This window comes from Elephas maximus, chromosome 9 (assembly GCF_024166365.1).
Source record: "Elephas maximus indicus isolate mEleMax1 chromosome 9, mEleMax1 primary haplotype, whole genome shotgun sequence".
In the NCBI taxonomy this organism is placed as follows: domain Eukaryota; kingdom Metazoa; phylum Chordata; class Mammalia; order Proboscidea; family Elephantidae; genus Elephas; species Elephas maximus.
The window spans coordinates 3,106,756-3,169,182 of NC_064827.1; the positions used below are offsets into that span (position 1 = coordinate 3,106,756).

General features: G+C 60.1%; 2 protein-coding genes and 3 long non-coding RNA genes across 14 annotated transcripts in view; 2 read left to right on the forward strand and 3 right to left on the reverse strand.

Annotated features, from left to right (window-relative positions):
- LOC126082817 (uncharacterized) overlaps positions 1 to 2,345 on the reverse strand; it is a 2,651-nt gene extending 306 nt beyond the window's left edge. Inside the window, exons 1-3 of the long non-coding RNA XR_007518660.1 lie at positions 1,492 to 2,345; positions 852 to 1,392; positions 1 to 123 (exon numbers count right to left, since the gene is read on the reverse strand). The exon at positions 1 to 123 is cut by the window's left edge and continues 306 nt beyond it. This is a non-coding gene — a long non-coding RNA (uncharacterized LOC126082817). The remainder of the gene's footprint in view (positions 124 to 851; positions 1,393 to 1,491) is intronic.
- Positions 2,346 to 26,028: 23,683 nt separating this feature from the next.
- LOC126082759 (uncharacterized) lies at positions 26,029 to 30,511 on the reverse strand. The gene is made up of 3 exons (XR_007518636.1): positions 30,429 to 30,511; positions 30,212 to 30,288; positions 26,029 to 28,093 (listed from the first exon to the last, which is right to left on the reverse strand). It is a non-coding gene; the product is annotated as an uncharacterized LOC126082759 (long non-coding RNA).
- Positions 28,845 to 30,489, forward strand: LOC126082758 (uncharacterized). The gene is made up of 3 exons (XR_007518635.1): positions 28,845 to 28,928; positions 29,052 to 29,432; positions 30,412 to 30,489. It is a non-coding gene; the product is annotated as an uncharacterized LOC126082758 (long non-coding RNA).
- A 2,169-nt stretch (positions 30,512 to 32,680) lies between the features above and the next one.
- Positions 32,681 to 43,192, forward strand: EGFL7 (EGF like domain multiple 7). 10 transcript variants are annotated; one of them, XM_049895656.1, is made up of 9 exons: positions 32,688 to 32,900; positions 34,421 to 34,511; positions 37,232 to 37,536; positions 37,902 to 38,039; positions 38,255 to 38,371; positions 39,633 to 39,748; positions 40,056 to 40,148; positions 40,364 to 40,528; positions 41,205 to 41,269. In XM_049895656.1, the coding sequence occupies exons 1-8, from the start codon at positions 32,768 to 32,770 to the stop codon at positions 40,490 to 40,492; spliced, it is 1,122 nt and encodes a 373-aa protein (XP_049751613.1). In that variant the 5' UTR covers positions 32,688 to 32,767; the 3' UTR covers positions 40,493 to 40,528; positions 41,205 to 41,269. The 10 variants fall into 10 exon arrangements, with proteins under 10 accessions (XP_049751615.1, XP_049751614.1, XP_049751613.1 ...); XM_049895655.1 differs by lacking the exon at positions 41,205 to 41,269 and adding an exon at positions 41,805 to 41,893 and having other exon boundaries at positions 32,721 to 32,900; positions 40,053 to 40,148; XM_049895659.1 differs by lacking the exons at positions 32,688 to 32,900; positions 37,232 to 37,536 and adding exons at positions 41,805 to 41,967; positions 42,174 to 43,192 and having other exon boundaries at positions 34,423 to 34,511; positions 40,053 to 40,148.
- A 74-nt stretch (positions 43,193 to 43,266) lies between these two features.
- On the reverse strand, positions 43,267 to 60,440 carry AGPAT2 (1-acylglycerol-3-phosphate O-acyltransferase 2). The gene is made up of 6 exons (XM_049895666.1): positions 60,174 to 60,440; positions 48,323 to 48,456; positions 47,874 to 48,049; positions 47,497 to 47,592; positions 45,068 to 45,140; positions 43,267 to 44,046 (listed from the first exon to the last, which is right to left on the reverse strand). The coding sequence occupies exons 1-6, from the start codon at positions 60,353 to 60,355 to the stop codon at positions 43,871 to 43,873; spliced, it is 837 nt and encodes a 278-aa protein (XP_049751623.1). The 5' UTR covers positions 60,356 to 60,440; the 3' UTR covers positions 43,267 to 43,870.
- Between the last annotated feature and the right edge of the window lie 1,987 nt (positions 60,441 to 62,427).

Below are 62,427 nucleotides of genomic sequence, written 5' to 3' on the forward strand. Positions count from 1 at the left end.
AGGTTGGATCAGGACCCACCCCCTCCTGTGTGACCTCATGTTAGCTGGCAACACCTTCAGACACCCTATTTCCAAGCAAGGCCATGTCCACATGTTCCAGGGTTAGGACTTCACCGTATCTTTCTGGAGGAGAAATTCTATTCACAACTGTGGGCTTCCCGAAGGGCCAGGAAGGGGCGAGGCAAGGCTCTGGCAGGCGGGTGAGCCCAGGGAGGAATGAGGCAGGAGCAGTGAGGGGGCACATGGAGGCTCGCCCAGCCTGTGTGCCCAGAGCACCGGCAGCGATGCACAGGGCACAGGGACATGAGGGCTGTGGAGCCCCGCCCGGCAGGACCCTCTGCCCTCTGCCTGGCACAGTGTGGGGAGAAGGGAGGCTGCAGCAAAGATACCCCCTGCCCCCCAGAAGAACAGCCTGGAGGGAGGGGAGGGAAGGGAGGTGAAGACCCTCCCCCAGGAACCCTGGCCCCAGCAGGCCTGTTATCTTGGTTCTTGACAGAGCTCGGGATACAGAGCCCAGAGCCCTGGCTATCAGGGGCCGCTCCGGGTGTGGCCTCCCCCGGCTAGGCCGTGTACATTGGGGAGGGGTGCTCAGTTGTTCCCAGACCGCCCAGCGCCCGCTATCTGGGCTGCCCGCCTGCCCTGAGATAACTGCCCGAGCAGATAGGCACTGGGAACAAGGCCACGGGGCTGGTGAGGGGCCGCGGCGCCCAGGAGGGAGGAGGCCCAAACCTTCGGGAGGGTTTGCGCATCCCACTGGAGATGGGAACTCAGGCAGGTCACAGGCACAGGCTGGTCACAGGGGTACTGGGTGGGTCCAGACTAGAACCAGGAGCCCTCACCCAGCCTTATACCTGAGCAGCCTCCCGGCTTCCTTGGGGGCCGTGCCAGGTCTGGCTGGACGCTCCTGCTTGGGAGGTGCTGTTGGACGTTGCAGGCTTGTCTGCTCCTGTGGCCCCCAGCCTCCACGTGGGCCCCTAGTCGCCCAAGATGCACAGCTCACTGGACCCAAAGGCTCCAGCTGGTTCCAGGCCCAGGGGTGAAGGAGACACCAATGACCCCACCCTGCCCCAGGGCCTGCCTTATGCAGGTGCAGGCCCCCTCTTCCCACACGAGGGTCCTCCAGGGCCCCCCTCTGTGGCCGCCTCCTGGAAGGCTCCTGTGACGCTGTGTGTGCAGAGGCTGAAGCCTGAGCCAGTGGTTTGGGCCCTGACGTGCTGGTCTCACGCTCAGGCTCAGGCCCCGACGTGCTGGTCTCATGCTCAGGCCCGTCATCCATGGCGAGATGTGTGGAGACACGCTGAGCAGGCAGTGGGCTGTACCCCCATAGGCAAGGTGTGTTGTGCCCAGACCCTCGCAAAGAGAGGTACCCCAAAGGGCCTCGGAACCCACCAGCTGGTAGGGAGTGAAAGGTGAAAGCTGGACCCCAGCAGCCTGGAACCCACTGGGATTCCTGGGCAAGTCCCTGCCCTTTCTGTGCCTCAGTTTACCCACCTGTGAATGCGACCTTGTCCTGGCACCCAGCCTGGCCCACCCCTGGGGGATTCGTGCTCCAATGTCCCCCGCCATGGATGAGAGGGCTGTTCTGCAGCTGACCACGTCTCCGGGGGCATCGGGCTGTCCAGGCTGGGCCCCTCTGGCCTCAGGGCCCTCATCCTCTCTCTTGACAGAAGGGGCACGAGGGGCCCTGCCCAGCACACCCAGCGACCCTGAAGCCAGAGGAGGCAAGGTTCTGCCCGGGCCTGTCCAGGGATTCAGGGATTCTCTCTGGAACAGCAGAAGCAGGGCTGGGGTGGGCCCAGGCCTGGGTGGGGGAGTGCACAGGCTTTGGGGCCACGTCCAGCCTGAGGCCCAGCCTCTCCACCCTTCCTGCTCCTCCTGAGCAGGACAGGCAGAGGGCAGGTGCACAGGTGGCCTGATACCCAACTTCCTGCTTCCAGCACTGGCCACCGCAGGTGGGGCGGGACAGGCCTTCCTGCCTCTGCAGCAGAGGCAAAGGAGCTGCCTGGGGCAACAGCTGTGGCCTCCTCCCTGCAGCGGAGCTGCCAGGAGGGAGGGGTACTCAGAGATGGTGGTGAGGTGGGGGGACTGGGCAAGGTAGCCAGCAGGCACCTGGAGAAGGTGGCCTCCTTTCTACCCACAGGGCCGTTGGGCACTGTCCATGCTGAACCTAGCAGGGCTGCCCTGCGTGGTTGGGCAGGATGGGCACTGCTCACAGGACTGAACTGTCAGGGCAGCCAGAAGCCTGCCTGCCAGAGGCATCCTTCTCAGCTGCAAGTCAGACTCCAGTGTGCTGGCTTGAACCAGCTGCAGCTCCCTGCTGCCTTGGGGGGAGGCAGAGGAGGGAGGCAGCCCCAACTCCCATGCACAGCTTCATCCTCCATCCACAGCTCCCAGCCCCACACCCAACGGCTTCCCTGCTTCCCCACTGCCCTCCCTGCAGTGTGGCTCTTGCCCCAGCTGCCTGATCTCAGTCCCTGGCTCTGGAAGCAGGGGTAGGAAGGGAGGTGGCTCTGTGCTTTCCCAGTGTGCTGCTGCCCCCAGTGTGCCTGGCTCACACTGGGCTGTCGCTGCTGTCCTGGGCCATCTCCTCCACTGGTCGGGCTCTGAGGGCTGGGCCTGAATAAAACCACCCTGGACTGCACAGTGTCCAGCTGGGGGCCGGCCCAGAGGTGTGTGGGAGGGAGGGTGAGCCACGGGGCCAGGATCCTGGGGCAGGGACCGTGGCCTGGATTTGTGAGGTGGGGGGTACAGTCCTGGAGAGGGTGGGAGCAGGTGGCCGGGGATGCCTCAGTCATGGCCTGGCCCAGAACAGGTATGTGGCTTTCTCTCTGGTGCCCAGGCCAGCTGGAATGTAGGGGGTGCAGCCGGGGGGCACAGTGGGTGCAGAGGGTCTCTGGAGCCAACACCTGGCCTTCTGCTCTGTTTGCCTCTGCACAGGGACCTTGGCCCCCGCACACACGGGGCCCAGCCTGCCCCTTCTCAACCTTTCTGCAGCCACAGGTGCCCACTCTGGTCCGCTGAATGTCTGCTCTCACTGCTCCCATGCCCTCAGGGTCCTGCACGAAGCTGCCTCCTCCAGGAAGGCTTCCGGGGCTCCTGGGCAACCTCCTGTCTCCCAAGGCTGAGTGGACTGGGTGGGCTGGGGCTGGGCTCCCTGTGGGAGGGCCTGGCTGGGCTCTGGGGTGAACACTTCCAATTTGGAACCCACCCCTGTCCCCAGCCTCCTCCCTGGGAGCCTCAGTTTCCTCATTTGTGAGGAGATAGCCTGCAGAAAGCCACGGGCACAGGAGGTACTCAGCAGGTCCCCAACATGGTGACCCCAAGCTCCCAGCCTGCCCCATCCCTTCCCATCAGTGGCTCAGGTGCCGAGAACCGGTACTTGCCTGGGCAGGGCTTGCCTGCTGCCAAGGGCCCCAGAGACACTCTCTTGCCCACCCCGACTCCTGCCCCCTCGCTGGCCAGGGTCCTTACACCCTCCTGGCTCCTGGCTAGGCTCCAGCCCCCCCACTTCTTCCCTTTCTTGCCAGCAAACCAGAGGTCTGGGGAGGATCCAGGACCACTCTGAAGGCCCAGACACCAGGCCTTAGAGCGCTCAGGGCCCCCAAGGGACTGCTGTGTCCAGAGGCCCTGGGTCAGGCCCCAGGCCTGGGTTTTCCTCCCATGCTGGGGAGTGGGATCACTCCAGGGGTCTCCATGCCTGCACTCCAGGGCCAAGCTGACCCTGACTGGGAGGGGATGCGCTGACCACCAGCCCTCTGCACATTCCTGCTGGCCATTCGCCAAACTGCCCAGCTCTGCCTCCTGGCAACTATTGGGCACCAGCTGTGTGCAGCTTTTTGCTCCTTAAGGACAGAGTTGATGGGGGAGCAGGGTAAGGGTAGGAGCTGCAGCCCAGGGTCAGCCCTTGATGAGGGGCCAGGGGCTAGAGCCCATGGGGTCCAGGGGCAAGGCTGGGGGCTGGGGCTGGGGCTAAGTCCAAGGGAGGGGGCTGGGGGTCAGGGACTGAGGCTGGGGGCATGGCTAGGCTGGGGTTAGGCTCGTCTTGGGCTCCAGAAGGCCGGGCGTTGTTCCTGCTCACACCCCCACCACCTGCCACTCCTCCTCCTCGGCCCAGCATTTTCTCACACTCGGAGCTGGCACAGGGACCAGGCCACGCTGGAACTTGTCGTCTGGGTCCCAGTGAGGTGGGTGAGGTTTTCCTCCGGGCCCGGGGCATGAGCTGCTGCAAGTTGAGACATGGCCTGGGCAGGCTATGGGGCCTGGAGTGGGAGAGAGATTGCAACACCACAGAGCAGCTGCAGAAGGCCAGGCCTCGGCGGCACGGGTCCCAGCCCGCCCAATGGCGGTCCTGGCACCTCCCTGGGGGCAGGGGGCACAGAGGGAGACAGGTTCCCACCCTCCCCAGAGCTGGGCCCTGAAGACCTGGGCCTCTCCTCAGCTTTGCCAGGTCCCTGACCCTCACTGGTCCTGTTTCCCCATCTTGAGATGGGGGCTAGAATGGCTGGTGAGGACACCTATGTGGAACAGCGCAGGACACCTGGCTCCTTGTCAGGGTGTAGTCCACACAGGCCAGGACTGGGATATTACCATCTGCAGCTCTGACCTCAGTCTTCCTCTCTGCAGAGTGGCTTGATGGCGCAGCCACCTGGGGAGTTGATAGAAGGCTTCAACGAGAAAATCACGTCTGGGACCTTCATCCTCACTGCCACGTGGCTGCGCCTTTGGGACGTAAAGCAGGGCATCTTAGGGGCCTCTGAGTCTGGGGGGCTGAGGGAGGCCAGAGGCCTCTGTGTCTTGGACCCCACCCTGCTCAAAGCCTGCCCCAGCACCAGCCAAGCCCTTCAGAGCCATCCTGACGCCTCAGGTGACAGGCCCTGACCCCTGAACAAGTCTGTTTGCAGCCAGGCTGGCTGTAGGTATCACCCCAACCAACAAGTCTTGGAGGAGCCTATGGTTTGAAAGGCAGGCAGCCTTCTCTCTGGGATCCACCCCCGCCCCTGTTCCTGGGGGTCCAGGCGGACCATGGCCCCAACAGCAGCCAAAGCTCCCTGGTCCCTGCATATGGGAGGGCCAGATGAGGGGCCTTGGGAAGGCTTGTCCAGCCCCACCCCCCTCTGTTGCCCTATGGGGAAACTGAGGCCAAAGAGGAGCAGGGCCATGGCTGGGTTTATGGGCCAGCCGGGCCCCTTGGGGAAGTCACTTGGTCTCCTGGCCCGGGCATTGAGGCCTCCAAAGTCCTCCAGCTTCCCTGCCCCTATCACCAGGAAGGTAAACACCAAGGCTCCAGGCTCTGGGAGTATGCACGCAGGTCTGCTAAAGTCATGTGTTACTGTCAGAGGCTGGGAGGGTGAGAGGGAGGTCCCTTGGGAGGCAGCCCCTCGACACCCCACCACTCTCTGGCAACCCCCCAGGCAGGCGTGGGAATGTGACTGGCAGGAACGGGACCGCTCCCCCAGGAATCTGCTGCTGGGTGCTGGCCAAGAACACTTAGATCCAGAAAGGAAGCAAAGTCCAGCTGCAGCAACTTGACCCAGGACTGCTGGAAAACGGACAAGTCCGCCCAGACCGAGCCCTGACCTCAGCACAGACCAAGTCCCTACCCCAGCTGGAGACTGAGCCCTGATCTCAGCCACAGACTGAGTCCCCACCCCAGTCAAAGACTGATCCCTCGTCCCAACCACAGGCTGAGCCGTGGTCCCAACCACAGGCTGAGCCCTGGACCCAACCACAGAGTGAGCCCTGGTCCCAACCACAGGCCGAGCCCTGATCCCTACCACAGGCTGAGCCCTGATCCCAACCACAGGCTGAGCCCTGGTCCCAACCACAAGCTGAGCCCTGGACCCAACCACAGAGTGAGCCCTGGTCCCCCACAGAGTGAGCCCTGGTCCCAACCACAGGCTGAGCCCTGGACCCAACCACAGAGTGAGCCCCGGTCCCAACCACAGAGTGAGCCCCAGTCCCAGCCACAGACCGACCCCAGGACCCAACCACAGAGTGAGCCCTGGTCCCAACCACAGACTGAGCCTTGGACCCAACCACTGACTGAGCCCTTGTCCCAACCAGTGCCTGAGCCCTGGTCCCAGCGACAGACTGAGCCCTGGACCCAACCACAGATCAAACCCTGGTCTCAACCACAGACCGAGCCCTGGACCCAGCCACAGAGCGAGCCCTGGTCCCAGCCACAGATCGAGCCGTGGTCCCAACCACAGAGTGAGCCCTGGTCCCAACCACAGACTGAGCCCTGGACCCAACCACAGACTGAGCCCTGGTCCCAGCCACAGTCTGAGCCCTGGACTCAACCACAGACCGAGCCCTGGTCCCAGCCACAGACCGAGCCCTAGTCCCAACCATTGACTGAGCCCTGGACCCAACCACAGACTGAGCCCTGGACCCAACCACTGACTGAGCCCTGGTCCCAACCAGTGCCTGAACCCTGGTCCCAGTGACAGACTGAGCCCTGGACCCCACCACAAACTAAGCCCTGGACCCAACCACAGATCGAACCCTGGTCTCAACCACAGACTGAGCCCTGGTCCCAGCCACACACCGATCCCTGGACCCAACCACAGAGTGGGCCCTGGTTCCAACCACTGACTGAGCTCTGGTCCCAACCAGTGCCTAAGCCCTGGTCCCAGCGACAGACTGAGCCCTGGACCCAACCACAAACTAAGCCCTGGACCCAACCTCAGACCGAACCCTGGTCCCAACCACAGACCGAACCCTGGTCTCAGCCACAGACCAAGCACTGGTCCCCGCCACAGACCGAGCCCTGGTCCCAGCCACAGACCGAGCCCTGGTCCCAGCCACAGACCGAGCCCTGGTCCTAGCCACAGAGTGAGCCCTGGTCCCAACCACAGACTGAGCCCCGGGCCCAGCCACAGAGTGAGCCCCGGACCCAACCACAGACTGAGCCCTGGTCCTAACCACTGAGTGATCCCTGGTCCCAACCACTGACTGAACCCTGGTCCTAACCACAGAGTGATCCCTGGTCCCAACCACTGACTGAGCCTTGGTCCTAGACACTGACTCAGCCCTGGTCCCAACCACTAAGCCCTGGTCCTAACCACTGACTAAGCCCTGGTCCCAACCACAGAGTGATCCCAGGTCCCAACCACTGACTGAGCCCTGGTCCTAATCACAGAGTGATCCCTGGTCCCAACCACAGAGTGATCCCTGGTCCCAACCACTGGCTGAGCCCTGGTCCTAACCACAGAATGATCCCTGGTCCCAACCACTGACTGAGCCTTGGTCCCAGACACTGACTGAGCCCTGACCCCAACCACAGATTCAATGTCCACCTCAGCCACAGACCGAATCCGGTTACACATTCATCTCTAACCCCAGTCACAAACTGAGTCCCATCCCCAGGCCAAGTTGAGCCCTAATCTTGGCCAGAGACCGAGCCCCGAACACAGCCACGGACTGAGTCCCCATCCTAGTCACAGACTGATCCTTGGTCCCAGCTACAGGTTGATCCCTGACCCCAGCCACAGACTTAGCCCTGATCTCGGCCACAGGCACAGACTGAGTCCTTACCCCAACCATGGCCTGACCCCTGACCCCAGCCAGAGACTGGCTCCTAGTCCCAGGCACAGACTGACCCTGGCTCCAAACTGAGCCTCTGCCCCACCTCTGCAAATTGCAGGGAGGCTTTGTCTGTCTCTGGGCCTTTGCATCTTGAGTCCCAGACTGGGATCCCCGGGGCTACATTACCCGAGGTTGAGCACCAAGGTCCAGCAGCTGCCAGCCCCTCTGCTGGGCCCTGAACATACCTCCCCTGGATATGTGTTTTCTCTGGGGCACAGACCAGCTAGAGCGGGTTCGGGGAGGAGGCTAGGCTGCAGGCTGGGGGAGGCTGAGCCAGCCGGTGGGATGGTGCAGAGAGGCAACCCACCTTCCTGAGTGCCCACTATGTACCTCAGGTGACCTCCTCACCTCATCTCCCAGCAGCCCTGAGGTGCAGAGCACCGGCCCTCTTTACAGAAACACTGGCTGCAGCAGGTCATAGCCAGCCAATGTACCTGATGGAAGGGGGCCGGCCCTCACCTGTCAGCCTGGCCTGGGGCCCAAGCTGATGCAGAGGGACCCCGACCCTGTCAGCTAGAGGCCACTTGACCAAGGTATCAAGGCCTTTTGGGCACAAGGGAGGAGCCAGCCTGCAGCCCCAAGGCCCGTGCAGCTTGAGTGTCCCTGAGCCCTTAGACCTGACACTGGGAACCCGCATTGGTGGGGGGAGAAGCTGTGTTTGCTTGGAGCTGGTGTCCTTTCTAATCTTGGCCTTATCAGCAGCCTGTTTGCCCAGTGAGAGTCCAAACACCAGGGCCGGAGGTCACAGGAGGGGAGTGGGGAGGGCGACCGTATATACCTGCTTCTCCCAGCAGGGCTATAAATAGCACCAGTTTCTCCAGCCTCGAGCCCTGGCCCGGGCACCAGATGCCAGCTGGCAATCCTGTTGTGTTGACATTCCCCAGCAGCGTGCTTAGCTCTTGATAGCAACCACGAAGGCATGGCTGAGGGGCCTTTCTTACAGGAAAGCCCCGAGAAACAGCCGTTCCCCTCCCCACGCTGCCCCCTCGGCTGCCCCCACACCATCCCAGCCTACACCTGAACTTGGGAAAACCCCAAGACCCTGAAGCCCTGCCTATGAGCACCTGGAGCGTCGAGGGGCTGAGCCTTTGTCCTGGGGCTCTTTCTTCCTCAACTGGCCCCCCTAGACTGGGCACTGCCATGCCCACCACCCCCTGCCTGACTGGGGCTGGGGGATCAGAGCCCCCAGAGGAGGCAGGGTGAGCCCCAAGTCAGAGCCCATCCAGCTGGAACGAGGCAGTGCAGCCTGCTGGTTAACACATTCTGGAAGTTTCCATGAGCTTGGGCAGCCATGTACCTCGTGGAGCCTCAGTGTCCTCAACACAGAGTTGGGGTGAAGATGACCATAATGCTCGGCTCAGTGCCAGGCTCGGTGTGGGCACCCCACCTTGCCCCACACTCGGGCCGTCGCCCAGATTCCAGAAGAGAAGGCTGAGGCCCAGGAGATGAAGGCAGTGCCTCCCAGGCCCTCGGGCCTGCCTGGGCCACTCTGCACCCTGCAGCAATCAAGGAGCCAGGGTGGGGCCACTGTGGACGTCACCTCCCCAAGGCACCCCCACCCAGCAGGGACCAGAGCCCTCGTCCAACCCCCCCTGCAGACTGGCCCCGCCGTTCCCACCTACCTCAACGAAGTCCTTTTCCTTTCAGGGTTTACTGGGGTGAGTCATCCCCATTACTCACTTTACGGGACCTCTGGTAGCTTCGAGCCCTCCCAGCACAATGGCTTGGTAAGCCCTCCCCGTACCCACCCCTGAGATGGGCACTTGCAGACCCTTCCCAAAGGCAATGGAGCCACAGGGCCACCCAGGCTTCAGAGCCAGAGAGGCCTGGAGCACTGGGCAGGGAGATCCGGACAGACAGGGAGACGCAGGGGCCGGGTCCTCCAGGGCCCCTCTGCAGCTGGGCACCGTGCAGTCTCAGCCTCACCCAGGCTCAGGTCTTGGCAGAAGGCCATGTCAGGAATGACCACAGAATGGCCATGGCAATGGGCAGCTCTGAGGCTGGGGCACAGAATGGTGCTGGGGACCCTGGCACATCTGCCCTCCTCAGCCCCTTCCTCCTTAAAAAAGTACTGTTTTAAAAGTGGCATAGTAAGACCGCGGTGTGACATGATGCTGAATCAATTACAATTACATATTAATGCCTTTTCTCACACCTAAAAGTTCAGTGTTTTCTCCTGACTTCAAAAGAAATTGAAACATTTCTGTGAGCCCCAAAAAGTATGGTGGTCCTGGTCACTGTGTCCAGAGCGGCGGCCCAGCTTGGGGCTATGGAGCTGAGAGCCACGCCGGCCAGGAAAGGGGAGAGGAGGTGGGCTGCAAGAGCTAGGAGCTGGGGGGCTGCATGTGGGGGGGTGGGGCTGAGGCCTGGGGTGGGCCTGCAGGGAGCCCCGCCTACCTTGGTGGGTGGGGTTGTTACGGGGTTTGTTCTGAGGGCAATGGGGGCCCAGGAGGGGTTAGGCAGGAGTCGGGAACGATCTGATCGGCATTTCAGAGTGGTCAGCGGGCTGCTGGACTGAGTGGGATACTGTGGCTGGAGCCTGGAGGCTGAGGGGGAGCCGGGTGGGGCAGGGGCCCAGACAGGAGGAGCCCCGTGGGCAGGAAAAGTGAGGCCTGGTCTGGCTGGCTGCAGAACACATGGGGAGGCTGACCCACCCGCCGCTTTAGTTTCCAGGAAGGTTCCTGAAGGTCAGAGGGAGGAATTGTGCACCGGGGTGCCATCTGGATTAGAGGCTTAGCCCACACTCAGAGGGAGAAGCGGGGCAGGGCAGCGTCCCGACTCCCTCTCCCCCACTGCAGCACCCCAGCCTCGGTGCTCCTCCCAGCCCCGCCCTCTCCCCGGACCTCTCCTGGGGCCGTGGCCCAGGGACCTGCACCCAGCCCCCAGCGAGCCCTGGGCTCTGGCCCTCCACCTGGCGAGGGCTCTCCTCCCTCCCTGCTCCCTGGAGAAGGTGCCATCAATCAGGCTGACACCTGCTGCTCTGGCGTTCCCACGGCCTCCAGCCTGGGAGCCGGCTGGGCTTGCCCTCCTTCGCAGGCTGGGGGAGCGCTGGTGCCCAGCAGCCCTTCAAGGACACGAGGCAGAGACCACCCAGGCCTGCTGGTTGCAGCCCGGCCCCATGGGCCTCCCTGGGTCCTGGACACCTGCCAGGGGAGCCAGGCTTGCACAGCTCACCACGAAAATTTCCATCCTGATTTTCAGATGAGAAAACTGGGTGCAGAGACTCCCTGACAAAGCCCCCAGGTCCCCTCTCTTGGCTTTGCATCTGCGGGGGAGGGGGTATCAAGAATTGAGATCCTCAACTGCCTCACCTCCACCCTGTGTGTGTGGGTGTGCGTGTGTGCCTTGTGTATGTGTGTGAGAGGTGTGGGTATGTGTGCATGTGTGTGCGCATGTGTCGTGTGTGGGCGTGTGTGGTATGTGACTGTATCGCATGTGGGGGGAGGAGTGCCTGTGTTGTGTGTTAGGTGTATACATATGTACTTGTGTATATGTGTGTGGGGTGTGTGGGGGTGTGTGTGGGTGTGTGTGTGTGTGTGTCCAGGTCTGTCTGTCCATCTGGCCTCTCTCTGGGTCAGGGCTGGTGTGGGTGTGTGAGTATGTGTGTGTCCAGGTCTGTCTGTCCATCTGGCCTCTCTCTGGGTCAGGGCTGGTGTGGGTGTGTGAGTATGTGTGTGTCCAGGTCTGTCTGTCCATCTGGCCTCTCTCTGGGTCAGGGCTGGTGTGGGTGTGTGTGTGTGTGTCCAAGTCTGTCTGTCCATCTGGCCTCTCTCTGGGTCAGGGCTGGTATGGGTGTGTGAGTGTGTGTGTGTCCAGGTCTGTCTGTCCATCTGGCCTCTCTCTGGGTCAGGGCTGGTGTGGGTGTGTGCGTGTGTGTGTCCAGGTCTGTCTGTCCATCTGGCCTCTCTCTGGGTCAGGGCTGGTGTGGGTGTGTGAGTGTGTGTGTCCAGGTCTGTCTATCTGGCCTCTCTCTGGGTCAGGGCTGGTGTGGCTGTGTGTGTGTGTGTGTCCAGGTCTGTCTATCCATCTGGCCTCTCTCTGGGTCAGGGCTGCTGTGTGTGTGTGTGTGTGTCCAGGTCTGTCTGTCCATCTGGCCTCTCTCTGGGTCAGGGCTGGTGTGGGTGTGGGTGTGTGTGTGTCCAGGTCTGTCTGTCCATCTGGCCTCTCTCTGGGTCAGGGCTGGTGTGTGTGTGTGTGTGTGTGTGTGTGTGTCCAGGTCTGTCTGTCCATCTGGCCTCTCTCTGGGTCAGGGCTGGTGGGAGAACGAGTCTGGGTTTGGCAACCTGTTCACTGGAACAAGCTGAGCAGTGGTCTGAAGCTGTCTGCCTGGGGTTCCGTGTGTCCTGCTGAGGGATCCCTGGAGGCAGAGGTCCTGGCCCGGGCACTGTATTGATCAGCTGCCTGCTCTGCACCCCCGTTTCCCAGCAGTGCCAGGCCTGTGGCCCTCGGGTCAGCCAAGGCCCTGAGCGGGCAGGACTTCTCCCCAGCAGTCTGCCCTGGGCCTGTGAGTGCTGGGCCCTCTCGGCTTCCAGCACTTGGCAAACACAGGCCCTGCTGGCCATATGCTGTTGCTCTGATTTGTTTGGTCTCGGAGAGGGGATTGGGGCACCCAACATGCCCACACTGCCCCACCCTGGCCCGCCCAGCTTGACACAACAGAAACGCCTTTAGGGACCAGCCCCTTCCAGCTAAGGATGCCCCACACCCCATGAGCCCCCAGGCCTAGACAGCCCCTCCCTGTGAGCCTTGTCACCAACATGCTGCCCCCCACAGCCTCATCCCATCTCCAACCCCCAGGACCAAAGCCACAGGCCAGCCTGTTCCTGAACACAAGCAAGCAGAGGGGTGTCATGGGGCTCCCACAGGTCAGCGGCAGGCACTTGCTCTGCCCTGCCCTCCACGTCTCCTGACTCCCTGCCACACTCCTTCCAGGCTGTGGAGGGTCCCACGGCTCCCCTAAACCTGCAATCTGGAAGGTTCCATGAGCGCTCTGATCACCTGTGCTCCCCCTCCTCAGGCCCCTGACCCCCATCCCCACCCTTCCCACCTGCCCCCAGCAAGTGCTTAATAAATGACCCTGGGACATGAAAACCAGGCTCAGGGGGGAGCCCGGAAAGTGTCCCCCACCCCCAGACCGGCCTTGGGGCTGGGCCTGGGCCTCTGGGCTGAGGGGGTCCGCGGGAGGGCAAAGCCCCCGGACCGACAGAGGCTGGGGAGAGGGCCTGGGCTCCGCATGAGTCTCCTTCAGCCTCTTCCAGCAAAAAAAAGCCCAGTGCCATCGAGTCGATTCCGACTCATAGCGACCCTATAGGACAGAGAGCCCCCCAACACCCGCCTGTTCCCCAAGCCCCTGGCGCCCCCTCCTGTGCCAAGTGCTGGGGGGCGGCGCCCGCCTACCCAGGAATGTTCACGGAAGGGCTCGCGGGGACGGGCTCTCACGGGGAAGATGGGGCTCGCGGGGGAGGGGCTCGCGTGGCGTGGGGCGCAGGGCGAGGGTCAGAGAAGTCTTGTGAGAGGGGGTGTCTTGAGGGGCTCCGTTCACGCACGCATGCGCACACGCGCGCGCAGGCCGTTCCTGGAGCTGCAGTGCCCCCTGGTGGCCGCGGGCGGCTCTACGCCGAGCCCGCTCAGTCGCGCAGGTCCGGGAGCAGCACCCCACCCGAGGAGCACCTCCGCGGGTGTCCAGAGCAAAGCGCCTGGCCTCGCGGGGACTGTGGGGGCCCTGAGGCCTGCGTGCAGGGAGAACCTGGTGGACCCCTTTACCCGCCCTGAGTCCCTGAGGGCAGTCCGGGGCTGGGATCAGGAGCTTGGGGTTCTGGGCCTGATGCCCCCCGCCGTGTGCCTCACCTCCCCCACCCAGGGCAGGAGGAAGGGGACCCAGGACCCCCCTCCAGAGAGAGCCTGGCCCTGAGTCAGGACACGTGTCTGAGCACAGACCTGGCTTTCCCGGGAGCTCCGGCCCCACCAAGGAGGGCCACTGGCTGGGTTCTGTCCCTCCAGACAAGCCCGTGTCAGCTTCGGTCCTCTGGGCTTAGCTCCGGGCCAAGTCCGCCCTGCCTCGCTGGAGTGGGCCGGTGCCCCTGGGTCCTTCAAATGCAAACCCCCCAGGCCGTCGGCACCGCCTTACCGCATGCTGTGGAGGGGGGCTCACTTCTGGCACCAGCAGGGGGGCCACAGAGAAGACACTCCTCCGCTGCCCCCAAGCAGCCAGGAACACAGCCTTGCTCAGGGTCCAGGTCAGGGGAGCCACGCCCCAGGAGAGTGGGTAACTCACCACTATCCCTGAACTGCCCTGATGTTGTCCTAGCACCAGACTCAGGGCAGGGGGTGCGGGGGGAGCTTGGGGTGCTGCTGAGCCCTGCGCAGAGCGGAACCCACCACACTCCTGAGCATTTACTTGGCGTCAGACCCTGTGCTCCTGCATGCAATCTGAGTCTGCCAGGAGCAGTGGGAAAACAGAAAGCACTCAGGACATCAACAGAAAGGTATTTAATCCTGGAAACTGGGTTCCTGCAAAATCGCCAGAAAGGCTGGGGGGAGCCGGCCCCAGGTTGGGCATCCAGAGATGACCCCAAGACATGATGGACATTGGGTCCAATCCATCAGGGAGCTGCTGCTAAGGCTTCCTTCAGGAAGGCAGGATCAGACCGCTTCATGGTGAAAAAGGATCGTTTGCTCGAGAAGACACTCCTAAATGCATGGGTACCTGGTGCCAGCTTCAAAGCACGTATGTCAAAATGGCCAGAACAAGTAGGAGATGTCAACAGTCCACAGTCGTGGTTGGCGGTTTTAACGCTTCTCTGTCGCCAACTGACAATGAGTAGACAGAAAATCAGCAAGGATGAACCAGCCTGTTGTCACAGGACACGGATAACCACAGCATACATGCTCTTTCAGGTGCACATGGAACAGCCGCCAAGGTCAGCCATGCGCTAGGTCTTACAACAACCATCAGTGCACATTGAAGGGCTGAAATTAGACAGAGACCTCCTCTGACTGCAACGGAAACAAGTTAGAAATCAGTTCCAATAAGCTGTCCGGAGGATGCCCAAGTATTTGTACATTATGCAACACACTCTGGAGAAAATCACAAGGGGACTTCAAAAATATTTTAAACTCATTAATAATAAAACTACAACTTATGGAAATTTATGGGATGCCTGGAAAGCCGCACTTAGAGAGAAATTTATCGCCTTGAAATACTTACATTAGAAACGACACGTTATGAAATCGATGTGCTAAGCTCCCACCTGAAGAAGCGAGGAAGAGCAGAGAAAGTTAAACCCAATCTAGGCAGAAGGATGAAGAGAAGAGTGGCTAGAAATGAAGTAGAGAATGGACAGAAAACAGAGCAAACCAATGAAACCAAAAGCTGGTCATCTGAAGAGATCAGTAAAGCTGATAAACCTCCAGGAAAAAAAAAAAAAGAAGGAAGGTACAAATAACCAATAAACCAAACCAAACCCATTGCCTCTGAGTCCATTCCGACTCCCAGCGACCCTGTAGGACAGAGGGGAACTGCCCCGTAGAGCTTCCAAGGAGCGCCTGGCGGAGTCAAACCGCTGACCTCTTGGTTAGCGGCCGTAGTAGCACTTAACCACTACGCCAATATCAGAGGTAAATTAGGAGATATCACCTTATATCTTAAGGCCATTAAAAAGATAATACTTCAATAGTTTAAATAACTTGGTGACGAAAAACTTGATACCTTAGATGAAATGGAAAAATTCATTGGAAGACAAAATTGTCAGCGCTGGCACAAGAAAAAAACACATAATCTGAATAGCCTTATATCTACCAAGGGAATTCAGATTGCAACGAAAAACCTTCCCACAAAGAAAATTCCTGGCCCAGATAGCTTCGCTGGTGAACACACCCAAACATTTAAGGAAGAAATGATATCAATTCTACACAAACTCTTTCAGAAAATAAAATGTCATGAAGCTGCTATTACTCTGACACCAAGCCAGACAAGACATCACCAAAAAAGATTACAGACCAAAGGCACAAAAATCCTTGACAAAATACTATTACACCAAATAGAGCAACATTTAAAAAGGATAACAGACTGCGACCAGGAATGCAAGGTTGGCTGAACGTTCTACACCCAGTCAGCATGACTCACCACCATGGGACGGTATTCACTATACGTCCGGGGGCACTGGTGGCTCAGCGGTAGAGTTCTCGCCTTCCATGCTAGAGACCCGGGTTTGATTCCCCGCCAGTGCACCTTATGCGAAGCCACCACCTGCCTGTCAGTGGACGCTCGAGTGTTTCAGTGGAGCTTCCAGACAGACAGACGGGGAAGAAGGGCCTGGTGACCTATTTCCAAGAATCAGCCAGTGTAAATCCTGTGTTGACTGTGGTGGTTGTTACATGGGCGTGAGCACTTGCGCACTTAAAATACCGCATTTTATGAGACATAAATTGTTGTTGTTGTTGTTAGGTGCCATTGAGTCGGTTCTGACTCATAGTGCCCTATACACAACAGATCAAAAGACTGCCCGGTCCTGCGCCATCCTTACAATCATTGTTATGCTTCATCCCATTGTTGCAGCCACTGTGTCAATACATCTCGTTGAGGGTCTTCCTCTTTTCCGCTGACCCTGTACTTTACCAAGCATGATGTCCTTCTCCCGGGACTGATCCCTCCTGACAACATGTCCAAAGTATGTAAGACGCAGTCTCGCCATCTTTGCCTCTAAGGAGCATTTTGGTTGTACTTCTAAGACAGATTTGTTCGTTCTTTTGGCAGTCCACAGTATATTCAATATTCTACGCCAACACCACAATTCAAAGGCGTCAGCTCTTCTTCGGTCTTCCTTATTCATTGTCCAGCTTTCACATGCGTATGATGCGATTAAAAATACCATGGCTTGGGTCAGGCGCACCTTAGTCTTCACGGTGATGTCTTTGCTCTTCAACACTTTGAAGAGGTCCTTTGCAGCAGATTTACCCGATGCAATGCGTCTTTTGATTTCTTGACTGCTGCTTCCATGGCTGTTGATTGTGGATCCAAGTAAGATGAAATCCTTGACAACTTCAATCTTTTCTCCGTTTATCATGATGTTGCTCATTGGTCCAGTTGTGAGGATTTTTGTTTTATGTTGAGGTGCAATCCATGCTGAAGGCTGTGGTCTTTGATCTTCATTAGTAAGTGCTTCAAGTCCTCTTCACTTTCAGCAAGCAAGGTTGTGTCCTCTGCATAACGCAGGTTGTTAATGAGTCTTCCTCCAATCCTGATGTCCCGTTCTTCTTCATATAGTCCAGCTTCTCATATTATTTCCTGAGCATACAGATTGAATAGGTATGGTGAAAAAATACAACCCTGACGCACACCTTTCCTGACTTTAAACCAATCAGTATCCCCTTGTTCTGTCCGAACAACTGCCTCTTGATCTATGTAAAGGTTCCTCATGAGCACAATTAAGTGTTCTGGAATTCCCATTCTTCGCAGTGTTATCCATAGTTTGGTATGACCCACACAGTCGAATGCCTTTGCATAGTCAATAAAACACAGGTAAACATCCCTCTGGTATTCTCTGCTTTCAGCCAGGATCCATCTGACATCAGCAATGATCTCCCTGGTTCTACGTCCTCTTCTGAAACCGGCCTGAATTTCTGGCAGTTCCCTGTTGATATACTGCTGTAGCCGTTATTGAATGATCTTCAGCAGAATTTTGCTTGTGTGTGGTATTAATGATATTGTTCTATAATTTCCACATTCGGTTGGATCACCTTTCTTGGGAATAGGCATAAGTATGGATCTCTTCCAAACAGTTGGCCAGGAAGCTGTCTTCCATATTTCTTGGCATAGATGAGTGAGCACCTCCAGCGCTGCATCTGTTTGTTGAAACATCTCAGTTGATATTCCATCGATTCCTGGAGCCTTGTTTTTCAGCAATGCCTTCAGAGCAGCTTGGACTTCTTCCTTCTGTGCCATCTCAACAAAGTCGATTTAAATAGTATCTGTTAATGCTGAGGAGATGCCTCTCGTAAGAGCAGGCAACTTCGCTCCCAGCTGTAATCCTACAGAAATGCAGTCTTATGTTCACCAAAAGGCGTATTGGAGAATGTTCTTAGCGGCAATGCCATTCACAAGAGCTCCAACCTGGAAGCTCCCCAGGTGTCCATCAACAGGAAAGGACAACGGGGCTGTGGGCTATCCACACAATAGGGCACCACACAGACGAGAATGGACAGTCTTACAGGTACACACAAGCACACAGACAAATATCACAGACATCACGTTGCAGAAAGCAGCACAAGAGAGTGTGTAGGGTCCCCGTGGGAATCCTTGCACACACAGAATGAAATGGCAGAGCTGATTGGTGGGGCTGAAAGTCAGGCAGCAGTGGTTCTTGGGAGGGGCAAGAAGGTGCCTCTGGCCATGCTGTGTGTCTTGATCTGGGTGCTGGTGACATGGGCCAAGCCGACCATTTGTGACCTGGCAACTTGCTGTACGTTGGAGAACTTCAGTGAAAAGTTTACTTTAAAACAACAACAAGCAAAAGTAGGAACACCGACCATTGATAAAGACCAGGGGGACGGCTGTGTGCAGTGGAAGTCCTGGGTCACTGACATCCAGGCCTAGGAGGCTTCCTCTCAAAGCTCCAGGAGACTCACCATTCGCCTGACCCTACACGTGGGGACGTGGAAGCTGACAGAACTTCCAGAGGTAAGAGCGTGTGGCTCCTCAGCCCCCATGGGGTTTCCACCTGCAAATCTCAGGGACGCGGGTGCAGACCCCTCCCTAGCAGGTGCAGACCTCTGCCTTGGGTGGACTCCCCTCTCCAGGACATGAGGAGAAAGCAAGTTCCATGGCCTCAAAGTGTCTCAGCGCACCTCAGGGAGCCCAGAAACAGCATAAAGGTGCCCTGTCCCTCTGGGCCTCTATCTTACTGCACCCCCAAGGCATGGGCCACCCGGCAGGGCAGAGAAGCGGGTGGCGGGCCCTGGCTTGCCTTGTTGAGGGGGCCTTCCAGGCAAGCTCTCAGGGGTGGGTGTCCATGTCCTGAAAGACAGGTTCTCATGGACAAAGGAGCCTGCTAACCACCTGCGCTTGGTCTCTTTACCTTATGCATCAGTCAATTTGGGAAGAAATAACACTCAGGGCCACCCTGAGTGGTTGAGGCTCTCAGAGGGGAGTGGGCATGGCCACATGAGTCACCCACAGGGCCCACGCCCCACAAATTCCAGCCCTGATGGGCAGTGGCACCGGCTGCCCAGGAAACGGCCCTGGATGCAAGTCCTGGCCCATGTGGTAGGACACCGCCACCCTGTGGACAGTGTGTGAACTGCATGCAGCTCATGACCAGGAGGCTGGTCCCCCCCACCGGCTCACATCCAGGTACACCACACACCTGATGGCTGTGGGGAGGCCAGCAGGACTGGGGGTGCTGAGCAGAGGCTGAGAACCCTTGACCTGGGTGCTGAGGAAGGGGAAGGGGGATGAGAGAAGGGCAGGGGCGTCTGGGGTCCGCCCATCTCAGAAGTTCCGTGAGTTACACCCATCCCGCAGCTCCGCAATCCTAACAGCTGAAATGGTCACCAGGCTGCTGGGCAGCGGAGGGGCCTAGTGTGGGTCCCCAAGTGCTTTGATGGCCCCGAGCAGGGTGCCCTCTGTCTGGGACCCCTGCCCTGATGAACCTCCAACACAAAGGTGGCAACAAAGTGCAGGGATCCCCTAACCCAGGGAGCCCCAAAGCCAGGGAGCCCCGAACGCAGGGAGCCCCTAATGCTGTCTCAGGGATCTGGCAGGTCATGGAAGTGTGGTGTTAGGGTTGGTCTCAGAGGTCACCAGTCGGGGCTCTGAGGAGGGACAGGGCCCCCAGTCTGCCCAGTGCTTCCTGAGCCACCCCAGAGGGGTGAGGTCAGTGGAGGAAGCCAGGCTGCTGGGACTTCCTCAAAAAAACAAAAAACAAACTCGTTGCCATTGAGTCGATTTCGACTCGCAGCGACCCTGTAGGACGCAGTAGAACTGCCCCATAGGGTTTCTAAGCAGCGCCTGGTGGGTTTGAACTGCCTAGTTTTTGATCAGCAGTCATAGTTCTTAACCACTATGCCACCAGGGACATTCTCAGGCCTCCCGAGTTAGCCACGGCCCGGCCATGGCCTGGGCAGGCATGTTCAGCACACTGGGCAGGCTGACCGTGCTCCCTCAGCAGCACGTTCTACCTCCAGCTTGGCTGGGCTGCCCGACAGGCCGGGGCAAGCACCATGGCCTGTTTACGGATGGACACCAAGCCCACAGACGGCCAGCTGCACAGATGGTGGGGCAGGTGGGACTAGGGGGAGTGGCCATGTCACAGGCCCTGCTGGGGCTCACAGGAGGGGTTCCCACATGGACGCCGGGCTGAGGACTCTGCCTACAGAAGTGGGTGAAGCTGCCCTGAGCTGCAGGTGTGGCCTCCAGGTCCCGTTAGGCTCCTGTTTGCCTGATGCTGACAGGAACGTGTACCTCACCCCTGGCCCCAATTCTGTGTGCAGACCAGCCAGCAACGAGAAGCCACAGACTGTGGGGAGAAAACGCGGGGGTCTTCACTACGGCCTCCACCCTCATGCAGAAATAGGTGGGAGCCTTGTATTTTTTTTTTTTTTTTGTAGGGGGCTTGCGCACCTTCCACAGCCAGCAGCCCCCACCCCATGTCCTGCTGCCCTATTCCCATTAAAACGGGCCTCTGAGCCCTGACCTTCATACTGGGCCCCGGGGTCCTGGTGCCCCTGGTGGTGGGGGGGCAGGTGCCCCTTCTCCATGCTGGTTTTTTCCTTCGAGAAACAGGAATCAATCTCAGCAAACGCTGGTGCCTTATAACAGCATGTGCACTGGAAGGTCCTTTCGGCCAGGCTTCAGCATGTGGGAGGGACCCGTCCATTTCACAGAGGAGAAGCCTGAGGCTCAGAGTGAGAGCCACTTGCCTGAAATCCACTGCCTACAGATGCCAGTGCCAGGCTCGATGTCCTGGGCTTGGATCTGGGGGCAGCCACACCCTCCCCCGTGCTGGGCTTGGAGCTGGGTAGGAGAGACAGTTGTCACGCTAAGCCCACCAAGCCACAGAGGGTGAGAGTCCCCCACCTGCTCCTGTCTTCTCTCCGGAGGCAGCAGGGAGGGACAGCATTCGATTACCCTGGATGGACACACAGCTGGGGGGACACCCTGTCAGGATACCTGCCCCCATCCAGGTGGCCAGCTACCGGGCCCACCTGAGCCTGGCCCTCAGATGTGGCCTGAGGCTGAAGGCCTGCCAAGGTCCCCTCCTCATAGTGGAGCAGCCTCTGGCCCAGACCCCCCAATCTGATGGGGTCAGGCAGAGGCAACTCAAACAAGCCCAGCTCCAACAGGTAGAGGGTCTCGGAGGTGATCGAGGTCCTGGGTCCCCTTGGAGGCCCCCTGCCAGGTGGCCTACAACTCTGCTCATGCAGGGGAGTGGTGTAGGAATGGCCCTCTGCAGCCTCCTCCCCGCCAGGCCAACCCTGGCCCTGGCAGCTCCCCACCAACCAGAGGGCAGCCAGGCCTGGGGTCCTTGGAGCATCATGTCCAAGAAGCCTGACCGTAGGAGAGGCTTTGGGGCTGGGGCCCCGACCTCGTGCCTACAGCAGGGTTTCCTTGTCTGTGTAGGCCTCAGAAGGTGGGAAGGGTCCACGGTGATGCTAGAGGCGGGGCACCGCACTCCCCCATCACGCTGGCATTGTCCCACCCCCGGCAGGAACATCAGTGTCCATCGGGCACACTGACAGGTGAAGCCAGGACCTTGGACGCATGGTCCAATGGGCTCTGACAGATGTGTGCATCCAGGTAACACCACCCCAACTCAGACGGAGAGTGCCTATCCGGCAAGTTCCCTTGGCCCCGGGGTCAGTCAGCTCTTCTCCCAGCAGGTGCCCTCCCACCGGCTGGACCCACTGCTGTGTGGGGCCGCTGTCAGCCATAATTGGGGTGTCAGTGATGTGGAGCCCCCCTCCGGCACTCGCTGGGTCCACTTCCGGCACCTGCAGCTGGTCGGGATCTGACCTTGGGCAGGACATGGCCGACTGGGCCTCAGCTTGCTCGTCTGACAACTGGGTTCACGTTTGCTCCAACCACAGCAGAGACCATGGAGTGACAGAAAGCTGTGGCTGGCCTCGCAGGGAGCAGCTCCAGGGGGTGCATCCAGCCCTGCAGCCCCGCCTCGCCCCACCCCACCCCACCCAGCAGCCCTGGCCCCACTCAGCCCCCCTGCACCCCATGCCATGGGGTCCCTCCGGCGACCGGGCAGGAAGGCGGGGAGAGGGGTGTTTCCGCTGCCGGCTCGGGCCAGGGAGTGCAGGTCCTGATAAGGACACACATGGCCCGGCGCACGTCCGCCCTTTGTCCTGGCTCGGCCAGCCTTTCCTGCCAGGCCGGAGGAATGTGGCCCGCAGCCCCGCCCTCCCCAGCTCCTCGCCCCATGCTCTCAGTCCCGGGCCAGGCCGGGCCAGGCCAGGCCACTTAAAGCCCCAAGTGGCAGGGACCTCCCGGCCCAGCCAGAGTCTGGACAGAGCTGACCGGTCTCCCCAGTCCTCCTGTCTGGCTCCCCTCCAGGGCTGGCATGCTCGCTCCCACCTCGCCAGCCCCACTGCCTCCCCCTCCCCAACCCCATCCTCCTGGCCTGGCCTCATGACACCATGGGGACCCCGACACTGCCCACATTCCTCCCAGGGGGCATCGCTTGGCCTAGTGTGTGCTGCCTACGGGAACCCCTTCCAGGCCTCCTCCGTCCTGGGCCGACACAGCAGTCGGCCCAACATAGGCGAGAAAGGACGGCCCTCCCTACTGTCACAGCCTGAGGTGGCCAAGCCCTCAGCCATACAGCCGTCTGTGAGCCAGGCTGAGGGTCTCCCTGACCCCAGAAGGAGTCCTTTCCCACTCCCTGAAGGTCAGATAGCTGTCCTTGGCTGAGGGATGGCGCCCAGACCCCAAGGGGGTGGGGGGTTGCAGAGGGCTTGGACAGTGGGCTGTGCCAGACCCTGTGGTGCCCACCCGGGATGTCTGTTTCTGAGCCCCCGCATGTGTGGGAAGAGGACCTGAGCTAGGGTGCCCTCGAGACTCTCCCCACTGGCTCCTGGGGTCCCCCTATCATGCCCCACTTGTCTCAGGGCCAGTAAGAGCAACCCCTTGGTGCCTACTCTGTGGTGCCGGGCGTGGTGAGTGGAGAGAGACCCAGTGGTGCCATTCGGGCTCTATGTGTGTATCATACACCATGGGGCACCCACACCTCGGAGGCCCCAGCAGTGAACAGGAACGAGCCACAGACGTGGACAACATGGATGATTTCAAAGCATGACACCAGCAGGCAGCTGAGATCGGAGCTCAAGTGTGGGATCCTGAGGTGGGAGGTTCTGGAAATATGATCTATGGGGGAGCTGACCACAGAGGGGTGCGGGCTGCTTCCTGGGGTGACAGAAATGTTCTCTCTCTTGACGGCAGCGGGGATCACACAGTGGGTACGTTGGCCCAAACGCATTGCAGCGTCTGCTAAGATGGTGCCCCTCATTGTAAGGATTGTAGGTCACGCACACCTCAGCAACATCCACCATCTGTCAGTGTGCCGTACTGTGAGGGCTTGTGTGTTGCTGTGGTCCTGGAAGCTATGCCACCAGTATTTGAAATACCTGCAGGGTCACCCATGGTGGACGGATTTCGGAGGAGCTTCCAGATTAAGACAGACTAGGAAGAAAGGTCTGGCAACGTACTTCCGAAAATCAGCCAACGAAAACCTTATGGATCACAACAGAACACTGGAAGATGAGCCCCCTAGGTTGGAAGGCACTCAGAATACACAGCGTGCTCAAATGGACTCAGCGTACCAACGACCGTGGAGATGCCGCAGGAGAAGGCGGCATTTTCTTCTGCGGTACCCAGGGTCGCTGTGAGTCAGAGGCACTCGACAGCAACTCACAACACCGCTAGCCTACAAAAACCCCCCATTCCACCCCAGTGCCTGTGAGACATGGCAGGTGGGCGGCCTGCCAGATGCCTCAGTTTCCCGGTTGTGAGAGGGCACGGCAGTGCTGCCCTCAGAGGGTGGTGCAGACATCACAAGGCTCGAAGGCGCCCAGCAGACGGTACCCCCCAAAGCCAGGCGGGTCACACAAGGGCGGAGTTTCTCTTTGACACATTTGGGGACCAAATCCTATGGACTCTTTTCAAATGAGCCCAGACTCCTTCTCAGCCTGAAACACATGCAACAAAACACTATTTCCATTTGGGATAAAATAACATCCAAATGAAACACCCCTGGCCCAGGGTGGCCTTCCTGTGCCCTGACACAGCGCTGCCCCAGGTAGCAGCCCTGCCTTCAGGAAGGCTGCTGAGGGGGCGGAGGGGGAGGCGGCCCTGGGAACGCTGGCTGGCCGCAGCCAGAGAGGGCTATAGGAGGCATGTCCTCGCCGGCGCCCTGGCTGGAAACCCTGCTGCAAACCAGCCCCTCACAGACGCCCTTCCTCGCCTGAGCCGAGGCCAGCTGCCCCCTTATCTCCAGAGAAGATGAGCCGTGGAGGGCCGGGAGAGGAGTCCTGCTTCCCTCTGGATGTTATTCCTGGGGTGTGAGCCAGGCTGGGGGTGGGTGTCCCTGCTGCCCTGCTAATCCAGACCCAATAACAGTGACAGCAGCAACGACAATAACGGCCGGCTCCTGAACCCTCCTGTGGGTTCTCCACTTAACCCAGCGGGACCCTAGCGCTGGGACATGTTGTGGGTGGGGTGTCCCTCTCTGAACACAGAGCTGACACAGCGGTCACTCTGGGGTCAGCCTCCTCAAACATGTCTGTGGTTGGATGGCCCAGTGAGCCTGCAGGACCCTCTGGGGAAAAGCCAGCCCAGACCCAGAGCCAGCTGGAAGGGGGTGCTTGGAGTGCCTGCCCCTCTCCCAGCAGCAGCCTGATTGGGGTTCTGGCCATTGTCCCCAGCAAGGGTTGGCTCAGGAAACTGTGACTGATCCCAGGCAGGCCTGATGGTGCTGGGGGGAGGAGGGTGACCTGGCTGAGAGTCCAGCTGGGCCAGGATGGTGCCCCTGCTGCTTGTACCCCTCCCCTGGGTCCCTGGCCCAACGCTGCTCAGAGCACGGGTGGAACCCTAGCCAGGGCCTGGGAGGGGCCTCCCGGCATCACTGCCCCAAAATCTTTCATTCCAGTGTGCAGTTCCCAGGGCCACCTTCACGCGGTCACGCTCAGGCGCTATCGGGGAATGACAGCCGTCCTGGGAACTGCACTCGGGCTGGGGGCGCAGGGTGGTGGTGGGGGACCCGCAGCACGCTGGGAGGAGCCTGGAGTGTGTTGGAGGGAGAACAGGGGCCCAGGCCCAGAGAAACGGTGACCTTGGGCCATAGGACCCCTAGAACCGGGAGAGGATGCTGGGTACCTGGAGGACTCAGGGAGACCTGAGTTCTAACCGTGCTCTGCTGTGTGCTAGCATGTGACCTGGGGCAGGTTGCTCAACCTCTGGGGGACTGGCTTCCACCTGGCCCAGTGGGGATCATGGCACCTTGCTGCCCAGTGTGAGGATTCGAGGGGCAAACGTGACAGCGTGCTTGGCACAGGTCTGGCACATCCTAAGGTTTCAGCAAATGGTGTCATCAGGGGTGTTACCATTATGGAGGGGAAACCGAAGCACCAAGAACCAGTGACACTGAGCACACCACCCAGAGCCTCATTGGGCCACAGCTGCAGAGCTTCCCAGACAGCGAGATACTCCTGGGGCAGCCCTGGGAACATTCCAGGGGGTGCTGGCAACCCCTGCACCTCGTGCGGCTCCAGTGGCCGAGTCCAGCCATGGGGCGGGGGGAGGAGGGACCAAAACAGGCCTCGGGACCTCTTTGTGCCTCAGTGTCCTCCTCTACCAGGGGCAAAGGACCTGCCTGGGCAGTGTGATAACCCATGTAAGCCTTCTGGAAGGTTCTGTGCAGCCCTGCTGGTCCTGCAGGTCCTACCCCATCTCCTGTGCTTAGGACCCCGCCCACTTCCCAGCCAGCCCCACCAGCTGTCCCTGCGGGTTGGTCAGTGAGCTGTGATCAGAAACCAGCTGCTAGGGGTGTAGTAAGTATAGCTTCCACGGAAACAGCCTGGCAGGTCCCCAAAAAGTTGAACACAGAGTTACCAGGTGACCCTGCAACCCCACGCCTACATGGAGACCCAAGAGACTTGAAAACATGGACTCAGACACACGTACCTGAATATTCATTGGTGTCTCAGTCACCCAAAAGGGTGAAATGGGGAAGAGGCTCAGAGAGGTGGGGCTGCCTGAGGCTGCAGAGCGGATCACTCTGTCCTGCCCCCAAAATGTCCCACTTCAGTGGGAGCGGAAGCGATTTGTCCTGCTCATAGGTCATGTGGGGGTCTTGGTCCCCTGCACGGATGGCTTCCCTGGAGGGAACACAGCCCTGACCGGGTCAGCCAGAGTCAGTGCTGGACAGAGCCTGTGGCCACAGAATCTTAGCCCCACAGAATCAAGATGCCGAGGGGTGCTCCATCCCCAGCACCCCACAGCCCCCCGCTAGGCTCTCCCTCTCTCTGGGCCTCAGTTTACCCACGGTTCAATGGTCCCTAAGTCTGCAGGGGCCTTGACATGGCGGGGCCTGGCCTTGCCTCCCCCACCTGAACAATGAGCCGTTTGGCTTTGCAGCAGAAGGAATCCCCAGACTAAATTTATGCCCCAGCACAGCCCTTTATTCTTCCCCAGGCCTGGGGGCCCGGGCCCCTCGGCCCCAGCGCCCTGACGCAGTTCCCCTTCCCCTCCACAGGGGTTTCTATTGTTCTCCTGCCCTCCCAATCGGCCTGCACACACGCTTCCTGTTTCCTGGCCCAGAGGAAACAGAGATTTCTGGCCGGCTCGGCAGAGGCCCGTCCTTGCTTTCCTTTCTCTCTTTACATTTTTTAGGATGTGGAAAAAAATATAACAAATACCAAGCGACTTCAGAGCTGAGGAGTGGGCTGTGAGGGCTGGAGGAATCGGGGCCACCCTGAGGGGCTCTGGATTGGGGGCTCCCTACCCCCAGGAAAGGGCCCAGGCACCAAGCTGTCCACTGGGTGACAGGGCATTCAGAGACCCCCGGGTCCTTCCCAGGGCTCCACGCCCTGACCTGACACATGGGGAAACTGAGGCAGTAAAGCCTTTGGGGAACCTGGGACCCCTGGCCTTGTTGGAGCCCCATGACAACCTTACAGGCGAGATGGGCTCCCAGTGGTGTGGGACTCCCACCAGCTTCCCAGCCAGGACAGGCAGCCCCCAGGTGGAGGGATGCTGTGACTTGCTCAGGTGTGGGGACCCCATGGACGCGTCTTGTCCACCCTGCTTGGAGTCACACACAGCTGCCGCGTCCTGTGCAGGAGCCCGGAGCGCTCTGCCCTATCCCTGAGAAGCCACTCCCTGGGTCTTCAATTTTCTGCTCTCCAAACAGGCCAACTCCTGGTCCAGGCTCAGGGGTCAGGCGGCAGCCTTCACTGCCCCTCCCATTACTGTTTTCTTCCCCAAGCACTGCACCGGGCCAGGCTGAGCAGGACTCCTCACTCTGCAGGAGCGCCCAGCTTCCAGCCTTCCCGATATGGGCTGTGGGTTGGGGTGGGCTGGCTGGCTAGGCTGCTGGAGCCTGGTCCTGAGGGGCCTTCTCCCACCTCCACGAAACCTGCCAACGGCCAGCTCTCAGGACTTCCCTTTCCGCCCGGTGAGATAAAATGTTTTTTCCCCTCAGCATCAATGGATGCCCTGTTGGTCTACGACCCTGAGTAGGGCTTCCGCCCAGGCGCCTGGCAGGGAGGGCTGGCAGACCCCATCCTCAGGCCCCCACGGAATCTCAGTGGGGTGGGGGTGGCCTCCACAGCCTGGGTGTCAGAAGGAGGCCAGGGCCCTGAGAGGCACCTGAGCCAGGGAGGTCCTCTCAAGCCCTGAGGACCCCAGTGGTGACTCCAGGCCCTGGCAGCAGCATGAGGTGGGGTCCCAGGCTCTGGGGTCAAGTTCATCTTGCTCAACAAGGCTCAGGCATGATCCCACCCAATCCCTGGTGCCTGAGGACCCAATGTGTACCAGTGCCCACCTGAAGGCTAGATCTGAATCTGACCCCCGCCCCAGCCAGCAGACCCAGCATTATGGAGGCATAATGGGAGGTTCCTGGGAGTGGAGTCACATCCAGGCTCCAAATCCCTGATTTGTGAAGAGGAAGCCTGGGGCTCGGCTCCCCACAGGCTGCCCTGCTCCCTGAGCCGGCCCGGGCTCTCACCCCCCCACAGACCTTCCAAAACACATCCCCTAAAGAAGGAGTCTTCCCCTGGGAGAAATCTGTTCAAAAAAGAAGATTTTCCTCATGTTCCTACATTAAAAATATAACAATATAGGAACGGCTAAAATGAAAAAGGAGACACTACCAAGTGCAGACACAGGTGTGGACAGCAGGCCTCCCTGTACTGCTGGGGGTTGGTCGGAGGACTGTTGGGGACACGGCCACCTCTCCAGGCATGGTCCTCGGCATGTGGACCCAGGAGAGACGTGTCCCTGCGCCTGCCAAGAGAAGGCAGAGAAGTTGGAAGCAGCCTCTACCTGCAGGAGCCCAGAGTCATCACCCAGCGGCTGGGCCTGCCTCCCAGCGAGCACTGAAAGGCCGTGAGGACCGACAATGGACACAGCAGCTCCTGAGCTCACACATGTGACATGGAACGCAGCACACACGTGTCACTCCACTGATATCAACCTCAACAGTCAGGACACTGTGTGCCGTCAGAGCCAAAAGAGGAGCTCCAGGGGGTGGGGGAGAGCTGGGAGGGGGTCCTGACTCCTGTCTGGTGTCGGTCACACAGGTTTCACTGTGTCATCTGGCCATGCTGTCTTCACATCACTGCTTCCTGAGCTCATATGGAGGGAGCAAGGTCGGGGCACTTGTCAGGGTGAGGACATAACCTTATGTCACTCATGGCAAAGCCCTACGTTGAGCGCGGGGGGGAAGGGGGGACCCTGCGAGGCTGGAGCAGGCCCGTATGTCGTCCAGCTGGGAAATGTGGTGGCGTGGCCAGGACGGGGCAGTGGCAGTGAGGGCAGGGGACAATCAGACGTTCCGGAGGCACAACCTGGCACTCGGTGAGGTGCCGAATGTAGGGGCCATGGTCGTCCCCCGGGCCTGAGCGTCAGGGCAGACAGGCAGTGGAACAGTTGCCATGGTCGCATGGACAGTCCCCAGGAGAAGGAGACCGGGGAGTAGACAGGGGAGGGCACAGGGGTCTACCTGCTGGCCACTCACCCCTAGCTCCCCGTCCAGGGCGCCCACTTCCCATGGGGACCTCGGACAGTGAGCCTCAGCTGCCTGATCTGAGGGTGGAAGTCCTCAGTGAGGAGATGTGAGGTGAGATGCTGTGTGTGGGTGTCTCCAACAAGACCATAGGGGAAGGGGAAGCGAGGGGGTCCCAGGCTGCCCGATACTGTCATTCCTGTCCCAATCTCTTGCCGCATTTGGGGCCCAGCGCAGGTGTGACAGGCCGTCCTGGGTCCCTGCAGCCCCACTCAGGACGTCAGGGCCAGGAGCATCCTTCGAGTGAAGGCTCAGCTGTGTCCTGTCCCGTGCAGCGGCCGCCCAGGGACAAACAGGAAGCTGCATCTCTCCCCTGCAAGGTTCTCCTTTCCTTCCTGCAGCCCCGCTCCCACGGCTGCACACCGTCCACGCCCGGCTGCCTGGGACGCCCGCCCTGGTCTCTGCCGGGGGCTCAGTCTGCCTCCTCCCGGGGCCGCAGGGGCCCAAAGCTCAGAGGTGAGGGCTCCCAGGAGAGCCTGGAGGGTTCCAGGAGGGCCGGGAGGCTCTGGCCGACCCCTGCCACGCCCACACCTGACCAGCTCACCCTGCTCTGGGGAGGTAAGGCAGCGCGTCCCCTTCACCAACAGCAGCTGTGACAACTGAGCCCTACTAACTCATGGGGCAGATAGGGGAACTGAGGCCCAGCGTGGGGCAACCTGGGGCAGAGCCAGGACCAGCCAGGGCAGCCTCCACTCCAGCACTGGGCAGGGTGCGGCTCCGGACTCCAGGCTCTTAGAGGTCCTGTTGAGGACAAGTGGATGCTGGGATCATGGACCAATCCCCCCACCACGTGTGAGTGGGCCTGTGCTGTGGGGGAGGGGCCAGAGATGGGGTAGGAGAGAGGAGACACCACCAGCTCCTTCCTGAGGTGACCCTGGGCCAGGGCCCTGGATAGCCCTGAACAAGCCATCATAGTGGGGAGGAGACGGAGCCTGGAGCTGGGAGAGGGGCACATCTTCAAAGATGGGGGGTGGGGAGGGCTCCAGCCTGCCTCCCACACAGAGTGAGCTCTGCCCACCGCAGGACCCTCCCCCCGCCATGGGCCCCTCGCCCTTCTCTAGACCCCGGCCCGTTCCCAGCCAGTGGAGTCCAACAGGGTCCCTCTACCTGCACCCAGCCCCTCACCCCCTCCTGGGGCAACCCCTCCATGTCCCTGACATGTCCCCAGGATCCCTGGAGGGCTGCCACCACTGGCTGAATGCAGGACCCCATCCCACCTCCTATGTTTGTGTCTGAGGGCTTTGCAGAGCTGCAGTAGGGGTGGGGATTTCAGGCAAAGGATGGGACCCAGAGCCCAGGCCTTCTTTCCTCGAGGGGTGGAGCTGGGGCTGGCTTACCTGTCTGGCTTGCCTGCCTGGCTCCCTGTGGTGGCTGTGGATGGTGAACGGTGAGCAGAGCTTGTCGGGCTGGATCACTGCATGGGCAGGAAACCCACAAAGCCGTGAGCAGCAGGCTAGGCGGGAGCCCACCCTCACTGGCGCCCAGACATCTGGAGGAATACTGACGCCCCCTCTCTCCCGCCCTCACCCATACCCAGGATTCCACTTTACCCACCGCTCAAGTTCTTGGGAGCACTCAGCCCCCATGGCATGGCAAGACGGCAGCTGCCCCTGACTTCACCAGTCTCTCGTCTTTCTCCATGCCTGAAAGTCCACCATTCAACTGTGTGCTCCATAGCATCCTTTCCAGAAAGTTCCCTAACAGGAGGGTTCACATATTTGGCTAAAGGCAGTCTGAAGTCTGGGGGCTGGCCTGGGTAAGGAGGCAGCCCAGATGGGGGCATAAAGAGGAGCCGGGATTCACTAAGAAAAAGAAAGGAAGACAGAAGGGGGGTTGCTGCTGTCCTGATGGATCCCAGCTCTGCTGCGCCTCACTGCTTACCTAAGTCGAGCCCCTTCCCTCTCTGGGCCTCAGTTTCCCCAGTTGTTCACTGAAGGGGCTGGAGGCAGCTTGCCTGTTGTTTGCTGTTCTTCCAGCCAGGGCACTGAGCAGACCTCTGGGTCTGGGGTCTGGGAAGAGAGTACCCAGCAGAGGCCAGGCCCTGGTGACACAGGTGCCCTGGTGACACTGACAAGGGGTGCCTCTGGGAATGAGAAGTACAGCTGATGCCCTAAATTCCAGGCAGGCACACTCGGCAGGACGTCCCCACCCTGGACTGAATGAGCTCTTGGTTCGCAGGGATGGGGGCTGATGGAGGCAAGGGGGCCCCGCCAAGGGGTAGCCTCCCAGGTGAGGGCCAGATGCCCAGGGTGGGTGGGCTGGGAAGACATGTGGGCGGGGCTCCCCTGACAGCTCCGGCCTTGGGGTGGCAGCACCTCCACCAGGCCCTGGCGCCTCCTCTCCCCGGTCGGGCAAACAAGGCCTGGTGCCAGAAGCCTCCTCTGACCATGGAACAGATGGGGAAACTGAGGTTCAGGGAGGCAAAGTCCCATAGGTCAGCAGTGGCAGGGCCTGGTCTAGGTCCCTAATGGCAGCCCTGGGCCTGCAGCTGACCCTTACCCTGGCCGGGGAATGGGAAGGAAGCTGGCCGCTGCCGAGTGGGGTGATGCAGTGGGCGAAGTCTCCCTCTGTTCTCAGCCGGCCAGTGGGGATTTTCCCAAGGCGCTCTGGCCCCCCCTTGGCCAGAGACAGCCAGCTGGGTAGGGCTGGAGGGAGGTGGGGGTGCCCGGAGGCACAGGGGCCAGAAAGGATGGCGTTCTAGACCTCTGGCGGTGGGGGCGGGGGGTGACCCTGAAGCAGGGCTTGTCCGGGTTTAGTGGGTCCCCTAGCGTACTGGGTGGTCTGGGGTGTGTCAGCAGCAGCTGTCAGCTCCCCTTTGGCACCATGTGCCCCCCGACCCCAAGGTGGGGGGAGCCACCTAAGTCTCCCCCAATTACAGCAGCTGCCTGCAGGGCTCCCATCGTCACCTGCATGGAGAGACAGAGGGTCAGACCTGGGGGCCGGGACCAGCCCACAATCTGCAGTGGCACCCTGTTTGGCTGCCTAAAGCCTCCCCAAATCTTCCAACCCCCACCCCCACACCTCTCAGTCTGCTGGAGGCAAAGGAAAGGGCCCGAGGGAGGGAGAAGGGGGCCAAAACGGCACCTTGCCCCTCGGGTCCTCCATGCCCTCAGCCCCGAGCACTCCCATGAGGTGGGGCTGAGGTCTGTCAGCCCCCGCTCGCACACCTCTAGGGATGGGAAGCTCACCACCCACTGGACAGCCCTTTCCAAGGGGGAAGAGCTCAGACTCCAAAAAGAGGCCCTTGTCTCTAAGCTGAGGTGTACCCCCTCTACCACCCCCACCCTGGGCTGGCTCCAGGCCTTGCACCCATGGAACAGGCTGTTCTTGGACCACCCACCCTGCCTTGCCCATCCCAGGCCCCTTCCTGCTTGGTCCTGCACCACCACCCCCTCCACTGGCCAAGGCTCCAGCGTGGCTGGACACCCCGCCCCCCACGAGGGCTGGCACGCTATGTTTACACATATCTGGGGCTACAGGTGGGTGTCCTGGGGTCCACAGTCACAGAACGATCAGCCTATGGCCCAGAGGCTCACAAAGTGCTACTGTTGAGACCTGGGGCCACGTCCCCACCCCCAACACAGGCACTGTGGCAGGTACCGGGGTCCCCAGCAGGCCCCAGCTGAGCACAAACCTGGGCCCTGGCTGATCCAGGGTTGGACTCTGAGGTCCCAGGAGACGGTCCCCACCCCCGCCCCCCGGCAACCCCCCACCCCCTCTGCCTCCTGTTTGTTCTGCTGACAGATCCCCGTTATCAGCGGAGAACACACGCAGGAAGTCCGGCCGGGAAGGGCCCATCCCAATCCCGATTTACACGGGACTGGAGCATAAAAAGCCGCCCTTCCCGCCCGGGAGGCGCCTCCCTGCCTGAGCCGGCACCCGGTGCAGCCGAGATGGGGGCCCGAGCCCATGGGCTGGGCGGGAGGGCCAGGCATGCGGGCCCGATGCTCCATCGAGGGTCAGGGGCCACCCCGGCCCAACAAGGCAGCGGTGGCCAAGGCCAAGCCTGGGCCCGGGCAGCATCAGGTATGGCAGGGGTGGCCTGGGAGCAGGCAGGTGGGGTCTGAGCCATAACTGCGTAGTCGGGGCAGCTGAGGCCGACTGGCCCCATCTAAGAGGGAACAATGAGGCCCCTCTGGCCAAGGGCACCAGCTAGTGGGGCCCAACTCCAACACTTAACCCCTGGCTACCCAGTGGCCGCTGTAACCCTGGGCAGGACAATGCAGCTCGGCCATCCCCTTCACTGGCCTCTTGGTCTCAGTCCATTGGCCTAGGGGAGGTATGCCAAGGGGTGGCTATGGGGTGAGGGCTGATACCCCTCAGTCCTTCTCTGTTGAGACACGGGGTGTGTTGAGGGCAGGGGTCTTCTCAGCTTCCCTCAAGCCATGGTCAGTACTCCAGGGGCGGTCCAAGGGACGCCAGCCTGGGAGATCAGCTCAGGTGGAGGAATCCCTAAGCCAAATTCGAAGCCAGGGTGCACTGCGGTGGCGGGGTGGGGGAGTGGCACTGAACTTGGGACCAGAAGGAGCCATACCTCTGGCCCGGCTGGCTTTGAGGGCTCAGGCTCAGGGACAGCTTGGGGGTGCAGTGTAGGCAAAGGGATGACTTCGTCAGGCCTAGCCTGAGCCCGGGAGAAGCCCCTTGCCCCCAACTCTCCCACCCACCTGGAGCAGCCGTGGGGTCCTGTCTCCTCCCCTACCTGATATCTCACACGTCTTGTCTGCCGTAAGAAGTCCATCTGGGCAAATGCCCGCTTTTCTGATGAGAAAGCTTATAACAGCATCAGGACCTGGCTGGCCTTCCAGTGCCTCTGCCTGAATCCAGCAGGTCAAAGGGTCAATAACCACAGCTCTCCCACCCAGAGTCCCTCTCAGCCCCACTCTTAAAGCTTTACTGCCATGGGTGGGCGAGGGTTGTCCCACCCCGACGCTGAGGCTGCTCCTTGGGCCTGGGGCCAGGAGACAGTGTCCCCCAGCTGCAGTGACCCCCATTCCTAACTATAGGCATCAGGTCAGCAGCCGCCCCAGCCGCCCCTCAGGCCCATCTGCCAGCGGCCTCTTGGGTGCTGCTGGTCCAGGGGCAGTGGCTGCTGAAGCAGGAGGGAGCCCATGATCTGGGGGTTGGTCTCCAGTCACCATGTCCCCTCAGTCAGCTCCTGTGCTCTGAGGGAGGTCTGAGCAGATGCCCCCCTCACCCCCCAAAAGCTGTCCTTTCCAGGAGGCCCTTCCCCTCCCCTGATATGACTGGTTAACATCTGGGACCCTCACCCACCCTCCACCCCACCTTAGGGCTTAGCCAGGGTGGGAGGCAGGGCCCATTTCACAGATGGGAAAACCGATGTCTGCACATGGCCGAGGGTGTGAGCTGTGTGTGTGGGGGGGTGCTGCTCCCATGGGCAGATCATGGGGCTGGGTGTGCAGGACTGGGATCTGTGGACCAAGTGCAGGCTGAGGTCCCACAGCAGCATAGATGATGCACCCTGGCCCCCGGCCCAGCCCCTCACATCAAGGTGGTCACTCTAATTCATCCCTGTCTCTTCCCCACAGCCCCCACGCTAGTGAAGGCGTGGGCGGCCTTCACTGCCGGGAGGCTTGTCGGCTGCCAGGCTCCAGGGCATGAGGGATTCCCCCACACCAGGTAAGTCTCCAGGAAGCCTGAGGTGCTCTGTGCTCACAGGCCCATACGTAGGCACTTACGCACATGCCTACACACGTGCTTACCTGGCCAGGATCCCACTGTAATGGCTGTAATACCCTGAAACCCCTTGCCAATAATCCGATTTGCACTCAGCAATAACAGTGGTGTGGAATAACCAGCACCCACCACCCGGGATGGCTCTTTGCGGCTGTCAGCTCTCACGCCTCAGCCTCCTACACAAGCAGCCACTGGGTGAGCAAAAACAGCGCCCGTGGAGGGGTGCCAGCAGAAGCCCTCTCACGCCCCTGCCCCCCATACCACAGCCATGAGCGCGCACACCTGGCTTCCCACCGGAGGCCCGTGTGATTTTAGGCGAGTTCTTGGTCTCTGGTGGCTGTGATGGTCAGGGGTGGGAGTGAGAGCGGGCCCAGCGGGTCAGTGTGGGCGCCCCACGCGGCCGCCACCTGGCGCGCCCATCCAGCCCATGCCACTTGCGCCCTGCTGCTGGAGCTCTGATACAGCCGGGGGTTAACCCGAGGGCCTTGGGAGGGCCGGGGCGGCCAGGGGACAGACTTTGCGTCAAGAGTCCAGGGTTCTAGCTGATTCACTGCCCTGGGAGCCCTATCCGCCCGCGAGGCCTCAGTTTCCCCACCCACGCAATGGGGGCTGGATCAGGACCGGGTGGGTGGGTTCGGCCTTGGGGGGGCGGCCTGGCCTGGCGCTCACCCCTATCCTGGGCGGGGGCGGGGCTCCCGGCGGCGGCCCAGGTGGGGCGGGGCCGGCCGGCGGGGCGGGGCGGGGCGGCAGGGTCCCCACGGCGCGGGCTCGCGCGGCGGCGGCGGCGTCGGTGGCAGCAGCGCGTGCGCGCCCCGGATCGGGCGGTGAGTGCGGAGAGAGTCGGCGCCCGGGCTGGGGGCGACGGGAGTGCAGAGAGTGGGGGGTCTGCTCGCCGCTCGTGCAGGGGACTGGGGCAGAACCCCCGAGGAAGGGGGTGGTAGGGGACCTCGGGGCTGTGGAGCTGCGGGGCGCCCACGGGGGCGACGCAGAGCGATCGCGGGGACCCGAGAGGTGAGCGGGCCGGGGGCGCCTGCGGCTAGGCGGCGCCGGCCTCCAGGAGGCGGGACCTGGCCGCTCGGAGACCCCCCCCCACACCGTCTCTGGAGCCCGATTCTGCGGCTGGGTCCGGAGAATGGGCCCAGCGGCCTTGGGAAAGGGCTCCCCCTGCTGGTGACGGGGCGACCCGAGGGCCGGCCGCGCGGGGGGCTCTCGTGGGGGGCGGAGGGGCGCCGCAGCCCCACCTTCACGCCCTGATCCGGGTCCTGCAGATCCCCAGGCCCTGACTGGGGCTTCAGAGGCCCGGGACCCCGCAGCGCAGGCGGATAGTCTCAGGTGGGGGTTCACACTGCACCCCCACTTCCACCCCCACAGAACCGGTCGTGCGGGGCGGGGGAAAGAGGCGAGGGGCGGGCGTCCACCGTGAGTCGGTCTGTCATCGCTGTCTGTCGCACTCTGCCTTCTGCTCCTCCCCCACTGGGCCCTAACGTCCCAAACACCCCTTCTTGATGGGAAGGGGGGGATCCAGGGCCGTTGCTCTGCCGTGGATTCGGGCCCAGCCTCCTAGGTGGGGACTGCTGGGATGCAGGCCAGGCAGGTGGGGGCAGGGCCCATGGCGACACTCGGAGGGGACAGGGAGGTTATTGCTGATCGCCCCGGAGGCGCTCCCCCACCCAGTGGCGGCTGTAAACTCGAAGGGAAATGAGATTTGTCTCTGCCAGCACCAGGCAGCTCCATGGCCTGGGGGAGGCATGACTTTCAAAAATCGAGTCTTTTTTTTTTTTTTTTTTTAAAGTACGTTTCTTTTTCTGAACAGCTTTAAATAGTTATGGGGGGTGCTAGGGATGAGAATTTGGACAATTACATCTGTATGAGATTGACTTCCCCAGGGACCTGATAGGGCAGGCAAGGGTCTGAGCCCTGGCAGTGCGTGAGCCCACACTAGGCCCCTACCCCCTCCGGGCTCCCCACACCAGACCTGCACCTCATTTGTCACTGGTCCTACTCTCCAGGTCCACCTGTCCCCACTACTTCTATTCTTGCCTGGACCCCTTAACAGTGCCCTCCCCTGGGTTAATCTCCCTCCCGCTCTGGTTATGAGGCCCTGTCTCTGCCCAGACATTCTGCCCCCACTGCCCCCAAACTACGCCCCCACACCTCAGCTGCCCACTGCAGCCTCTGCCTGCCGGGCCACCCCCTGCCCTCCCCTCTCTACCCTGTCACCTGCTCCGTGTAGCCAGTGAACAGGCCAGGGCAGAAGGACCCTCCCCTTCCCCATCCACCCCGGACAGTGTGAGGAGGTAGGTAAGAGCCCATCCACAGTGGCTGTGACCTCTCCTGGCTTCCCGTGTCCTGGGGAGCTGTCGCTGTCCCCCGGGGGCTAGGCTTGGCTCAGCCACAGATGTAGTTGTCACTATTTAGGGGACTGACCAGCAAGGCTGCAGAAAGGGCCCTTGACACCATTGTGGTGCATCTGAAGGGACTGAGTCCCAGAAAACGGGAAGACCTTATCAGAGACCCCACCTGGCCTTTCCACTGGGGCCTTGCAGGACCTGGACCGCCCACCTGGGAGAACCCCCCAGAGCTGAGGGAGGCAGCCCCACCCCCAAGTCCCCACAGCATGTCACAGCCCACTGATTCTGGGCTGGGGTTCCTCACATCTCCAGGAATCCTCACCCCGCCACCCTGGCTCCAACGGAACGAAAGGCTGCCCCAGTGCCCAGCCCCAGGTTTCGTCCAGACCCTGAGTGGCTATCCTGCGAGCCCCTGGACTCATCAGAGCCCAGCATGGGGATGAGCCATCCCCCAAATGCAGAGTCTGCTCTGAAAACCTGTGCAGCCTATAACGGCACCGGCTGGTTGGCACCTGCTGGTGGGCCAGGACCTGCCCCTGACCCCCGATGGAATCCACAGCCACCCTGGAGGGGCAACCCCCATTCGGCAGATGAGAAAACAGGCTCAGAAGGTCCAGGTCAGGCAGCAAGGCCCAGACTCTGCCCAGCAGTGCACCTCGCCATCATCCCGTGTGCCCGATGGCGTGGGGTGGGCTGGAGGGCCCTGAGCCCAAGGGGGAGCTGGCCCAAAGGCTTGCCCTCCACCCCACCTTCCTTGAGTGACTCAGGGCTTTTCGAGCAGGGTCCAGGTGCCTCCCGCCCCAACATGGAGCACCGGCTTCCTGCTTCCAGCCTGGGCCTGGGCATCAGCACCCCTCCATCGCCCCCCCAGTTTGGAGGGCTCTTGGCTGGCAAGGCGTGGCATGGGGGGACTCCTGCCCATGGGGGTGCTGCATGGGAGGGTCTGCATGGGGACTCGGGGAGACACTGCTCTGTGCTGCAGGCCACCCTGAGGAGAAGACTGGCCCCCCAGCAAGATGGCCATGTGGGGCTCCCGGGAGCTGGTCCTGTTGTGGCTCCTGGTGCTGGCCGCCAGTGGTGTGGACCACGTCTGTGGCGCAAACCACGTCTACCAGCCTGGGTGAGCTGGGGCCCTCCCCAAGACAGCCCCTCCCCAAGGCCGCCCCCAGACTGCAGGAAGATGTGGCTCTGCTCTCTGATTCCTGCTGAGGGTCCTGCCCTGCCCACAGTGGGAGTGGGAAGGGAAGCCCCTCCCTCATGTTCTTGGCTCCCTTGGATGGGGCTGGGAGGGCCCTGGCACCAGGGGTCCCTCACTGACCCCCAGGTGTCCCACAGCCGAAGAGTGTGTGCAGACAGGGCTCCCAGGGGTGCGGTCTCCGAGTCCTTTGTGCAGCGGGTGTACCAGCCCTTCCTTACAATCTGCAATGGACACCGGGCCTGCAGCACCTACCGGTGAGTGCCACCACCGCCCGGCCCCCACCCTGCCTGAGGGCCACCCAGGGCCCGCCACCCCCCCACCGGAAGGCCACTCTCGGCCCACCATCCCCCCAACCCGAGGGCCACCCAGGGCCCACCACCACCACCCCTACCTAGCTGGGCTTCAGTGACCTGGGTCCAGGGGGAGAAAGGCTGGCTGAGGTCCTGATGAACCCGGTGCAGGGGCTGACCTCTCCAAAGGGTCACCCGTCTGTTTAATCTCACCTGTCTCAGTCCCAGAGGACTTTCGTATCTTAACAACCCTGAGTGCCAGTGCCCTAAGACAGGGCCTCTCTGATTAGGAAGGAACCTTAAAGGGCATCCAGTAACCTGCTTCCCCTATTTTAGAGGGGGCACCCATTCAGTTATGGGGTGTCTCTTCCCCCGGGGCATCTCTGACTGTGAGTTCTCCACGGAGCTGAAGTCTGCCTCCCGGAACTGGCCTTGGTCATTCTGGCCCTGCCCTTGGGTCTCCAGTGGGCACCCCTCTCCCATGACGTCCCCCAGCAGTGAAGTCCCATTGGCTCAACTGTGACAGCCAGAAGGGTGTGGGTCCCCATTCTGAGTTGCAGGAATTTGGCTTTGAGAATTTTTTTTCTCATTTGAGGCTCCCCTGGCGGGATACCCACCCCGGGCTGAGAAGGGGGGCCTGTGGGCGGGACCAGAGCCAGCACAGCAGGCCAGGGGAGCGTGGTGGGACCACGTCTCCCTGAGATTGCTGGGGGCTGGTGAGTGTGTGTCTGTGCTCGCGCGCACACACGTGTCGATGTCTGTGGCCTCCAGGGCCCAGAGCTCAGGGAGGGATGAGGCAGGGTGGGGTTGTCGGAGCCGGGCCCGGGTCCCCTGCCCTGACCTGCTGGGGGCCTTGGCAAGCCCCTTCCCCTAGACGAAGACCCGCCTCCCTGCCCGTGCAGGGGGAGGCTCCATCGGGTGACACAGTAGGCACTGCTCCCCCACTCCAGACCAGCCACGCACTGGGGCCCCAGCCAGCCCTCAGCACCCCCACCCAAGCCCCACAAAGCCTTGGTGCGGAAGGGCCTCTGTGATGCAGGGCTCCTGTCCCTGGGGGAGAAATCCTCTGAGGTCCACCCTAAGGAGATGGCTCTGGGCTGTTTCCGGATGCAGGAGGGTGAGTGTGCCATGCTTGTGCTGTCTGGGAGACAGGTGGCACCCACAGAGGCCACGAAGCCCCCACATCCCAGACAGTCCAGTCTTCTGAGTGGTACCCCCTCCCCAGGACCATCTACAGGATTGCCTACCGCCGCAGCCCCAGGCCAGCCCCGGCTAGACCACGCTACGTCTGCTGTCCCGGCTGGAAGAGGACCAACAGGCTCCCCGGGGCCTGTGGAGCAGGTGAGGGCAGTGGCCTGAGGCCCTGCACCCCTGGGGACCAAGGCCCTGCACCCCTCAGACCCTGAGACCCCACACCACTCAGACCAGAGGCACTATACCTCTGGGCCCTGTAGCACCCAGCACTAGTTATCTCATTAGTAGCCCAGTTACGAAGCGATCACTTTTCCAGACCTCGGGGAAAGGACCTGCTGCGTTTCTCTAAGGAGCAAAGCACCTCCTTGCCACGAAGCACCCCCTTCCCCAGCCAGTGTTCCCAAGGGGTCCTGGTGTCTCCTGAGTGGGTGACAGCCCCCCTCACCCACAGCAGTATGCCAGCCACCGTGCCAGAATGGAGGGAGCTGTGTCTGGCCAGGCCGATGCAACTGTCCTGCCGGGTGGCAGGGGCATACCTGTCAGACAGGTAACACTGGCCCAGCCCTGCCCCACCCCAGTCCAGTGCTGCCCGCTTTGGGGTAAGGGGCCTGGGCAGGGTCCTCTGGGCACTGCCCCATGTGTCTGATCAAAATGCTGGCCAAAGGGGGTGGCCGCTAACGGAGTGTCCTCAGGGGGTTGAGTGGGGTGGCCCCACCTCCTGCAGGTGCAACCCCTGCCTGACACCCGTTCCTGGCTTTCCAGATGTGGATGAATGCAGCTGGGGACGAGGCGGCTGTCCCCAGCACTGTGTCAACACTGCAGGCAGCTACCGGTGCCAGTGTCAGGAGGGGCACCGCCTGTCTGCAGACGGGACACTCTGCCTGCCCATGAGAGGGCCCCCCATGGTGGCCCCAAGCCGCAGGCCAGGTAAACTTCTCGCTCACCCCTGCCTTGTGGGTGGGGAATGGGGGGTGGGAACAGCCATCCGGTCAAAAAAGACAGGATGACAGGCCTGTGCTGAGCTGAAAGGATCGGTCCAGAACATTCCGGACGCTTTGCCCACATGGACAGGCTGGGCGTGGGGAGCTCTTTCCTGAGCAGGAAGGGGGCTTCCCCGCCACTGTGGGGAGGGTTGCCAGGGACTTGGCTCAGCCAGGAGAGTGGAAGAAGACCCTGCCCTGGGCCCCCTCCTGTCCCCTCGCCTGGCTGTCAGGAGACGTGACCTCCGGCCTCTGCTGGCGACGGGGCATTATTACTTTTGGTACGCGCTGTGACACGTCAAACTCGTACCGTGAGTAATAATGCGCTGTCGGCAGCCCAGCACCGGACACGGCGCGCGCCACCTCACACGTCAGATGGAAGTGCAACGAGGGCCAGGCGGGGTGGGCGGTCCGCAGCGCCCAGGATGGTGTTGAGGTGCCCTCAGTGGACAGCCGAGGCCCTGACCTCGGGGTGGGCTCGCGAGCCTCCCAGGGCGCAGGCCCTCCCCCAGGCCTGGAGCAGTGGCCAGCAGCCTTGGGGGTGGGGGAGTGGTGGTCTTGGGGGTGGGGGAGCGGCCTGGGCAGGGGCTCCGGTCTTGCTGACCTGCACCCACACCCCCCAGGAGTGGACCGTGAGGTTGAGCAGGAAGTGCAGAGCTTGCAGTCCAGGGTGGCTGTGCTGGAGCAGGTGAGGCCCAGGCTTGTGGCACCCACCGGTGCTCTGGGCCACAGGGCGGTAGTGGGAGTCCGGCAGGGGTGGCCCTGCCTCAGGGGCACCGTGGCTGCTGGGCAGCAGGGGGAGGAGGATGTCTTAATACTAACAGCCCAGAGGGACCCTGGACCTTGGTCTGGGTTCCATGCCGGGCAGGGGCAGCTAGACCCTGACTGGAACCCCTACCCAGGACAGGAGAAGCCAAGCTTGGCCCCAGCCCACCCCATATTTGTCTACAAGCCTGCGCCTGCTTGGAGTACCCTCCAGCCTCCCCTCGCCCGTAGCAGGTCATGGGGGTCTATCCTACCAGGCAGGGGACACCTAGTTTCCTCCTGTGCCCACCTGCCTCCAAGCCCGTCTGTGCGGCAGCTCCCTCTAGTTGAAGTCTGGGGCCCCGCAGCTGAGACCTGGGTCTGGGGATTTGCTGAGCCAGCGTTGCCCAGTGTGGAATCCCTGGTGGACCAAGGGTGCAGGCCTGCCTCCTCCAGCCAGGCCCTCTGCCTCCCTGCAGAAGCTTCAGCTGGTGCTGGCCCCCCTGCACAGCCTGGCCTCTCGGGCCCTGGAGCTTGGGCTCCCTGACCCCAGCAGCCTCCTGGCACACTCATTCCGGCAGCTGGAGCGCATTGACTCCCTGAGTGAGCAAATCTCCTTCCTGGAGGAGCAGCTGGGGGCCTGTGAGTGCTGTGGCCCCACCCCTGCCCCTCACCTCAGCCATTCTGAGACCGGGTCTGGGGCTGCCTCAGGGCAGGGCCTTGGATGGGGGTGGGGTGGGGCCTATTGAGGGACCCTCTGAGCAGGTCACTGAGATGTGCTGGGAGGTAGTGAGGGGTGGTAAGCCCCAAGTCCCCAGACCTGAGCCCCCCCCCACCACCTCCCACAGGCTCCTGTAAAAAGGAACTGTGACTGGCCAGACCCCTTGGAAACCAGCCATCATCTGGCTACAAAGAGAGCCCATGGGACTCTGTCTTCTCGCCCCATGCTGGACTGAGCCCCACCAGCCCTGCCCCACTGCCAGCATTGGGCACTGGACAGTCTGCCTGCAGCCCACTTCAGGCTGGTAAATCACATAGGCAGTGGCTACCAGGCTCGGGGATGGGGCCCTGTGTGTGAACCCAGCCAGCCCAGCCCTCACCCTGGCCGGTGAGCCAAGCCCAGGCCAACTCCATAACCCTGCTGGCTCCGCAGTGCCCAGTGAGCCCCACTGTCGCCCACAGCTGAGGGAAGGTACGAGGACGCCCTGCCCCAAGCTTAGCAGGGTTGTCTTCCGGGAAGGGGACCCTGTTCCTTGGTCTTTGTCAAATAAAAACGAGACTTGAGATGCTGCTGTCTGTTGGGAGGGGGGCAGGTGGAAGCAGACGGGGGCCTGGGAAAGGAGCTGACACTGGGAGCCTGGGGACGGTGCCCTCTCCACCCAAGATACTTGGAGGTTCCTGCCGTGGCCCTGCGTCAGCTGGGCTGCCCCAGCTCCAACACCTCCACCTGGAGAGTCAGGTCTGGCTGTATCGGGTTAGAAACCCACCCTCCAGCCCAGGATGGGAGGAAAGGCCCCCCAAGCCCCCTGCGCAGGCCAGCTGGAGGAGCGGGTGGGAGTGAGGCTCCAGCTACCCCACGGGGGTCTGGGCTCTTCTGGAGTCCTGGTTCCCCATCTCTAAAATGGGCTGGGGCAGTGGCTTCTCTGGAGGTGACTAGGGCCACGGAGAGACAGCTCCCTCCATGTGATAAGTTGGCCCCACCCTCAACCAGAGCTCAAAGCGGCCCCAGCAATCTGCAGCCTCCTGGCCATGCTGCCAGGCCCCTGGCACACCCACTGCCCTCAGTTGGGCAGATCTGTACACCTGCTGAAAACCCAAATATTGTCGGATGCCTGGGGCCCCCCAAGGAAACACTGCCATCCAGCCTGGGCAGCTCCCACAATGTGCCCCCTGGGGAGGTGCGTCCCACTGCCGCCTTTACGAGTGAACACAGCTCACCAGGCATTTCCAGGAGTGGTTTATAAAAAATAACAGCCAAGGGCAATGCCGACTCCACAGGTGTGCCTCCAGGCTGGTGGATGAATCCATAGACCCTTCTCTTTGGTGTCCTATGGCCGGGCAGCACAAGACAGGGCCTGCCCGCCCCACCCGCCCCCAGCCCTGTCGCCTCCAGGAGGGCCCATGCAGGTTGCAGCCTGGCCTGGGAGCCTGTCCTCTCTGCCACTGCAGGGCCCAGGACAGCTTTACTAGAGCCCCTGCCAGGAAGTGTGCTCACACAGGCTGGTCCCAAGGCTTGAGGCTGATAGCTTAGCTCCAGTCGGCCACCAGATGGCCCACTCAGCCTGGAGTATGCTTACTCCCTAGGGCCCAGGAGGTCTGGGGGTCCCTGCCCTCAGTGCTGGGAAGGGCTCGGCCTAGTCTCCCACTGAGGGAAGTCAGGGGTCTCAACCCAAGGCCAGAGACAGGAGGGGCCACCCCATGCCCAAGGCCGGAATGACAGCCGGGAGCTAGGGAACAGACAGTGATATTTGGCAGCCTGGGCGTCCCCTGTCCATGTTCTGGCCAGCCCCCACCCATCCTGCTCACCCGCAGCCCATGGCCTTGGCTACTGGGCTGGCAGGGCTTGCAGCCCCCCACTTGCCCCGTTCTCCTGGGGCATCTTGGACACACGGAAGAAGGTGCTCCTCATGTCCCGGTGGCAGGTGTCCATGAGCCTGGGGACGTCGGCCACGGTGAGGCCGCTGGTGGGGATAGCATCCAGCACCTCCACCTTGATTGTTCCTGTGAGGGGGCAGGCATCAGCTGAATCCCTCCTCCAAGGCCCACCACTGGGCCTTCCCAGAAGCCTTTGCGGGCTCTTCCCCTGACACTGCAGCCTGCCTGGTCTTGCTTTGTTTTAATGGAGGTATAATTTATATACAAGGTACACACAGGTCAGTGGGTTTTGACACTGGTGTGCTCCCCGGTAACCACTAACACGACATTGAACATTCCCACTCCCATAGGCCCCTTGCACCCCTTCCCAGTCACCCCCACCCTCCATTCAACCTCTGTCCTCCACAATGAGTCCAGATGTGGGAGAGACCAAGCTTGACTGCCCTTCCACTCTCAACCCTACCGTCCCAGCTGGGGGTCAGGTGCCCATGGTCAGAAATAGGGCACCTCACCTGGAACCTGGTGATTCGATGGGAGAGGCAGAGGCCCCAACCTCTGCGGCCAATGGATGCCAAGATATGTGGAGGCACCTACTGTTGCCCTGGGTCAGCTGGGCTGCCCTGGCTCCACCACCCCTACTTGGGGAATCAGGTGAGACCATAGCAGGTGAGAAACCCACCCTCCAGCAAAATTTGTGTGAACCTGCCCTGCCCCCTTTTAGAGCCTCAGTTTCCTCGTCTGAAAAATGGGGCCAATGCCACCTGCCTTGTACTTGTAGGGCCACTGGGAAGAGCTAATGAGATGGGGAGGCCTGGCCCATGGCTGGGACCTTCCACCCACCTACCCATCCATCTACCCACTACCCACCCATCTGTCCATTTGTCTATCAGCCTACCCACCCACCACTCACCCATCTGTCCATCTGTTCATGTACTCACCCACTCATACATCCATCCACCCACCCACCACCCACCCATCTGTCCATCTGCCCACCCATCCACCCACCTAGTTAACCATCTATCCATTCACCCATCCACCCACACATCCACCCAGTGGGCAGTGTGTGGCAGAGCTCTGGCCCACAGTAACCACCAGAAGTGCATCAGGGGCCTGCGTGGACCTGCATGTGCACACGGGGCAGGTGTACCTGAGGTGAAGAGCTTTGTCTCTGGGTTGTAGAAGGAGGAGAAGGAGGAGTAGACCACAGGAATGATGGGCACCTGTGGGCAGGAAGACAGAAGCCTGGGCAGTCCCTGGGACTGGCAGGGCACCCCCAGCCCTCCCCGATGCCAAGGAAGAGCTTGTGGGGGAGCCCCACCTGGGGGCTGCCCACAGCACTGGGGAGGCCCTGGGGGTCCCTGTGACTGCAGGGCAGGCATGTGGAGCCCTTAGAGGAGGGATGCCCCTCCTGTCCCCTGGGGGCCCAAGTATGGCACTCATCCTGCACGTCTGCTCAGCACCACCTCCTCCAGGAAGCCTTCCCACCCTTCACCTGTGCTAGCTCCTGGGGTCTGTGGTTCCCCTTTGTGACCTCTCAGGGCAGAGGGCTGGTCTGGTTCAGTGGAGGAGGTTACCTAGGTCTTTCCTGCCCATCCCCCTTCCCCATCTGTTATGAATTGCACTGTGTCCCCCAAAACAAGTGTTAGAACCCTAGCCCCTGTGCCTCTGGATGTAATCCCATTTGGCAATAGGGTTTTCTTTATTATGTTAATAAGGCCGAATCGATGTAGGGGGTGTCTGGATGTAATCAGAGATCAGTTGTAATCACTTTTGAAATATAAAAGGAGGTCAGGCTGGAGAGACCAAAGCAAACCACCAAACCCTTTGCTGCAGGTAGATTCTGACTCCTAGCGACCCCGTAGGACAGAGTAGAACTGCCCCATAGGGTTTCCAAGGCTGTCATCTTTACGGACGCAGACTGCCACATCTTTCTCCAGTGGAGCGGCTGGTGGGTTTGAACCACCAACCTTTTGGTTAGCAGCCAAGCTCTTAACTACTGTGCCACTAGGGCTCCTGGTGGCTGGGAGAAAAGCAAGCACAAACGGGGAAAGACGTCAAGGAACCCAGGAGCTCTGAGAACACCAGAGAAGTTGAGGTAAGGACCTTCCCCCAGAGTAGAAACAGAAAGAAAGCAAGTTTCCTAAACCGTGAGAAAATAAACTTCTGTTCCTTAGAGCCACCCCCTTGTGGTAAAATTTCTGTTACAGCAGCACTAGTGACTAAGACCCCATCCTCTCCCCCATCCCCACAACACAGGGCCAGCTGTAGCCGTGGGCAGGGCCCAGCCTTCCGGAGACCCTGAAGATAGCAGGGTCAAGTCCAACAGTAACTCCCATGTCCAATGTCACCTGGGGTAATCATTAACCTGCAGTGACAGGTCAGGGAACCTGTCCCCAGCACCAGCAGGATGGTGTGGGGTGGGGCCTAGATAAAGAGGAGCTGGCCCTGGAGGGAGGGAGCAGGAAACGGCGGGTCTCAGTCCCCCACACTCCATCTGTCTCTCTCCTCTTGGCCTCCCCCACTACTGCTCCCTCTGGTAGAAGTGACATCAGCCCCAGGTATGTGTTCCATCACCCCTTGGGGGCCAGGCTGAAACCCCAGAGTGGAGGAGCCGTGCTTGGAGGGAACTGAGGTCTGAGCCCAGGACCTCCACCTCTAGCCCATGTTGGCTTCAACCCCACTGGCTCCCCACACCCCCATGCTGTTAGTGAGGCACCCCAGCCTCCAAGGGGCCTCATCCCGCCTTGTACTGGGCCAGGCACCAGGGGGCACTAGACCTCCCCCCACTTCCCTGCAGGATAAAAGCAGACACCATGGGGGGGTTCTCATCCCACCAGGGCCTGCCCCCACCCCAAAAGGGCAGGATGGAAGCCCCCTCCACTGCTCCCCCTACTTGGAGCACCCTCAGGAGTGGGACAGGATACCCTTCACCCACAAGAGGACCTGCCTCAAATGGAGTCACCCCATCTCAGCCCCACAAAACAGACTACCCCAGTACCACTGCCCACTCCAGGACACCCCAGAACAAAGTGCACCCCTGGGAGGCCTAGGACCAGAAAAGCCACAACTGGGAGCTTGTGGCTTCCTCTGACCAAGCCTGCCCCACACCACAGCCAGCCCCCCGCCACCCCCCGGGGTTACTGGGAGACTGGGCACTTAGCTTGCCTGCACTGAAGCTTGGGGGAGAGAGGGAGGGAAGGAGAAAGAGGGGAGAGGGAGGAAGGAAGCGGGGCGGGGGGGGGAAGAAGAGGAAGGTAGGAGGAGAGAGATGGAGGGAAGGAGACAGAGGGAGGGAAGGAGGGAGCTGGCAAAAAGCCCATGTGTGTCCCTGGCCTCCCACATCTGTGTCCTGCCTTCACCCCCTGTCCAGCTATAAAGTGGGCAGATGAGCACCTCCAGTGTGGCAGTTCCAGGCTCTGAGTGGGTGAGGGGCCCCAGGGGAGCAGGTAGGGGTGGTGAGGCCTTGTCACCTGCCCTATGGCAGCCGTCTGTCCCAGGCTGGCAGGGTGGTCACCTGCAGCTCTTAAGCCAACGTGGGCCTGCCTCCCGCCCCTGCCCAGGGGAAGGCCGGAGTACCTGGGCCTGGATAGCCAGGTAGAAGGCACCCTTCTTGAAGGGCAGCAGGTCCCCATTGCTGTTGCGTGTGCCCTCAGGGTAGATCCACACTTTGAGCTGCAGGGTGTGCGGGGGTGGGGGGGACGGACAGAAAGCAGCTCTTCAGTCACCTTATGGTCTTGGGGTGGCCCCAAGGGCCATGCTCCCTCCCCTCTTCCCAGGTGAGCCCACCGCTGGCTGATAGGAGCACCGATCCAGACCTCTGTGTGATTACAGACAGGAATCTCTGATGCACGTTTTCTGCCAAAGCCAAGTCACACACAGTACTGTCTGGGCGCCTGTTGTTTTTCACCACAAGGACACTGCATGAATGTCCCCATTCCCGCCTGGGCACTCACGTTCTCCCTGACCATGCGGTCGCCCACTTCTGCCATCACGGTCACCGCAGTGCTGGAGTGCTGCCGGTTGATGAAGAAGACACCCCCTAGGTACATGATGAGGCCCACGGGGCCCAGGAACAGCAGCTCCCGCTTGGCTATCTGCACGCAGCGCTTGGGGAGGGTCTCCATGAGGCCTGTGCAGGGCAGGGGTGGGGGTGGAAGAGGAGCCTCAGAGCCCTGGCCTGCTACCTCCCTGAGGCCCAGCCTTCCCACTAGCCGCCTGGGCAAGTCGTTCAGGCTCTCTGAGCCTCACTTTTCTGCTTGCAGTACCCAGCTCCAGGCTAGCCAGTTTTGGGGGCTGGAGGAAGGCCAAGGCCCCCTGCCCTGCCCTGTGTCGGCCCTCTGCTCATCCAGCCCCACCTCTGCCCCAGAAGCAGCACCCCCCAGCCCCCCGTGGCCCCGCCTACCCATCATATCCAGGATGCTTTGGTGGTTGGAGATGATGACACAGGGCTGGTCCGCCTCCAGCTTCTCGAGGCCGTGGACCTCAAAGCGCAGGCCGTACAGGTACTTGAAGGAGCGTACAAACCAGCTGATGATTCTGCAGGGAGATGCCGGTCAGCACAGCCCTGTCACGGTGTGGGAAGAGCATCTGAGCACACACGTGGGGCTGAGAGAGTCGCAGCCGGGATCCCCCGCAGAACAACCACTGTTAGACCAGACCAGGCCTGGGGTTCCGGGCTGTTAGGGGTTGAATTGTGTCCCCCAAAAGACATGTCCACATCTTAACCCAGAAACACTGTCTTTGCGCTATAATCAAGATGAGATCTCGGTGGATTGGGGAGTGTCCTTATAAACGGAAGAGACAGAGACAGGGAGCAGGCCACGTGCAGGCGGAGGCAGAGATGGAGGGTGCTGCCACAAGCCAAGGAATGCCAGGAGTACAGAACCCACCAGAAGCTGGGAGAGCAAGGGAGGATCCTCCCCTAGAGGCTCTGGAGGGAGCACAGCCCTGCCCACACCCTGATTTGTGACTTCTGTCTCCAGAACACCCAGAGCCCCCCTGCTATGGCACTTTGTCCTGACAGCCCCAGGACCCTCATCCGCAGGCTCAGTCCTATCATGGTTGGCTGTATGACCCCGAGCCAGCCCTTCCCTCCTGTGCCTCCAGGTCCCATCCATAGACTAGAACCAGCCGCTCCTGCCTGGCCCCCAAGAGAGGAAGGGAGGGAAAGCTTGAAGGGCTAAGCTTCCCAAAAGGGAAGTGTCTACCTCCCAATCTGCTTATCAAGAGTCTGCCCCTTGGTGCCCCCCATACCCTCACTCCCTCAGCCCTCCCAGAGAGGCACGCCCAGCAGTGCAGCGAAGTCTGGGACCCAGAGGGGCTCACAACATAGGGGGGGCTGGCAGCGGGGGAGAAGGCTGTGGGGAGGTAAGGTAGCTGAAAGACCAGAGCTGAGCTGTGTCAGACTGAAGGACCCCACACAAGGGAAGACCCTGAAAGGGGACTGGACCTGAGCCAAGGAAAGTGACCATCCCTTCAAGGCAGCGCAAGCCAGGGAGACCATGTCAGGAGCAAGGGAAGAGCTTCCCAGGAGCTCTTGCGGCATCACTGCTCTTTCCTCACTGTGGCCCTACAGATTTGCCCTAGTGATCTCATTTTACAGATGACCTAGTTGGGCTGGAAAGGTTATGTGGACTGCCCGTGGTCACACCAAGTCAATGATGCAGGACGTGGTCCAGGAAACCAGGCTCAGAGGCTCACGTTCCGTCCACCCCATGTAGCCCCTGCACCCATGGGTGGCAAATCCTTCTGGGGAGGCAGACCTGGACATGTGTGAACATGAGACTGGCTCCCCAAAGCTGCACACAATGGGGTCACCCAGATATATCCATGGGGAGTGTCAAGTCTCCCACGCCCAGCTCCAGTTGTCCAAAGAGACTGTGTTGCAGGTGGCTGGCTGGGGATGAAGGAGGCAGGTGGACCCAGAAAGAAAGGCTGGCCACGGTCCTGCTCCACCAAGGGAAGCCTTGCTCACACCCGGGATGGCACATCTGCTCATTAATGGGATGCTGCAGCCCCAAGGTGTGTGCTCACTGTTCAGTGGCTCCCTGTGGGGCCCCTGGGTCCTTCTGATCCCTGGTGGATGACAGAGGGTTTGGGATGTGTCGGCCACTGCCCTGAGGGCTCCTAACCCTGGAACTGTCCACGTCTCCCTGCCCAGCCAACAGCCCCAGGAGGTAGGGCTGTTTTTCCCCCTCTACAGAAGAGGTTAGGTAACTTGCCCCAGGTCAGAGAGCTAGCTCGAAACAGCAGTCAAAGCTGGGTCCTGGACTCAAAGGCACCCTTAACCAGCCGTGCCTCTCACAGGACTCACATTAGCACTCGTAACGGAAAGGGCAGCTCTCATTATCCCATCTTGCAGAGGGGAAGACTGAGGCTTGGGGCTGCTCTAAGGATTAGGTTGCCCATCCTTCCCTAGATCTGGAAGCTGGGGGCCTCCACCTCAGATGTCCCAGCCTCAGACCACTGGGCACACCCACCTGAGGACCTACTGGTTTCTAGGGTGGTTGTGAGGCTTGAAGGAGACAGGAAAGGCCAGAAGCAGACAATGCATGCACACACACACGCACATGCACGTATACATATCACATGCATGAACTCACATGCACACATACACATCATGCATGAACTTGCACATGCACACACACACATAGGTGCACACACACAAATGCCAACGTCCAATGAGCAAGGAAAAAAGCAATGTTGCTAACAGAGGGATCCCTGGGTAGCACAGTTAAGCACTTGACTACTAGACAAAAAGTTGGTGGTTCGAACCCCCCCAGAGGAGCTTCAGAAGACAGACCCGGTGATCTGCTCTCAAAAGGCCACTGCCGTGAAAACCCTGTGGACCAGTTTGACTCTGCACACGTGGGGTCTCCGTGAGTCTGAATCAACTGGAGGCAACAACAGCAGCAAGCCAAGAAAGCAAATTGAAACAAGACCCCCTTTTCCAGCCTTCCGACTGGCACAGACTGGAAAGACTGGTAACACTAGATTGGCCCCAGGGCGAGGCCTCCGGCGGAGCAGCTGGGAGCTGCCAGCAGGAGGGCAGAGTGGCAGCCCCGCCAAAGCCCTCAGAGGCCCGGTCCCTTCGGTCTCCGTGCTCCCCTGCAGGGCTTCACCCTGCGGCAGTCTGCAGACATTTGCTGCGGGCCAGCGCGGGAGAGCCTGCAGCCCCTCGACGCCCACTCGGGAACAGTGATACCGGTTAGGGCTCACTTCACAGCCCACAACCCAGCCGGCTAGAAAAAGGTCAATAATTTACATTTTACTTTTAATGTTGTTGTTAAGTGCTGTCGAGTCAGTTCTGACTCATAGCGACCCCATGTACAACAGAACAAAACACTGCCCGGTCCTGCGCCATTCTCACAGTCGTTGCTATATTTGAGCCCATTGTTGCAGCCACTGTGTCAATCCATCTTGTTGAGGGTCTTCCTCTTTTTCACTGACTCTTCTTTACCAAGGACGATGTCCTTCTCCAGGGACTGGTCCCTCCTGATAAGGTGTCCAAAGTATGTGAGACAGTCTCACCATCCTCGCTTCTAATGAGCGTTCTGGCTGTGCTTCCTCCAAGACACATCTGTTCATCCTTTGGCAGTCCGTGGTATAGTCGACATCCTTCGCCAACACCATAACTCAAAGGCACCAATTCTTCGTTCTTCCTTATGCATTGTCCAGCTTTCACATACATATGAGGAGACTGAAAATATCATGGCTTGGGTCAGGCACACCTTAGTCCTCAAGGTGACATCTTTGCTTTTCAACACCTTAAAGAGGCCCTTTGCAGCAGATTTGCCCAATGCAATGCATCTTTTGATTTCTTGACTGCTGCTTCCATGGCTGTTGATTACGGATCCAAGTAAAATGAAAAGAATTTTTTTTTTAATTTTTATTGTGGTTTAAGTGAAAGTTTACAAGTCAGTCTCTCATACAAAAATTTATATACACCTTGCTATATACTCCTAGTTGCTCTCCCCCTAATGAGACAGTATACTCCTTTCCGCTCTATTTTTGTGTCCATTTGGCCACCTTCTGACCCCCTCTGCCTTCTCATCTCCCCTCCAGACAGGAGATGCCCACATAGTCTCATGTGTCTATTTGATCCGAGAAGCTCACTGCTCACCAGTATCATTTTCCATCTCATAGAAAAACCAAACCAAACCCAGTGCCGTCGAGTCAATTCTGACTCATAGCGACCCTATAGGTCAGAGTAGAACGGCCCCATACAGTTTCCAAGGAGCACCTGGCAGATTCGAACTGCTGACCCTTTGGTTAGCAGCCATAGCACTTAACCACTACACCACCAGGGTTTCCTTCTATCCCATAGTCCAGTCCAATCCCTGTCTGAAGAGTTGGCTTTGGGAATGGTTCCTGTCTTGGGCTAACAGAAGGTCTGGGGACCATGACCTCCAGGGTCCTTCTAGTCTCAGACCATTAAGTCTGGTCTTTTTAGGAGAATTTGGGGTCTGCATCCCACTGCTCTCCTGCTCCCTCAGGGGTTCTCTGTTGTGTTCCCTGTCAGGCAGTCATCGGTTGTAGCCAGGCACCATCTAGTTCTTCTGGTCTCAGGCTGATGTAGTCTTTGGTTCATGTGGCCCTCTCTGTCTCTTGGGCTCATAATTATCTTGTGTCCTTGGTGTTCTGCATTCTCCTTTGCTCCAGGTGGGTTGAGACCAACTGATGCATCTTAGATGGCTGCTTTGTAGCGTTTAAGACCCCAGATGCCACCCTCCAAAGTGGAATGCCAAATGTCTTCTTAATAGATTTTATTATGCCAATTGACTTAGATGTCCCCTGAAGCCATAGTCCCCAAACCCCTGCCCCTGCTATGCTGGCCTTCGAAGCATTCAGTTTATTCAGAAAACTTCTTTGCTTTTGGTTTAGTCCAGTTGTGCTGACCTCTCCTGTATTGTGCGTTGTCTTTCCCTTCACCTAAAATAGTTCTTATCTACTATCTAATTAGTGAAAACCCCTCTCCCTCCCTCCCTCCTTCCCCACTCTCATAACCATCAAAGAATATTTTCTTCTCTGTTTAAACTATTTTTTGAGTTTTTATAATAATGGTCTCATAAATTGTCCTTTGGCAATTGACTGATTTCACTCAGCATAATGCCTTCCAGATTCCTCCATGTTACGAAATATTTCACGGATTCATCGTTCTATATCGTTGCGTAGCAGTCCATTGTTTGAATATACCATAATTTATTTATCCATTCATCCATTGATGGGCACCTTGGTTGCTTCCATCTTTTTGCTATTGTAAACAGTGCTGCAGTGAACATGGGTGTGCATATATCTGTTCATGTAAAGGCTCTTATTTCTCTAGGATGTATTCCAAGGAGTGGGATTGCTGGATCGTATGGTGGTTCTATTTCTAATTTTTTAAGGAAGTGCCAAATTGATTTCCAAAGTGATTGTACCATTTTACATTCCCACCAGCAGTGTATAAGTGTTCTAGTCTCCCCACAACCTCTCCAACATTTATTATTTTGTGTTTTTTGGATGAATGCCAGCCTTGTTGGGGTGAGATGGTATCTCATTGTAGTTTTGATCTGCATTTCTCTAATGGCTGATGATGGTGAACATTTCCTCATGTATCTGTTAGCTGCCTGAATGTCTTCTTTAGTGAAGTGTCTGTTCATATCCTTTGCCCTTTTTTTAATTGGGTTATTTGTCTTTTTATAGATTTTAGAGATCAGAAATGTCATAGCTAAAAACTTTTTCCCAGTCTATAGGTGATCTTTTTACTCTTTTGGTGAACTCTTTGGATAAGCATAGGTGTTTGATTTTTAGGAGCTCCCAGTTATCTAGTTTTTCTTCTGCATAGTTAGTAATGTTTTATATACTGTTTATGCCATGTATTAGGGCTCCTAGCATTGTCCCTGTTTTTTCTTCCATGATCTTTATCGTTTTAGATTTGATATTTAGGTCTTTGATCCACTTTGAGTTAGTTTTTGTACATGGTGTGAGGTATGGGTCTTGTTTCATTTTTTTGTAGATGGATATCCAGTTATGCCAGCACCATTTGTTAAAGAGACAGTCTTTTCCTCATTTAACTGACTTTGGGCCTTTGTCAAATATCAGCTGCTCATATGTGGACGGATAAAATGAAATTCTTGACAATTTTAATATTTTCTCCCATTACCATGATGTTGCTTATTGGTCCAGCTGTGAAAATTTTTGTTTGCTTTATGTTGAGGTGTAATCCATACTGAAGGCTGTAGTCTTTGATCTTCATCAATAAGTGCTTCTAGTTTTCTTCACTTTCAGCAAGCAGGGTTGTGTCACCTGCATATCGCAGATATCATAATATACTACTTATAATGGTGACTACAACGTCATTTGCATTCCCACAAATACATCCCGAAATGTGCGGAGTTCTCTCCTCCCACCCGCTTCTCTCTCTCTCCGTCTCTCTCTTCCCCCCTCCTCTCTCTCAGTGGCCTTTTTAAGTTTCCTCTTTCTATCCATACTTTTTAGCTTCTTGACACATTTGCTATACTGTAACATTTTCATCTGTGAGAGATACTGTGTGTAAACTGCACTGGGCAGACCCCTTTCCATGCTTCTTTCCTAGTGATAAGCCCAGGCTTCCCCTGATGAACGGTCTGGACCACCATGGGTGGGTCCAGGTCACAAGAACTGGAGGAGACTGAGGGTCCCAGGGTAGAGCTCTCCGAGCATGTATAATTAATTAAGCTCAGGTAAACTGGCCAACCTCAGGCTCCAGGTGGCAGCTGGTGCACTCGATAAAAAAAAAAAAAAATTTTTTTTTTTTTTAATAGGCTAAGAAAAAAGAGCGCATGGGGGCTGGGGCGGGGGGCAGAGGAATTGGACTCAAGGCTGAGGAATCCCTTCATGCGGCGCCTGCGTTCTCCTCTCCTAATGTCCTGCATTTTCACGTTTTGGTGTAAAAGTGAAAAGTAGATATCATTTTGAAATGTTTCCTCGAAGAGGAAGGAAGCAGACCGCTCTCTGTAGGTGCCGTGTGCACCAGGCGCCGTGCTGGGGTCCCTGTGCTGGCAAGCGTGGTTCTAACAGAGGAGGTGGCCACGGTAATGCCACCACTGTAATGGCAGGCGCTTGACCAATGCTCGAGTCTGTGCCAAGCACTGCACCACGGGCTTGGTGCGAATTGTCTCCTTTTGTTCCATCAGCTCACAGATGAACCCAGTTATTACACCCATTCCACAGACCAAATGGGAAAGCAGCAAGGCTCTGCAAGGTGAAGCAGCTTGCCCAAGGTCACACAGCAAGGTGGCTATGTTAGGCCTTAACCCCACTTCTGATCATGTGAATGATGCCGGCCAGAGGACATGCTGAGGTGTCCCCAGGGCTCCTCATCCCAAGTGTTCAGAACTGCAGATGGAATTGCCGTATGGGTGTCATTGAGGCCTCCCTGGGGGCTCTAAAGCCCTCACTCGATCCCTAGCAGGGCTGGGCAGCTGGCTCTGGCCTTTTGCAGCAGAAAGCTCAAATCGGCCAGACCACTCCCCGCATCAACCCGAGGTGGGGAGGGGCAGCCCCATTCCTTCCCGCAAAGGAGCTAGGGCCCCAAAACTGGGCCAGATGTCACTGGTACTGGTCCAGCGCTCACAGATCTGGCCACTTCCAGTGTCCTCCAGCCTCAGGCTCCTGGCCTCCCCAGCAGCGGGCCTGGAGCCAGATGGCCCAAGGATGGGTTAAGTGCCCAGCCCAGCCCTGTGGGGCCACTGCTGACTGTGGTAGAAGGGGCCCCTTCCACACCCTGCAGGGGCAGCCCCCTCCCCAAAGCTGGTGGTAGGGGGTGTCCTTGCCCTACCCAGGTCTTCTCAGTGTCAGGATCCGGATCAGAACCACCAGCCTAGGACTGAGCGCCACAAAAGGCCCAGACGTCTTGAACCCTCGGAGTTTGGCCCCAGGTGCTCTGCCTTTGGGGTGCACAGACCTTGGCTCCTTTCTGCCAGCCTCCTCATCTTGTGCAGGGCACTCAACCTCTCTAAGTGGCCACTTCCTGTCCAGGAAGTGGCGGGTGTGGAGGGTTAACGTGACCAGGCTGTGAGGCCCTGGAGCACCCAGCAACCACAGATGGTGGCTATGGTGACAATGACACAAGAAGAAAAATTCTGAGTAAATTCAAGCCAGAGATCCCTCAGTGTGGTGGCCTACCCCTCCCCCAGCCAGCACCTGTTCAGGCAGTGGGGAGCTGGGTCAAGGCCAGTGTCTAGGCCACAGCCCAGCTGCCCGCCTGTCCTCACAGCCCCACTCCGACCCTCACCCTAGAGCCTGCTCCTGGGTGGGGGGCCGTTCGCTGGGGACCTGGGCAGTCGTGTGGGGCTGAAGCTGGCCCATCCTCGGCCAGACCCCCTGGGGAGGTCAGCCGAGGGACGGAGGCCCTGGCGGGAAGGCTGTGCGTAGGCCACCAAGCAGCGCTCAGGTGACGAGGCCACCTGGCAGCCCAGGGGAGTTTCTGACAAGTGTCATCCAAAGCTGGGTCACAAAGAAGGGGCATGGGGATGGGGGGGTCCCAGCCTGCGCAAATGCCTGGAGGTGTTAAAAAGGGGATTCACCAGGACTGGAGGAACAGGGGGAGAGGGTGGCGGGGCCTCCAGAGCTGGAGTCCAGATTGCCAGGGCCTCCACCCACCCACTCACTAATGAGCAGGATGGCTGCCTCCAGGGGGAAGGGAGACTGGCCCCTAGCAGAACCAGGGAGCTTCCCCGTGAGCCCAGGCCCCAGACGAGCCCCACACTGGTTGGGCAGTGATGTGTGCTAGGGCCAGGCCTCCCTGACTACACCGTCTTGACTCAGCCATCCACCCAGGGCCAGGCCTGGATGCAGCCCAGCAGCACTAAGAGGCTGGGCCGTTCTGGGTTTGAGCCCTGACCGACATGGACAGCATTGAGCTCAGGCACCTGCTCCCCAAAGGAGACTTCACTTCCCAGCATCCCTTGCAGCTACCAGTTGCTATGACAACAAGGCTCTAGCCATTAGGATGGAAGCAAAAAATGTCCCCAATGGGACATCTTCTTCTGACCGTAGTGGCTAGAACGTGGCCACAGTGGTGGCCTCCTGGACCCTGAGAATGGTGGAGCCACAGGACAGAGGAGCCAGAACACTCTGCAGCCCCAAGCTGGTCTCCTTTGATGCACAAGAAAAACAAACCTCTCGGTTAAGCCACTGTTACTAGGGTTTTCTGAAACCTGCAGCTGTGCCCAACCCTAAGGCACATAGCTTAGCCTTCCTGTCAAACGGCTGTCAGACAGCACCTGCCCCCCAGGATGAGGAAACAGGCTCCTGGTTACCCCCAGCCTCGCAAATGGTGGAGGCCTCAGTGGACTCCATGGGCCTGGGGGATCCTCAGTCCCAGCCCCTGAGCCCACTCCTGGCAGGCTGCCCTCGGCCCTTCTGTTCCCATCACTGTTCCCTACACACCCAGAGCTCCATGCCACACAGGAAAGGCCTCTTCAGGAGCCTGCCTGGAGGACTCCCCCAAAATCTAGCCCTCACCCTGGCACCAGGCTACACACAGAGGAAAATGAAAAACAGACTCTGAAATCACTCCCCACCCAGGTCCCAGCTCCACGCCTCTGGGCAACCCCTCCTCCCCTACCCCAGGGGTCTTAGCTGCAAGCGGTTTCTCTGAACCTCAGTCTCCTCCTCCGTAAACTGGAGCAGGGAGTAACCCCTATTCCTGAGGCTGAGCGGTGTCTGTGGCACACAGTAGGTGCTCAAGAGATGGGGGGGGCAGGACGGCGGCACTGAAGACGGTGGGGGAGGGAAGGCATGTTCTTTTCCCGAAGTCGGGGCGGGACTGGAGGCAATGAGGAGAGCTAGGCACCTGGATGCCCAGGGGTCCAGGACATGCTGGTGAAGGCCTGGCATGACCCAGCCTAGGAGGGGCTGGAAGGGGCAGGGGTGTACCACTCAGCCCCTCCCCTTCCTCCCCCACCCTCCAGGGTCCTTGCTGACCAGCTGCCAGAGGCACAGCAGCACCTCCTTGTTCTCTTGCATTTCCGACCTCTCTCCAGCCACACCCCCGGGAACTCATGTTCAGTGGTCCCCCACCCTGACTCAGCCTTCCCTACTCTCCACTCTTACCCACCCCTGGGGAGTGAGTCTTGGGAGCCCTCATGTGACACTGTGGGACCTGGGGAGGCAGGGGCCCCAGGGCGGAAGGGAGGTGCCCCCAGACGGCCCCACCCACCAGCCCTCCCTCCTCCCCGGGGACCTGGCGTCCCAGCAGGAACGAAGCACGGGCTGTTACCTCATCAGCATCCCCAGAAGAGGCCCCTTTGCAGAAACTGAATCTGGGAACTACCCTGGGGAGGGGAGGGTGGTGAGTAAGTCCCACAAGGCACCCAGAGCCTTCAGGGCCCTGAGGAGGATGGCCTTGTTGGCCCTAATCAAGGTGAGGCTGGGGGCCAAGGAGACTACTTCCAGGCCAGGCGAGATGGGTGGTCCAAAGGCCAGGCCTGGGATGGCTCAGGGTGGGGCTGGAGAGTGAGGGCTGGAGGGCTGGCCTACCGCCTCCCCCAGGCCCCCGTCCACCACCACCAGAAGGGCAGCTCTAGATTTGTGACACAACTCCTGGGAGTCAGCTTTATAGTCGAGGGTCACCTGGGAGAGTAAGTCAGGGCTTGTAAAGACAGGAGCTGTTTGTAAAGAGGCCACTGATGACAAGACACAGAACAGAGGGGAATCAGCTCCAAAACAGACCTGCCACTTCTGGGCCTGCCCCACACAGGGCTCAGTTCCTTCCCGGCACCCCAGGACACCCCAGGGCTCCCGCAGGTCTCAGAACCCTCTCCAAGGAGCCCACCAGCCTCACCCCACAGACAGATGCCCTGCCGTTTCTGCTCGGAAGCTGCCGGCTTCTCTGGTCCAGGCCCAGCAGGGCTGAGCTGAGGTCCCTGCTTGGAACCCCCTGCCTGGGGCGGGGGCGGGGGGGTTACTGAGCAATGCCCTGACCTGGGTGCCTGAGGCCTGCCCTTGGGGTCTCTTCCTCAGAACAGCCCTCCCTCCTACCCTCCACCTGGGATGACAGCTGGACAGGCGCCACCTGGCTGCCCCTGGGGTCTGAAATCCTGGGGCTGAGGGGTCACTGCAGACCGCAGATATATTCACTAGTCTGGGCACCCGCCAGGCCTTCTGTCTCCTCCCCATGACCACCCTCTACTAGGGCACCATTATACCTCTTACACCTGGGGCTTCTATGTGCCCCTGAAGATGGCCTGGGGACCAGGAAGCCTGGGTATCAGCCTGCCCAATAGGGTAGGGCCGAGATGGCGGAAAGCCCAGGAAACCACACAGGGCAGTAAACCACACAGGGCAGTAGGGGCCTTAAAGACCGCCATGTACCACACGCCAGGCCACGGCCACGAGACAGACTGTCCAAACAGGGCAGAAATGTAGCAGCAGACCTCAGGGACCGAAAGCATGGAGAAAAGTCAGGAAGGGGCCTAGTCCTGGGCAGCCACCCCCCAGTCTCTGTCTGGTCAGCTCCACCTGACCCCACCACCCGGCCAGGCAACGCCAAGCTCACGGAAGGGGGGGCGGTGCTGGTCAGGGAAAAGTTCCAGCCACGCCCCGCTCCCTCCCCTTGCTTGGAAGCTGGATGGACCCCAAGGGCCAATCCCACCCAGCAGGGACGCAGCTCCTCCAGGGGCCTTCCACCTTCCTGAGACGACTAAGGAAGCAACAGAGCACCCTTCCGGCGGGGCACGGCACAGGCGCATTCATCACCTGGCGGTGGGCGGGAGAGAAACCCCAATGCCCGGCGCACCCCGACTCTGCGGTGGTCAGGACAGGACCAGGCCTGGACGAACGCCGGCCGTCCCGCTGGAAAGCAGGAGCCTCTCTCCCACCTCGGCCCAGCCCTCTTCTCTCGGAAAGCCGCCCGGCACCCCGCACGGCCAAGGCGGGCGCAGGGACGCGGTGGCGGCGCCGAGGCCGAGCCCCATCTAAACAAACGCCTGTGTCCGTCCCGGCCGGGCCTCGGGGCAAGGGCGAGGGGTCACTGTGACGCGCCCTGGCGGGGACCCTACCCGCCCCGGCCCTCTCTCCAGCCGCGCCCTCCCTGAGGCTCAGGAGGGTCGGGCGGGCGGAGCAGGAAGGAGAGAAGTGAGAGAAGAAAGTTGGGGAAGCGGAAGCGCGCGGTGCGGCGGGCCCCCGACCCCCGCGCCCGGCGCTCCGCCCCCCTCGGCCAGGCGCTCCCCCGCCCCCGGCCTCCCCAGCCCCGGGGTCCCCTCCGCCCGGGCCCCGCGTGCCCTCACCTCATGTTCTCCACCGTGCGGCCGCCGTGGCGCAGCAGGCAGATCACCGAGGCCACGGTGGAGACGCCCAAGCAGAGCGCGCAGTACAGGCTGATCTTGGCGCAGAACTTGGCCGAGCGGCTCAGCTGCACGAGCAGCAGCAGCAGCAGCAGCGCCGCGCTCAGCCAAGGCCAGAGGTCCATGCTGGCGGCGCGCCGGGCGGACGTGCACCCGGCGGCCCGTGGGCCTCGACGGCGCTGCTCCGGGCGCCTCCCCGGCGGGCGGGCGGCGGGCCTGCGCTGGGTGGTGGCTCCGCTGCCCCCGCCCCGCCTGCCGCGCCCCTTATTACGAGGCAGGGGGCGGGGCGGCCGAAGAAGCGCGGAGGTGCGGCCGCCCCGCCCCGCGACGCCTGGCCGCCGCGCGCCCGCAGACCAGCCCCGGGACACTCACCCCCCCGTCACCCGGCCCCTGGGCTCGGCACCGCCCCCGTTCCCGGCGTCCAACCCCGCGCCCCAAGCTCGGTCACCCCAGCTCGGGTGCCGCCCCCACCCTGGGCCTCTTTGCTCCGCGACACTGCCCCTCTTCACCCCGTCACCTGGGCGCTGGCACCAAGCCCTCCCTAGCCTCCCGATCCCTCCATCCCAGCTGCCGGGTCACCGGGCATCAGCGCTCGCCACACCCCACCCCAACACCCCAGGCCTCTCCGCAGCCGGGGCTGGCCACCGCCCATGAGCCGGGAACCACTGCTCCCCGAGGGCGTAAAGGCGGCCCAAGGACGGGGCAGCCTGTGCCCGCCCTGTCACCACACAAATGGACCCTTTAACTGCCCAGCGACCAACGGCCACCTGCATGGGAGGCTGCCCCTTCCAGTCCCCTTGGGCAGGGCCTGGGAGACTGAAGCAGGGGGCCTCCCAGTCCTTCAGGATACCCCCACCCTGGGGGCCTTCCAGAGAGGACACCTGGGTGGTGCAGTTGGACTGGGGCATGTTTCTGGGCAGCTGGGAGCGGAGGCTGGCATGACTGGCCAGGACCAGCTGCCTGCTTTCTGGAGAAAGTGTGTCACCAGGGACGGGGTGCCCCTGCCACAGGTATCAGGTGATTGAGTTCAGCTCAGTGGACCAGCCACCTAGCACCGCAGGGGTGCAGTGGATGCTCACTTGGGCAAGGGCCATGGTTGTCCTAGGAGGAGGGGACCCTGCGGCAGCAGTCCAGGTCACCTCTGTGGGCTAGAGAGCCGACTGGGCTTTACAACACAGTTTCCTTTCAGGACAGGTCCATCTTCCCATGGCCCCCAGGGATCAGTGTGTCTGCTGCACTTTGTGAAGTTTCCCAGGCACTCCCACGGTGGCCAAGAAGGCATTACTCTCTCCGCTTTTATTCAGGTGCTGGCGTAACCGGTTACTAAAACATTTCACTGAGGCACCTCCCCGACTGCACTGAGTGTGGCTCTCCAGAGGAGTGGGGAACTCAGCCCTAAGGGCAGGGGAAGAGGGGGATTCCTGCCAGAGGCTTGTCCTTGTGTTAACTGCCTTCAGTCAGCCCCTGACTCAGGGCGACTCCAGACAACAACAAGCCAAACCCGCTGCTGTTGAGTTGATTCCCACTCATAGTGACCCTATAGGACAGAGTGGAACTGCCCCATAGAGTTTCCAAGGAGCACCTGGTGGATTCGAACTGCTGACCTTTTGGTTAACAGGCATAGAGCTTAACTACTACGCCACCAGGGTTTCCATGGCGACTCCACATAAAGAAATTCAGGCTTTCATTGGCTGGTTTTTCAGAAGTAGGTTGCCAGGCCTTTCTTCCTAGTTTGTCTTAGTCTGAAAGCCCTGCCGGAACCTGTTCAGCGTCGTAACAACATGCAGTCCTCCACTGGTGGCTGTGTAAGAGGTGCGCTGGCCGGAACTCGAACCCAGGTCTCCCCCGCTGTATACAAGAATTAGTGACCTGGTCACAGGCGTTCTTGTCTTCCCATGAAAGTGGAGCATCTTCCATTCGGTCAGACCCTGGGAGTTCACAATAAAACCCATCAAGTTCTCTAGTCTGACTTGTCCGGCACTTGTCCGAAGCCGCCCACCAGCCACCATGCTGTATCAGCTCCTACTCTTGGAACAGGGCGCCGACCCACTTCGAGGAGGCCAAGCCCCAGGTGCCGTCCTGCGTCCCCAGGAGACTGAGAGGGGCCACAGACCCCAGGGTTAACTGGTTCCCTGGGCCAGCGACAGCCAGACTCCGGGAGGGAGTGTTGGTGGGTACAGCCAGGGGGTGGGGGGAG

Excerpts from the sequence above, each read along its gene's own strand:
- EGFL7 (XM_049895655.1), top strand. The coding sequence starts at position 32,768 with ATGGGGGCCCGAGCCCATGGGCTGGGCGGGAGGGCCAGGCATGCGGGC. Across the intron at positions 32,901-34,420 it reads CTGGGCCCGGGCAGCATCAG|CCCCCACGCTAGTGAAGGCG; the intron begins GTATGGCAGGGG and ends TCTTCCCCACAG. Across the intron at positions 34,512-37,231 it reads GAGGGATTCCCCCACACCAG|GAATCCTCACCCCGCCACCC; the intron begins GTAAGTCTCCAG and ends TCACATCTCCAG.
- AGPAT2 (XM_049895666.1), bottom strand. The coding sequence starts at position 60,355 with ATGGACCTCTGGCCTTGGCTGAGCGCGGCGCTGCTGCTGCTGCTGCTG. Across the intron at positions 48,457-60,173 it reads CGCACGGTGGAGAACATGAG|AATCATCAGCTGGTTTGTAC; the intron begins GTGAGGGCACGC and ends ATCTCCCTGCAG. Across the intron at positions 45,141-47,496 it reads ACCTGGCTATCCAGGCCCAG|GTGCCCATCATTCCTGTGGT; the intron begins GTACTCCGGCCT and ends TCCTGCCCACAG.